This window comes from Diachasma alloeum, unplaced genomic scaffold (assembly GCF_001412515.2).
Source record: "Diachasma alloeum isolate Michigan unplaced genomic scaffold, Dall2.0 Dall_scaffold_00476, whole genome shotgun sequence".
NCBI lineage: Eukaryota > Metazoa > Arthropoda > Insecta > Hymenoptera > Braconidae > Diachasma > Diachasma alloeum.
The window spans coordinates 176,921-244,445 of NW_021680609.1; the positions used below are offsets into that span (position 1 = coordinate 176,921).

Below are 67,525 nucleotides of genomic sequence, written 5' to 3' on the forward strand. Positions count from 1 at the left end.
GGGGGGTGGGAAGGGAACAAATCGTAAAGACCCGAAGCGTATACGAGAGGAAAAATTTTGTTAATACATTTCGTTATTAGGCCGACAAAAACTTTTCTGGCGAATATGAATTTGCAAACCAAGCAGAAGGCGAGGGCTGCAGTCATATGAACTAGAAAAGTTTTCTTCAGCCGTATGACGAAGATTTTTTTTATCATAACGGCCGGCGGCGGGGATTCACGGACGCGTCCCTGAAATGCTGTCTTACGGCCGGAATGACAATAAAAATCGATGAATGAATTTGATAAACCAATCAAACAATCCTACACCCATCAAAGTTAGAATTCATGTCAAGAATAATCAATAAAGGATAACTTTTTTTATTATTATTAGGTGTGACGGATGTCATAGTGAAAAAATGAAATTTGTTTAAAATTTTAAATTGAAATAATTAGAATGTGAATTAAGTCAGAAAACGAAATTTAAAAGAATTTCGAAATGTAAGAAATTTCATAACACTTAAAATTCGCAATAGAAATTGAAAAGAAGTCGGAATAAGAAATTTGAAACTAGGAAAATTACTAAAAAGGAACTTGAGTGACCAATGTCAGAAAAAAAAAGTTGCAGTCGGTAAAGAAATTACGAACTTAGAACTCGCGCGCAGCGCCTCGCAGGAATTATCGCAGCGCCAGAAAACGGCATAACCTATCGCGCTTTACATTGCGCAACCGCGCCGTTCTGAGGTCACCGATTGGTGAGAATTGCAGCCAATCGCGGAAGAGTAGGCGGTGGCAGAATGGGAGAAGACTCGTAGAGCGGAGCGATAGGATATATAAAGGACTGCAGAGCATCACAAAATCAATCTCTCGCTCAGACTCAGCTCGCTAATGATGTTCCCTTGTAAGCAACCCGAAGCAGCCTAAACCGGAGAAGTATCCCCGGTAGAAGCCAAGTCCGAACCTACATTAGAGGGGTATTCCTAGTGGAAGTTCCGTTAGGAGGTTGAAGCTAGAGGGATATCCCTAGTGGAAACCATACCTTGAGAGAAGGGCGAATCTCCGTTTAAGTCAGAGAGGTATCCCTGGTGAAAGCGAATTCCCCATTAGGAGATAGAAGCCGGAGGGGTATCCCCTGTGGAAACCGTAGTCAGAGAGCAAAGAAGGGTAATTGACGTTAAAACCGGAGGGGTATCCCTGATGAAAACTGAAGTTGACCCATTAGGAGGTGGAAGCCGGAGGGGTATCCCTGGTGGAAACCATTAGTGAAGGACGTTAGTCCAGAAGGTGGGAAACTTAAATTTCCTTTAGTGGGCCGAAACCGGAGGGGTATCCGCGGTAGAAACCTAAAAATCCCACTTAAACCAAGAGGGTTAATTAAGTAAATAATATTTAGCAAAGCGTTTAGATTGAACGAACTGTAATAAAAGTCGTGAAAAAAATTAGCAGTTGGAAAAGCAATTAGACGTAGAATTTTGTAAGAAACTTTTGTGAATGAAAACGAGAATTTTGTATGGCGCCTAGTCAATTAGAATTGGAACCCGAAAAATTGTATACCCACTTTGAACGGAGAAACAAAAGTTGATAATAGAATCAAATATAACATAATAATCAGATTTCTCATGCATGTATCAGTATTTAGTAAGAATTTTGAACAAAATATTATTTTCATTCCAGTATAAAAAACGTAGTACAGTGTAAGTTTTATATTTGTGCCAGCAACCCTCAATTATCGAATCCTGGTAATTCGTGTGCTGAGAGGCATATCTCTGAGGGTATTCTGATTGGTTTCGGTCTTGGAAACTGGTTGAAGAAATTTGGAGAATTTAAAAAAAAGTTCATTACATAGGATAATTATTCTTTTGGGCTGTTCAAATTTATTCTTCGTCGTGACACTTAACGACTCAAATGGAGTTTATTCTTGCTTCTTTTGAATTTTCAGACTTGGGAAGTGAATTGGTGACAATGAATTCAACAGCATTTCCTAATTTTCAATAATGTTTATCATTGGCGCTTGGAAATAGCTATTTTCTTGAATATCCTAGCAATGAAGTACTTTATCGATAACCACATCTATCGGAATTTTATGTAAAAAAGTCTTTCTTAAAAATTTCAAGAATTCCAAAAAAATTCTGATTAAGAACATTTCAGGTTAGGTTTTTTAGCAATCTAGCTAATAAACTCTTCCAATTGTGTCACATTTTTTGTTCCATGCACGTAATAATCCAAAAAAAAGATCCTCGTCACCTTCATTCTTTTTTCTTTTGTCAGTTTCATGAGCAATACGCATCAAGCATCATCATTAAGTTTCACAATCTTACAATTTATTGCAATGATATGGAGAATTACTGTGTGGATGATTAGTAGAGATAGTAACTCAGGTTTCGGGTGAAAAATTCACCGTGGAAATAGGTTCAATGGCGTCATGGTTAAAGATGTACTGGTAACACTATTAAAATACACATCGTGTGAGAATTGCAAAATATCCGTTTCATTTTATTTTCTTGGTGATGAGGAGATACATGCGTACAAAGATATTGCTGCAACAGCTTGTTGGGAGAAAGAGGACAGTAGTGTGAGGTTGAGCGTCTGGGGTAATGCGTGTGTTGGCCTTGATGTAAAATGCCAAGAATCTGCTCAAGACCCTATCAGGAAACAGGAGTGCATTGCTTCGTAGGTGATGCTATGGTATTAGTCGCATTTATGTATCTATTGCATGAGAAGATTGTCGACATATTTTATTATCATTGAAACCGTTTATCCCGGGTCGTTTATCATCTCATCTTCTTTCATATTAGTTAGTACTATAAGAAATCTACTGGATTTAATCATTTAGACATTTATAGTTTTTCTCAGAGTAATAAATAACAGAAGAATCACCACTAAGTGATGGATCAAGTAATTATTATTAATCCATCGTAATTTCTTGTGAACTTTTGTCGATGGTTTCTAAGAATGGAAAGGTTCCATTTTCTTTTAAGAAGTTAAAGTTGTGAAATAATTATGAAACGAACCTTGGTTATAATCAACATGAAATTGATGAAATGCATTTTATTAGAAAAAATACTCAGTGATTTGCGGAAAGAGTACAGACGTCCATGTATATTATGTATATTAATGTCTGATATTCTTTTCATATTTTTTTGTATTTTTTACAGAATTCCTCATAAGATGCTTACAATTGAGCATCGACTCACATTCTATATTCAAAGTATTGATTGCAGCATAGAAAGAAGGGAAGGAAATAGAATAATATTCAGGTAATTGCTTTTTATTCCAATTAATCTTAGACATGCACACATCGTGTTCGATCCCATCAATTGCATACATAGATCAATTGTCCCAGTCTGTAATTTATCTTGAATATTGTCGCTTCCATTAGTCCGCGATGCTCGTTCATTGTTTAATTACAGTTTTTACTTTCCCCGACATAATGCGAATATGATTTGTTGCAGTTTTTCGGATCCGATCTGCTAAATCAAATCTTGGTCAGGTTCTCATCAGGCATCACCTGATCATGTCTACCTTATTAGAACTTGATCTAAACCCACCTGCAGTTTTTGGAATCCGATCTACTGGATCAAAACCTGGTCAGGTTCTCATCAGGAATCACCGGATCAGTCGAACCTTACAAGAACTAGATCAAGTTCTGATCGTGCTTCAGGTGGGCCTGAAGCAATTTCCACTCGGGTAAATTCGGTGTGCAATAAACAGAAGAAATCGATATTGTCCGTTGATTTTTTTTTCATTGCCATAATTATCACGACATTAAACTTGAATGCATGGTAAAATCTATGATAAAATTAGTGATCCGATTTAAGTACCAACAGTTGAGTTGTTTTCTTCCTTTTTTTGTTTCTTTGAGTTGTAATGTGTAAATCATGAGGAACATCTAAATTTAACCATATGAATTCAAAGCACTATTACCCTAGTCAAAATTTCATTCAGATCCACATCAGGATTTGAACAGGTCAGCCCTGACGTTGAATCAGATTGTGATGATGTGAATTGATCAGGTCCTGATCAGAGGTATAATGCCGAAGGCCTGGTAGATCTAAACCTGATCAAGCCCCATGGATCCAGACCTGAGAAATGCGTCCAGTTTCATCAATAATAATCATTGACAAAAAATGATGATTACATATTCAAATACCATATTGACAACCACTTGGAACTATATTGGTCAATTCCCCACGTATTTATCGCAAAAAAGGCAGATTTTGCTATGGTAAATTATTCCACCCACGACTGGTTTCAAACCCGGGATCCTATGATTATTAAATCTACGCCCTAACACTAGACTACCGTGTTAATCTTCCATTGGAAATCTCGTATGGACCATATAACATTTTTTTTATTTTATTGCAGCCAAATATTGAACAACAACAACATTAATAACATTTGTAATAACATTTGTTTGCATGTATCATCTTTAAATATCATTCATCTACTACTGCTGACAATAAATGATTTCTAAAAAATTCTCACCTTGAAAATTAGCTGACAGAGATTGTTTTCAGTTCACAACAGCGATTGTAAATATTATGAATTCCATTTTTTTTATTTAAATTTTTAAATTCATATACCATCCGTGATTTTCCATATGTTGGACTTTTTTGAGATTCGTACCAGTTGCGTCCACGTCGCAAATTCTAGGCAACACTGAACGCTGGTAGGACTAGATATATATGCCTTACTATTGTTCTTTTGATTTTAATTTGACACCGTAAGGTAATGAAAATTAAATTTTGCGTGACGGAGAGAGGAGGGGGAGTCCCATACATGTACGTGAACATCCATATTAATATATGAGTTGATTCAAACAGGTTCAAATTCATCAGCCGTTACCTAGCCACAATTTTGAAATAAATTAATTAGAGGCCGTGGTTGTAAACTGAAACCCAGAGATTCATCGGAGTATACGGAAGATATAGGCTACATAAATATTTCGATTTAATAACTGATAGAGTGGTACATCGGATGGGTAAACATCGTATATATCGTTCGGGATTAAGAAAATAGAAGACTCACAGAATAGAGAAGATTCGTTCATCCGGGTCGACGCTCGACACGTGGGAAATTGAAATGCAGAGCTTGAAGTGTCTCACGTAACCTCCCCCTCCGCCCCTCCATCGTCAACTCGTACTCATGTGATGTTTACGTTTATCCGATTGCGTCTCCTTGTCTGTTGTCGTTGAATGACCTCTAGATATCGGACAGAAGCAGTGGCCACTCTCACTTCACAGAACACCTTGCCCCTGCCAAGCGTTTACCGTCAAGCAAACTCTGAGATGTCGGCTGCGCAACAATTTGTCAGTTCCATACAAATTGAAGAAAAAGAACAACTCTGAGGCGTTCAACAATTTTTTTTATTCAAAATTATTCGAAAATTCCTTCAATATACTATATTGTTTGCTAGGGATTGCTTGAAATCATATGATGATATTCTGTAATTGGTTACCGATTAAAAAAATTTTACACTTTATACAATTGTTTCACTAACATTGTCGTAGATCACTGGAAAATGTGAAAAAAATTGACAATTCATTTTGAAATATACAGTAGATCCATCAACAAAGATAGCAATTTTTCCGTTGAAACTTTATTGGTTGCTCCATATTGTGAATTAATTAATGAGACCCTTCATCTCTCGACTCATTATCAAGAATATGAAGTCGAGGGGTATTAACAATTACTGTATGTTAATGTCAATAAATACATCGTAAAGATTATTGTTTTTCATTCCGTATGGATAAAGTGAAATTTTGCGCATGCTCCGCGTGCACAAAATCCGCCTTTCCAGACATTATTGTGATGAAAAATAGGGTTCGACACTCGTGGGAAAAGTGTTCTTTGATCCATGAGAGAGTAGTACTCGCCTGCACACTTCTTAGGGGTCAAAAACCACGTTTACGCACTCGTATCGAAATATCCTATTTTCTACTACCGTATTCCCTTAAATTCGTGGAAACTTTAAAATTTGAACTGAAATGAATAAGTAACCATAATAGTTGCTCGCAAAGTCTGTGAAGATTTTCATTGACGATATTCAGAATTTGTTCGCTGATTTTTATGGACCTTGCTGGCGGCACATTTCAAATGAAAGAAGAAGAAATAGCAGAAGCAAATTAATAATATCAACTTCTAATAATCTAAAATACCTTTCATTTTCCCATTTGGGTATCTTACAATGTACTCAATAATCCATCCAAATTATGTTCTTCAAAACCAGTGATCCTATCACCATCTTGCCCAGTATAAATCTCACATTACTTCATACCAAAATCAATGGATTTCTCTTCAACACTTTAATTAAACTCGAAACAAAATTGGAGTCAATTGAAGGAGGTAGACGTAGAGCAATCATCAAAGGAGTTGCTCAAAGACTATTGAGAATCCGGTTAACGTAACCATACTGCACTTTAGCATCAGTCACGTACTCAAAAGCCATCAGGTTATACCCATAACGTGTTAAGCCCGAGTACAATTTCAGTCTGGCGTGATTGCGCAACCAGTGTTTCCCGGATAAAATGTTTACGGAGTCTCGGAAGTTACAAGTACTTTCTCCAGATATTAATTAGTCTTCACTGCATAATTAAGTTTCCGTTCCATATTTAATCAATAGTAGTGCTCACGTACAAGAGCGGATGTATCCGTGAATGTGATGACATCGTGACATAAAACTACTGAAGGAAATTTCGTTTGGATTAAAACATTAGTCCGTTACTAATTAACAGGTCGGAGGCATTTATTATTGGGATTTTTTTATATTGTTATTTTACATCTCTTCGACCCGGTTAGGGCATACTGCGATGATGATCAAGACTTGACAATCGTTAGATCGCACCATTCTACCCGACCGGGATTTGGATTCGGAACCTTTCGCATGTGAGGCAATGAACTTATCCACTGCGCCAAGCCACCGGGTTATTGTTGGGATTATGGATGGAATTCTAATAAGAAGTTTGTGATTTATATTTAACTTTAACTCCTATTCAGTCACATAGAAGACGCATTTCGATCTTTACTCCAATTCGGACTATCAAGACGAAACTCAGAAAATTAAGGAACAGTATACATTAGACTACTTCAAATGAATATTCTCTTTATTCTGTTTTATCCAAAGAATTCGTAGTTGTACGCTATGCGGTCGCCACGAAATGTAAACACTCTTTTTGTCATTCCGGCCGTTTCATCTACGGCCGTCATGACAAAATAGTATATTTCGTCACTAGGCCGAAAGAAACTTTTCTGGCGAATATGAGTTTGCAGCCCGAGCCGAAGGCGAGGGCTGCAATCATATGAGCTAGAAAAGTTTTTTTTCGTGACGAAATATACTATTTTGTCATGACGGCCGTAGATGAAACGGCCGGAATGACAAAAAATACTGTTCGTCATACGGCCAAAAAAAACTTTTCTGGCAAATATCNTCGCCACGAAATGTAAACACTCTTTTTGTCATTCCGGCCGTTTCATCTACGGCCGTCATGACAAAATAGTATATTTCGTCACTAGGCCGAAAGAAACTTTTCTGGCGAATATGAGTTTGCAGCCCGAGCCGAAGGCGAGGGCTGCAATCATATGAGCTAGAAAAGTTTTTTTTCGTGACGAAATATACTATTCTACAAACCTCAGTCCAAACAATTTGGGGTGACACTGAAATGTGGAGTTGAGCAGAGATCGATTTCTCAATAGTATTTCGTTCAATGAAATCCAACATTTATTTTCAGTTTGTAGGAAATTCGCTGTACGTTTATAGGTTTTACTTTGCATGACATTACATGTCATCTTCGATTTCATTTTCCTCTGGTAGTGATCTTTGTAATTAAGAATAGGTTTTATTCTGATGATGAGGACTTTGAATGCAACCAAAACGTCAACATCAATTGACCTGAAAATTAATTGACATTTTTCTTCATTGTCGATCTGAAGGCGAAACAAAATTTCATCGTGCAATTTGGAGGTTATTAAGCTGTGGATTTCGAACTATTCGTTTCATTGATTCTGTTATTTCAATGAGAGTGAAAGATAGAACGCTGAAACTTGTATGTAAAGGTCGCCCTGTGCGTCAGCACAAGTGTTACCGAGTATTCTACAATTTTAGCGTGAGGCTATACACTGAAAATCCTAAACGCCAATTACGTTTTATAAGGCACAAAATACGCTACATTATACGTAATTTACACTTAACACTAATGTGATAATTGGTAACTTCTTTTCCGGCATGAAAAAGCCTTAAAAAGGGGGATTTTACGATTAAAATGCAATCGTAATTTTGGCCTAAACAAAACGTTTTTTCTCGATTCACTAAGCACACTTTACGCTTATGAAACCGTAAATAACAATTTTAATAAAAACTTACTTTACGGCTTTCTTAAGCGTAATTTACGGAAAGAAAAATTATTTCTTGCCCCCGAATTTTTTTTCAGATCAAATTATTTTTCTTCGACAAATCAATCAAGTCACCACTGGAAGAGGGAGGAGAAATTTAATTGAATTTGATAACTGATGTTACTTAGATTAGTTCATTTTTCCCTTCCATAATCAACTTTTCACGTTGAGACGTGAAGAAATTATGAATTGAACAAATATTTCTGCTAGCTAGTGGCTAAGATGTTGGACATATTTGATGTTCCAACTCTCACTGGTGACATCGGACGTACTCTCTTCTTAGCTTTCTTATTGAAATATCCGATAATTATTCTAGCATTAAAAATATAATAATAATGCAATCGAATATATAAACGTAGTTCTTGCATGCAGCTAAAGCTAAAGATGTCAGGTTGTCTTTATAACCCAATTCTCATATGCTCTTATGATCATCTCTGGTATTCCTTCCGAATGGAAGCTTTGTAATCGGTCAATTTTTCGATTCTCCAATTTTGCTTGGAAATGATGTACAATGGTCTGAAACGTCAAAATACAAAGTTTGAGGACCATGTGTGTATGTGTGTCCGGAAGTGTAGGTCGATTTTTTCGAAATTTTTTATAAATCACGACAAATAAAGGACTAAAGTTGCAGCTAAAAATCTGAAATTTTGTCACATAATTGGTATTACTTTGTAGCATTTCTGGGCGCAGTTTCAGCTCAATCGGCCTAGTAGTTTTCGAGATACAGCAATTTCTCAAAAAATTTTGTTCCTCAATATTTCAAATACTACACGACCGAATTGAATTTTTCTGACGCTAAAATCTTCTTCGTGATAATATCTATTGGATCAAGTCATAATATTGCCGTGTAACTATCGACAGTTTGGTAATAATTGGCATTTTTCATTTTTATGAAAAAATCATTGTGAACACGATAGCGCCCTGAGAAATTAAGATAGAAAGCTGAAATTTGGTACGATTGTAGTTTTTATGATATTACAGGAAGGGATTGTAGATGAGCTGAATCGGATAAGTAGTTTAGGAGATATTCAACTTTTTGTGAACAACTGTAATGCTCAATATCTCCAAAACTACTGGTCCGATTGACTTTTTTTTTCAAAATATTTGTCATGATACCTTCTATTAAGATTAATCAAACTATGCATACCCTCCCATAGAAAGTTTTCGAGATATCAGCGTTTTTCTAGTTTTTCAAATTAAAATCCAATGTGGGCTCTATAATGCGCGTTAAATATGGACTAAACATCTGAGATTTTGGCTACTAGTTTGCATGATTGGCCCACATTCGCGTATAAAATTTTGTGTCAATCGATTCAGTACATCCTGGCATAGAGTAATTCATCCAAAACGCTTTTTTTGTGAAAAATCACAAATCGTTATTCTATCAATGTTTTGCATCTCTGCATGACTTCAAAAGTCCTATAATACAAATTCCTATTTTTTTACTGCATATAATCTAATATTTGATGGATATTCGATAGCCATAGTTGTGGCGGAGACAGAGGTTGGCGTGGTCTAATTTTTCGAGGGGTGTGAATTTTATACTAATTTTCATTATTCAAAGTATGGTCGGTAGTCAATATCACATTTCATGTAAATATTACGTTGAGACTCTTGTCTACGTTGAATGGAGCTGGCGTTTCTGTCCATCAGATGAATCTAATTGTGCGCGTTCCAAGAATCAAAGGTTTTGAGGAACATGAATAGACCACGTAAATTGAACAGAGTGAGCTTAACGGATTCAGTATTCGCTAAAGACGATCTGTGTGAGTTTGAGTGGGAGTTACATGCACGTCAGCAAATTAGTTTTTATGGGCAAATAAAAATACAGTCTAAGGAAGTAATTGAGTCGGAATAGGATAAAAATCAGCATCAAGATATTTAAATTATTAGGAGTTCTTAATATAAATTTAATTATTGAAATCATCATGATGTAAGACAATTGATGTAAGAGAAAATATTACAAATTAAAATAGACGAAAAAGGTTTAAAAATAATGGTATTGACAAATTTTTGTTTGAAACATCATAAATAAACACGAGGATCACGAATCTACTAGTTGAATGATGACGTCTGTCTCTGACGATTTGGGACACAGAGGAAAAAAAAAAGTTACGAATACAGGCGTCGCTCTTTGGATTAATCATAAATAATAGAATGTGAAGAAACAATACGCCTGGCGGATTAAATATTGATACTTGAAAATATTGATCCTGATCAGTATCAACGATTTTTCAACTTTCAGCGAAAAACATGCGAAACAATGTAAAAGAATGATGTTTATGAAATGTGACGATCATATGAATAAATGATGGGATGGAACTTTTTTTTTCACGAACGCTGCATTTTCATTGGACTCGACTCTGACTAGATTGAAATTGAAATAGTCTCAGCATTTATTCAGGTATTTAGATTATTCATAATAAGGAAAATTTCAAAATCGACAATTTTACTATAATGAAAAGAAGAATTGGCCCGGAAATTATTGGTGAAACCCATAATGGGTCATATCCATTTACACTCATCCGTATTTGTCACACTGAAACTAAGGAGCGAGTGATCGCCACTGATTTTTTATGTGTGAAATTGGAATGGCTTCCATTCGGAAGCTTGTTACCAATGTAATTGGTAAAGAGAAAAAAACGCATGGAGTAACGGTCACATGACTTTTGCCAGATAGGCTTCTACCCCTGCTTGTCTTTAACTGTTAGACCTATGTATGGGCATTATGGACTCGCCTTAGGATCAGTGTAGAATAGTATAGTTTTCAGTATAGAAGGCTGCATGTATATAAATTATTTATCAATTTTTCATGGGATTTTCTATTTCTTACTATAACCCCAACCCTCCGGAAACCTACAACACTGGCAGGTCGGATTCCGGCGAAATTTACTAGACCGACGAGGGGGGGGGGATGAAACTTACCGTGCGACCGCTTCGGTACCCTTTAAGGCTTTAGGCTAGGATCCATCGAAGCCTACAAAATTCCTTCATAACGAACGTCGTACATAACTGTTACTCGAAAAAAATATTTATAAGGCTTTAACGGCCTTAAGGGGGTCTGTGCTTTTCCGAGCGGTGAAAATGGCAATTTCTTCACAATTTTTATTTCATATGAAAAAACAAGTAACAAATTTGATTTTTTTTTCATTATTTTTTATTATCTTTCTGCTAGTGAAGTAACAAAACTTTCCATGCCCCCCACACTGATTTAATGATTGATTACGGAGTTTTGAGGTTCCAACAAATCTGAAATAAGAAAATTGCATATTGTAGTACTCAACAAACATCTGGCTCTGTCCCCTAGTAGAATAAATAGGATAAATGAAAAAATTCATGAAATTTTTTTTGCCTTTCCGGATAAGGCCCACTTTTTCCGGGAAAATTCGGGCCTACTATTTGTTATGAAAAATGAAAAATTTTCAAGCTATTATTTTGAGGTTACTAGGAGCGAGAGATATGTAGATGTCAAATCGGTGGTAAAAATTTCAAATTGATTGGTGAATAACTTCTTGAAATATTTTGTAAACAGTCTTGGGAAATTCTTGGAAATTTAGTTCCGAGAAAATCGCCTTTGAACTTCCGGGTGAGGTGGGTCAGGTATTCCTGTGACAGGAAGGAAAAGACGTTGAGCGTTTGGTACTTCATTCATGATGATAAGATGATACAAAAAAAATCAAATACTTACACTCAATCAGCAATTCCTGTGCCATATAAAGCCCCTTCTTATTTTTCGAAAAAATCCTGTTCTGCACATTTTTCGTCTATCATTAGGCTGGAAGGTACGTCTTTTTCGCCACATTTACATTGCAGAACAATACGAAATTCCAAACCGCGAGTTGAACCTTTCGAAAAGTTTATGTTGCCCTTACAAATTTTACAAATCACTGCACTACTAAGGGTGACAAATGGAAAGTTGCCTAAAGTATACCCACATGTCTTCCCTTTCTACTGAGACCCGGAAGGTTAGGTCCATTAGATATATATTAGGGTGTTGTCAGTTTCTATTGAGACGCTACAAGAAGTACTACGTGTACTTCAAAATGAGTAACCTTACAAATGAACAAAACGTCTATGTTATCGATTGTTTTTATACTAGAGGTAAAAACTATACTGAAGCATATAGAGGCTTTCGTACCAACTTTGGAAGTAAAAAAGTAGCCAGTCAAAACACCCTCAGAAGGTGAGAATAAAAAAAAAATTTATCTGACTTCATCGTATAACATCACTTTTGACTAAAACTTTCAAGTATTTATTACTTTCTTTCCCAGAATAATTGATAATTTCATCAAGTATTATACTCTTGAGGACCGTCGTCATGATTTTCCTGGTCCATCACTCAGTTATAACAGAAGATACGATTGCCAAGATGAAAGAACATTTTAAGAATAATCCAACGGATTCGATACGAAAAGCAGCGGTAACTTTGAAACTGAACCGAGAGACACCGAGATTAATATTGAAGAATTTCCTCAAGTTAAACCCTTACAAAATTACGACCCATCATTTGCTCACAGTAGATTCCAAAAACAAAAGAATTGAGTTTTGTAAAATTATGAAAAAGAAATTTGAAAATGATGAGATCGATATCAAACACATGATCTTCACAGACGAAGCTCACTTTGATTTAAATGGATATGTAAATCAACAAAATTACCGTTTTTGGGGTCGCAAAAATCCACACTCATCTGAGACAAAGCCTTTACACCCTGTTACAGTGACTGTTTGGGCAGCTATTTCAATCAAAACCATACTTTTAGAATTCATAGAAGGGACCATTACAGGCAATAGTTATCGAGAAATGCTACAAACTAAATTTTTACCTTTGGCTAAAAGAAGAGGACTGGTTAAGAACTATTACACCGAAGAACCATTACAAGAGCTACACCACATAGAACTAAGGACGTATTTGAAGCTATTTATGAAATGTATTGTGATCGCGTCATCCGATTAGGATACCCCAAGTTTGCGCATGGAGGTATGGAATGGCCCCCTTATTCACCCGATTTGAACCCGTGATTTCTTATGGGGCTTCCTGAAAGATAATGTTTATCCGGAAAAACCCGAGACCAAAGATGATTTGAAAAAAGCCATCAGAGACGGAATTTCCGGTATTTCTCCATCTCAGATTGAACAAGTTTTTCATAGTTTCCGAAAACGACTTGATTATTGTGCAAATTCGATTGGAGATCACTTCAAAAGTATTTACCATTAATAGTTATCTTCTGGCTCAATTTGTCAATTTTGTTCAAATCTCAATAGGTATCTATTAGAAGTGTCTGATTCAACTCAAACTAATTCCAAATAAAAATGACATCTTTACTCAATTCATATATTTTTTTCTTTTTTTTCCTGGCACTCATTTCAAAGTTATAAACGATTAGTTAAGGCAACTTCCTAATTGTCACCCTTAATAGCAGAAAAAACTGTTATAACGTTGGTGAGACAATAATGGCTATTGTCGATAATATCGAATTTTTCTGCAGCTCTCTTACTTAGTTTAGCTGCTGATGCACTTGCGAATGATGTATTACCTACTTTGGTATACTTATTGCCACGGAATTTACGTTTTTTGCCCACGAAGGATAATTAGGACTTATCCGGGATCCTTTTCTGTCCATTTCTATTTCGAGAGTCGTGCTACAAAAATCAACTACTCCGTTCGAGGGTTTGCAATAGACTGAAGTCTATTCGGAAAATAAATTTCAAATAAATTTTAGAGACACAGGTATGAAGACTATCGAATATCAACAGTTTTCCAAAGGAGCTTCCCTCCCCTATTATCCAATCTCGCACATCCCCAATAGAGGGGGACCGCTGAAAGACTCTATTGTTATGCGGCAACCATAGTGCACTGTCTACCTGCGCGCGCTCGGGTTTGAGGCCCTGTAACTCCGTCAATATTCAGAATTTCTAAAAATTTCTTTCTCTACGTTATTTTAGAATAGTAATAAAAAGATGAAATGTGAAAAAAATCGATTTTTTGACCCAGAAAAAAGCGAAAACCCCCTTAAGAGTCAGGAGTTATAAGAAGGATGGAAAGCTCTTAAGGGACAAACGTTCTCAGGGTCATACTAGAAAAATGAATGGAGTGTCTTTGTCCCTTATGTGAACATCGTTTTTTGGGCCATATGATTTCTTCTATGCCATTTAACCCTAATTGATGACAATAAAAATTCAATGCAGGACCTAAGTATGCCCCGAAGTTGGATTTTAATTACTGTAATCAGGGTTGCAATCTCATGTAATCAATTACATTTTGTAATCATGGTGTCACTCAATTCCTATGTGAATAGCCCCTTGGAATTGTCACTTGATGAAAATTTTCTAGCGGAAGGTTTGTGCAAGAATAATAAAATTGAGGGATTGAAAATGAAGATTGATCATAATCGAATATCTACTGAGGACTACCAAGTCATGTTATATGCGTTGGGCAATTAGCCCCTTAGTATACAATGGAGCTGCGTGCGATCGACTAGTCGCTCGAATCAGTAGCGTTTATTACTGTATGAGTCCATTGGTCCATATGTACTATACAGTGTTTCTCGATTCAGCTTGTTACTGTGATCCATTCTCCCTGGCATCGTAATTAGGGATTAAAGGGGATGTTGCACAGGAACGATGGAGTTTGTCACATGTATGATCTGTAAGATGGATGCGTGAATGGTGCACCTAGCTATTGCGATCATGATTAAATGCCCTCGGGAGCGGGAATCTATCTCTCTACAGGGGCAGAAAATACTCGTGTCGTGTTAATCAGTTCGCTTTCAATGCAATGGATTTTTTCATTCTGCTCCATGAATTTGTTCAATTATTCATTGATGCATCATTCCACGATCCCTTGTTTCGAAGATTCATTATGCATTTATTGCTATTGTCGGTGGGATAATTCTGTCTGGGTTTTTGTGGATTTGAGAATAAGAAACAATGAATAATCGAGGTAAATAAATATAGTTGATCATGAATTGGAGGAGTACAGAATAGGAAATAATTTGTTCTCATTAATTCATATATTGAGAGGAGTTATATGGAGAAGAAGAAGATAAAGTTATTCACTGATAAAATCAATGGTACATTTCCGTTCTAATTGCTAAATGTGATTTCTTATGAGTATGAGGTTTTCGGACTGTACCGAAGGTGAGGTCGAGGAGAATACTCTCGAGTCAGTGAGAGCGTATACGCGTTCCTCGTACGCAACTCCGGGTCGCATATTTTTGCCAATTCGTAGAGTATGTACAACACGAGCGTATAAGGATCATAGCCTACACAAGGGAAGCCTTTTACATTTTATATAGCGTTCCTCATCTTTGTGACGTCATAGGAAAATGATTGGATGGGATTTTTAAAAATGTCGTCAGGGTTCAAGTGCTACAAACTTACATGATCAGGCAATATACTCTAAAAATTATGGGTCTTAAATTGATGTCAAAATGTCCGAATATTTAAGATTGGAAGTCGGCCAACAAAAGGTACCTAACCCAACCTAGCTTACAATGAAGAATTCTTTGGGACACTTCATAGCCACATCCTCGTCGTGAGTACTGACTCATGCTAAGAGGTGTTGAGGATTGAATTCTTCATCACCACTAAACTTGTGAATTCTTCTAAAAGTTTCACTTCGAAAATGTAACGCGATATGTAAATTATTGCGAGAAATAATAACGGTGGCATGCAACTACCAGATTAAATAAAACACATCAACTTTCACTGAGCTAAAACGTATTTAAATTATAAAAATAGATTACACTCAGAATATTTTGAAATGAATTTACATCCTACCACCGTGACCGTCAGTTAAGAACTAAGTTAAAACTCACTACCCCTCGTGCTCTCTCCCTGGGCCTTACGTTTACCCCCACGTCACTCCTACTCCGACTCATACCCAAAATGGCAACATTTTGGGGGAGGCAAACTCTGCAATGAAACCCACAATAAAACCTTCTCGGGTCCGGCGTCGCAGCATTACTCCTTAATCTCCAAATTCCTAAATATTTTGATACATTGGATATTTTCCCCGTTCCTACATTATAATTTATTTTTAATTATTTTCTGTTGTACGGATGGCGACGGAGATTCTAAGGGGACATCTTATATTCATCAAAATGATTAATTAGATGAATATAAAGACGGAAGTCACATAGGAATAGCATCACGAAGGCCTGCAATGCATACGTTCCAAAACATGAGCACGTGTACTGGTAAAGAGTCCTAAAAAAAACAAATTTTCTGCTAGTTGAGTCAGGTGTTCGATTTTGATTTGCGACCGATAGTTTTTAGGGTGTAGGGTCCGATCTTGTAAGTTTGTAGCACTTCAAATTTAGGACAATTTTAGGTACCCAAAATTGCCAAAATTGTCTCAGTGTGCGCTATTGATTTTGTGAAAATTCTCGTTGTCGAACATCATAGTTTTCGTGGAATCACTCACATACTATTTCAAGGAAGAAGGGAGTTTATTCTTGAGTTCTTGAGGTCAATTTGTACAATGTCCGCAATGGTATATTACTCACAAATGGCCACGGTATAGACACTGACTATCAGAATCAATCGTTTACTGAGTTGTTTCGCAATTCGTGAATGTTCAACGAGATCATTTGGATTGATAGGAATAAAAATATCTGACCACACTTATCTCAAAACAATGAATAATACAACAAGGGAGTTGTACTGATATTTCAAGCAGTTTTAAAGTATTTAAATAAATCAACATGGAACGAGCTATAACCAGTGTAAATTTTTTATTCGATGATCCCCTGTTAGAGTATGATTTCAGATGTCATATTATATCATTCTAGACGACACTCCCGCGGGTTAATCCAAATTTCAGAAATAATTGAGAAATCTGTGAACATTAGTTTCAGTCAGTTAATACAGTTCAAATCGTCACTGAAATTAATGTCAGATATGGTAAACATTTTTTTTGGTCGACATTATGGTAAACATAATTTAAAAATAACAAATTCAAAGGCGGCCGACTGGGAATCGAAACCACATCTGCTAAAGGTCGGTTTGCTACTCCTCCTCATTTAGAAAACTAAGGAAGGTAGTTAAAGATTAGTATTCTACGATTAATATGTGAATTATAGCTATGCAGTTACAAACTCAGTGAGGCTAATAGAATTCAACAGAATTGCTGTCAATAACTTATCGACAAAATTCACTGATATCTTCAATGTATGTACATTGGAAATTCATAATGAATACAAATCAACATAATTTCCAGGAACCATAAATGTATAAAAGGTAATGCTACCAATAAGAATAAAGAGAGCGATATCACGTGAAAGACGAAATTAGTTGTACTAGTTCAACTTCTCTCTTTCATCATTGACTACTTATAATTGGTAGGATTAGTGAAGTCATTCCACGATAAGAAACAAGACGATTAGAGTATTTGATTCCAATATGGTGATTCCATTAATTGAAACAGACTTGGGAACATTGCAAGGAGTTTTTGAAGAAAATATAAATGGAGGAACTTATGTGGCATTCAAAGGTATTCCTTATGCGTTACCCCCTGTGGGTGATTTACGATTTCGAGTAAGTAGTATATTGAAATATTTACTATGATTTTTTCAATTAAGTGTGGAATAGATTCTTTTTTTAAAAAATCCATGTGACGGTGTTCATCACCGATCTATTCGGTTATAAATACCTATATCTATACTGATCGGTATGTCTACTTATATTCATAAAAATATGAAAACGATTAAAAATAATGATTCAAATACTTATAAGGATTAGTTACGCAATGAGGGTACAATTAGGATTATCATAAAAAACTCAGGGGTGAAATCTGCTATTTCAAAAATAATTCAATTCTCGTTTTCAAACAAAGAGCTCAGAACGTAAATAAGGCTTGATGAGCCTTGTTTACATTTGTGAACAAGGCTCATCAAGCCCTGGACCAAGGTTCAAAAACGCTTAGTGAGGGCTGCGGCCCAAACTTGAATCCGCCCTTCTTCAACCCCAAAATAATAACCTGAATGAATGCGTAATTTCTTAGGCGAGCACAAGGCTGGGTGCCAATGCCTGATCCAAGGCTTGAATTAAGAAATTTTAAATGCTTACTGGTGCTTCTTCATAACAAATTATATTATCATTTATAAGCATTTGCTTGAGTAATTTCTGATTCTTTCATTAGTCTTTCTGTCGATTTGAATAACTATATAAAAAAGACTGGGGTAAGACCGTTAGTAATGCTTGATCACCCGATAAGCGTTAATTGCACCCAAAAAAAGTACTGATGGAAGGTGACGTCGACTTATTCAAGTCGACTGACTCGACTCCGCCAATCCGGATTCCGGGTTTGCTATGAGTCAAAAACTGGTTTATTTCAAGAAGAAACGTGTCAAGCCGAAATCAGTTTGAATCAAGCTGAAAAATTGGTTTGAATCCAATCGAAAACGAAGTGATTTACGCCGAATTTCCGCCTATTCCAGGCAGTAGATAGCGAGTTGATTCAAGTCGATTTTTCGGCATAATTTAAACTGATTTTTCAATTGATTGATGCAGGGGGTTTGCAGAAATATAAAGGAAAATTTCGAAGAATGCAGATCAAACCGCAAAAAACGGACATTTTTTTTAAAGATAAGTAGAAGGTATGTAACAACATGGACAAAAGCGTAAGCAAGGACTTTATAAGCCTGATATCGAGTGCGAATCAAAAACAGTAGTCAAAAATAGAAAAAGGCCTTTCAAACAGGTAGGATTTAATGGATTTAGAAATGTACGTAAATTTCCCAAATGAGATAGGTAGGACTCTCAGTTAGGAATCGGGGTTGTATGTAATGAGCTTGACTACTAGCATACAAAGTGCAGTTAAGTAACAGATGTACGAAAGACTCAAGATCGCCTCTGTTGCGTCTGTACAGATGCTATGGGAATCCGGGCTGTGTAGCTGCTTCTTTATTATAAAACGACGAAAGAAGCATTTTGACAGTCTCATTTGCATTCCATATCGCACAAGATGAACGGAACATCTTTCCGAATAGAAAGAGAGATAATTGTCATTCAAAGAACTCTGCATCTCTGGGAACTGATGAACCAACGACTTGTTGAATCTGGCCAGATCAGTTTCCCTTGAAATGGATGCGCGATGATTTAGAATCGCAAATCTTTTGCTTTTCCAAACGGTCCAATCATCTGAATGCCAAAGCTCGTTTGGGATCATCTCTGCAGCTAGGACATTCAACTGTTGAATCCAATTGAAAGGAGCAGGACAAGTGGGTGATCAATGAAACTCTGTATTTCAAGATGCAATAAACTACCTATCTATCTATCTTATTTCCATTTAGTGGCACGCCCACCGTGGATGAAGATTTTCTGATAAAATAAATGAAGATCTGGTACGAATATGGCTTTAACTCGCAAAACTGTCAATACTTCTGGCGGTCGCAATTCAGATGGGGAAGTAATCCAATAGAATGCCGCTTGTGCTCCAAAATCATAGAAAATTTTGGAACACTCAGGGCATTGCAGCTAAAAAATCAAGGAATTGTCAGATAAAAAAAAATAATAATTACTTATTTAACTTGAATTATCAAACAGAAAGTGAGTATCCAGTGCCAAGTTACACAAAAATTTCTATTGATTCCAAATTTCAGACTATATTTACCTGAATTTTCTTGATTTTAATAAATTTTCATGGAAAAATTGAACTGAAATGTACAGTTCCTACTCATTTTATTTAGCGAATTTGAAGCCAAAAAAATTTACTTGTATCAAACTGAAAAATCGACTTTATTCAGAGCGACATTTTTGGGTGTGTGATTGACTAATTAACAATTGAAAGACAATGAAATTAAACATTCGAAAAATTGCTCCTACTCGGGGGAATTCACCCGGGGTCCTTCCGATCCATAGTCCAACGCGTTTCCACTATGCCATCTGAAACTTCTTACGACGAGACATTTTTCTTGAATATAAAAATGTAACGTGGTATACTTTCTTTTATCCATACATAAAACTATGAACAATTGAAAAATAGATCCGATGTTATTAATGAGTTCATAATCTATTAGTCAATTAATTACAGATGAGGATAATTAGAATTATGCAACTTCGTGTTCAAAAGGCTGCCGCAAGCCTGATTTGGGCTTAGCTTGGATGATGTGGTTGATATTTATGACTATCTTTGTAGCGGGGATAACAATGTTTTTACCATCATTAATTGTGTTATAAATCGGACGGAGGTCCGATAATTTTCACAACAAATAAAATTTTGGACTATTCTCACAAGACTTACATGGTCTTTGCTTGAGAGTATAATCCCTATGGACCCTTAGCTGCAGCGCTACGCACTTCTCACTGAATCGTGTCGTTGCATATGTAAATAGCTTGAGGTACGAAGGAGATTATTGAGGGGCAAATGAAATAATTTATAAACCGAAGTGAATTCGCGTTAAAACTTTAATGGCCCCATGAATAAAACACTTTTGTTAAATTGAGAAATATATGATCTTGGAACCTTATACTTTAAATTAAAACAAATTAAACTAGTAATTTATTTAACTAATTGACACAAATCGCAATATTCTGGAATTCGATACTGGACGATTAGCGCATATAAAATTGATTGACTCGATTCGAACGATGAAATTGCGAGAGGCCGAAGATTTGTCCCGGAAAATCTAATGTGGAAATAATTAGGCTCACCCTTATCTTAGACTTTACAAAATTGGTATAGTCGGAAAAAACGTCCTTCGATGATCTTCGGATAGATGGGAGGCGGCGAATCCTAATTAGTTGGATGGTCACTCAATTTTGATTAATTTCACTATTTCGGAGATATTAAGTCAAATAAGTTGATAAAATTCACTAAATTCCACTAAGAATTGGTTCACGTATTATAAAAGGCTAGCTTCGATTTCAATTAACTTGATTTTAATCTAATAACTAATGGTAGAATTTGCAAATGAGTCCAACCAGTGACACACGCGTGTATGATATGCTCTAACTTGCGCGACTACAAAGTTGAGCGTAATTGTCGCGGATCAAAATTATTACTGCAGTTATTCCGGACGCGCACTCAAGTCGGTTTACCGCACGGTTAAAGCCCAAGACTAAGGGAAACGTACACGGCGTTGTTGGGTGCGGAGGAATAATTGTGCAGGAGCCAAATTTTATGTTATTCCCTTGATGGTAAAATCGTGACTGATTATTGTCTCGAGCGCTCTTCATTTCGATGCACCCATTGGGGATGGGCGCTTCATCGTCAAATTTTGCGCTCACGTGCGAAACGGGGATAGAAATGAAATTCTGCGTGATACTTCACGTATGGAAATGCTGACATTTTAATTTCATGCGCGCGAGACTATTCGTAAGGTAAATGTGAATTAAATATGATATGGCGAGCATAGATTAGTCACTGTGCCCTTGGAGTCTCCGCTGACGCTCGGAGTCGTCACGCGCGCCGAAAGTTGCTGACGCTCGAGGTCAGCGCGCGGACGTCTGAGAGACACGGCAACTCGATACGTCTAGCGAACATTAAATCAAATTTAATAGAAGAGATTTTAAATTTTAGAGATTTTGTATATAACAATTGATAGTCATTATTTCTACAATTATGGAAATGAATTGAGCGGAGACTTTATTCTTCATTTTATTCTTCACTCAAGGCTTGGACTAGGCCCGAATTTCAGCTCCTAGATGGCCTAATGAATCACTCTCATTTCAGTCTAATGTCGACAATGAAAATAGGGCTGGCTGGGGTCTGAACCACTGAGTGTTGCCAACCCTTTACCACCAAGACTTTACCACCTGAATCGGATATGTTCGAATAAAGGTGAATTGACTAAATGAATCGTGAATAAGTGAATGTGAGATACAAAAAATATACGTACAGCGAAAAAATATGAGTTTTTATAACACCACGAGAGGTTCAAAATGGCAGGATAATTCCTGACGGGTTCATTGCAACCAAATGAAGGAGTTGATGGAAGACTTTTTTCTCATGAAAAAATCACGAGTCCGAAAAGCACACGGAAAATATCCAAATAACTTCGAGGCTCAACAGCTATTCGGGAGATTATTTTTAATCTCAGAATTTCCTGTAAAAGAATCGTTCACAGAAAATTCTTTGTTGCTATAGACAAAAAAGCATACCAAGGAATTATTCGAAAATTATCGTTCTTAACCCGTGTATGTAAAATAACGTCAAATGCAACGCTTCTATTATTTGAGATTTTGAGAGAAAAAATAATGTCCATAAATTTCGATAAAAATTACCATACCTTGCACTAAACTAGGCTCAACTTCTCAGCACCGCTAAAAATCTGGTGTCAGTAGGGTAAACCCTAATTGCCAATTGAATGGAATTTACATACGGACTAAAATTTGTCAGAGCCACGCTATTGTTGATATTCGTTACTGGTTATATCGCTTTTCATAAAAAGTAAAGTACCCATCAGATTAACGATATCGAATTTTGTGGCACCAGTCAGAATCCCTCTGATTTTCACCTGCCTCACGAGAAATTATACTGAGATACCAGGAATAAAAATTTTCAGTCTCTGGGATCTCTCCACGACTGTGAGAGACTAAAATCAGTCTGTTTGGATCTCTCGTAAGTGGCTTTGCGTCTCGGAGAGTCTTTAGTGAGAGACTCGAGTCTATCTGAATCTTTGACAATGCGGTAGAGACTGAAGTCTCTCATTGAATGATCACGACTGAGAATCGGGACATCGCTGAAACGAAATATTGATTCATTAATCATTAATGAGATAGGCAGTAGAACAAGTATAATATAGTACAGGAGATAAATTGGCTTGGGGGGGGGTCAATTCGACACTGGGGCAAAATGGGATGATGTGGTGATCGGATGATGGGCGAATTATGTGGTGGAGTAAAATGGGATAAGTGGCAACTAAATGACAAGCTAATTAGCCAGTGTGGTAAATTGGGCGGCAGGTCAATTAGAGGCTGTTGTTGAGTGGAATAGTCCATTAAAATCGAATGCATAATATTGTTAGTTTAGTGAAGGAATAAACTCACAAGACCACAAATTAAGGAAAGGGGGTGGTTTTATTGTCCAGAGTTATGATCTTTCAGATTGAGCCCTAAATCTGGGCAGTCTCAGCCCAGTTGTCACAATAAATTGTCAAGTTCGTATTATTTATTCAAAATTATTTAATTTAGTTTGCCAATCACAAACTCTTCTGTTACCCACAGCATTCATAACCAGTTGACCACTGGTGATCCGTTACCCCGGATTTCTTTTGAGTCAGCTAACCACTGACAGTCCGCTAACCACGGAACTTCTATATCATTGTAATCATTGATGATGTATTTCGAATTTAATTTTCCATTGGCCAGAGCCGATTGACATGAACGACCTTGAACTTTCCTCTTGGGTATTTTTGAATTCGGTAAACTACATCATTTAATTTTGATCGAATTACATAAGTTTTTTCCCAATCTCGCTGAAGCTTTGGACATTTTCACTTGACTCTCTTGGGGGCAAAGAGCCAAACTTTTTGTCCAGTATTGAAATAAATCATGTGAGCTTTGAGGTCGAATCTGGATTTCATATTATCACTCTTTAGTGACCAATCCCCTCTTACCTTGTCATGAATATCCACCAACTGATCCTGTAATTCGTCAACATAATAAGCAGGATTTATGATATCACTCGCATTACTAACTGGGGGATTTCCCTGGAGCNTTTTGAATTCGGTAAACTACATCATTTAATTTTGATCGAATTACATAAGTTTTTTCCCAATCTCGCTGAAGCTTTGGACATTTTCACTTGACTCTCTTGGGGGCAAAGAGCCAAACTTTTTGTCCAGTATTGAAATAAATCATGTGAGCTTTGAGGTCGAATCTGGATTTCATATTATCACTCTTTAGTGACCAATCCCCTCTTACCTTGTCATGAATATCCACCAACTGATCCTGTAATTCGTCAACATAATAAGCAGGATTTATGATATCACTCGCATCACTAACTGGGGGATTTCCCTGGAGCAGATCCAGTGGAAGCCGTAATTCTCTACCAAACATCATCATTGCTGGAGAGAACTCAGTGGTTTGATGCTTAAAGGAACGATAAGCCATAAGAAACAGGGGAAGCCATTTATCCCACATTTTTTGGTTATCCTCAATAAATTTTGCTAAATAATTCAGGATTGATCTGTTAAGGCGTTCGACCATTCCATTTGACTGTGGATGAAGAGGGGTTGTTCGAGTCTTATGAATTCCTAAGAGATTCATAAGAAGACTAAAAACGTGAGCTTCGAAATCCCTCCCCTGATCAGAGTGAATCTCGAGAGGAACACCGAACCGAGAAATGACATGAGATACTAAAGCTTCTGCCACGGTTATTGCTTGATGATTGGGTAGTGAGATGGCTTCAGGCCAGCGTGAAAGATAATCCGTAACCACAAGAACAAATCGATTTCCAGTAGAAGATTTCGGTAGAGAGCCTAAAATGTCGATAGCAATCCTTTCAAATGGAAAACCCACATTGTAGATTTGGAGTTCTCCCTTGGCACGATGTTTTGGGCCATCACGACTGAAACACACACGGCATTTCTTGCACCACTTCTCTACATCGAACTTGCATGTGGCCCAATAAAATCGTTTGCGGATATTGTCCAACATTTTATTCACCTTGAAATGACCGCCAACTGGGGAAGAATGAGCGAGTTCCAGAATTTCGGTGATCTTAGACCGAGGGACAACAGTTTGATAAACAATTCTCGATTGATTGGTTGATTCCCAACGACGGTAGAGAATTCCATCTCGTAATTCAAGAGAATTCCAATACAATAAGTAGATTTTAATTTCTGAACCAAGATGAGAAACTTCAGACCATTCAGAACATTCACTTTTTTCTTTGAATTGAATGACCGATCGTAGAATTGAGTCCTCAAATTGGAGTTGTTCCCAGTCGTTACTCGCGTCAGCAATGCAAACTGTTCGACAAATACGTTTATAAAATTCTTCCTCTACGAAATTCCACTTGTCACATTTTAGAAATACAATTCCCTCAGGATTTTTGAATGAAAGGAGCCATTTCAATGCTGCGTGGTCTGTTCTAATGAGAAATTTCCTCCCGACTAGATAGTGATGGAAATTTTCGACTGACTTGAATACAGCTAACAGTTTGCGACGAGTGGTACAGTAGTTTCTTTCAGCTTTATTCAGACATTTACTAAAGTACGCGATGACTTTTCCTGACTGTTTTGGGTTTGGGACAAAGTGGCTCCAATGGCTAGCGAAGAGGCATCAGTGTCAAGAATAAAATCCCCATCTACAATTGGTACTGAAAGAATTGGAGGATTTGTCAAGAGAGATTTCAGGTGATCGAAACTCTTCTGAGCTTTCTCAGTCCATTCAAAAGTAATTTTATCTTCAGTGAGAGTATGAAGAGGTTTTGCGATATGAGCAAATTCTTTCATGTAATCTCTATAATAAGAGCATACTCCGAGGAAGCTTCTGACTTCGGTCTTTGTCAGAGGGATTGGCCATGACAGGATGGAAGAAATCTTTTCCGGAGAGCATTTGATTCCTTTTGCCGAGACTAAATGACCCAAGAACAAAAGCTCATGTTTGAAGAAAATACACTTCTTTGTGTTAACTTTGAGGTTAGCCGTAGACAAGCGCGAGAACACTAACTCAAGGTTTTGGAGATGTTCCTCGAAGTTTCTACCGAACACAATGATGTCATCAACGAAAACACGACATATTTGTCCTATCAAGCCTGATAGAACCTCATTCATGATTCGAATAAATGTTGCCGGGGCATTACATAGTCCGAAAGGGAGAATATTAAATTCCCATAACTCATCTCCAATTGCAAAAGCTGTTTTTTCCTTATCCTTAGGTTCCAATTCAATTTGCCAATAGCCTGATTTTAAGTCGATTGTTGAGAACCAAGTGGAGTTAGAACTAGAATCGAAAATGTCCTCTTTCCTTGGCATTGGCATTGAGTCTTTTTTAGTTTCTTTATTTAATCGTCGATAATCTACACAAAAACGAAGGGAGTCATCTTTTTTTCTTGCTAGGACGACTGGAAAGCACCAAGGACTCCGACTCCGTTGAATGACTGCCTCATCCTTCATTTTCGATAATAGCTCAAGAGCTTCATTTAGATAGTGAAAGGGGATGCGTCGAGGGTTTTGTTTGATTGGAAGACAATTTTCTACAATGATTTGATGTTTTGCTCCTTTGTATCGACCTAAATCACTAGAATTTTTAGAAAAACTATTTTGGAATTTTGATAAAAATAGTTTTAATTGGTCTTGTTCCTGTTGATTCAATAATTGACAAGAATACTCATAAAGTTTGATCAGATAATCCGGAATTTGGTTTGAAAATTTCTGACTAATTGATGGTAGTTCTCGAGAGATTGTTTGTTTAACAGAAACAATCTTATTGTCATTGTTGATGTTGAATTTATGATTGACGATTGAGTGGAAATCTCTTAATAATCCTGATTTATAGAGGAAGTCTAATCCCAAAATGCACTGATCAGTGATGTTAGCGAAAACGACATCTAAATTCAGAGAAATGTTACCGATAGGAATGATGACTTGTTTGGTAGCGATATGAGGAAATTCCTCACCTGAAACAGTTAAGATAGTCCNCCATCTACAATTAGTACTGAAAGAATTGGAGGATTTGTCAAAAGAGATTTCAGGTGATCGAAACTCTTCTGAGCTTTCTCAGTTCATTCAAAAGTAATTTTATCTTCAGTGAGAGTATGAAGAGGTTTTGCGATATGAGCAAATTCTTTTATGTAATCTCTATAATAAGAGCATACTCCGAGGAAGCTTCTGACTTCGGTCTTTGTCAGAGGGATTGGCCATGACAGGATGGAAGAAATCTTTTCCGGAGAGCATTTGATTCCTTTTGCCGAGACTAAATGACCCAAGAACAAAAGCTCATGTNTAGGTCTGATGACGTTCTTCAACTCATTCAAATCGTGATGGAAAACTTTTGGATTCACGAGAGTAATGTCTGCAGCTGTATCGATAATCATGAAGCAAGGAATTTTATTGACATTTCCATGAATTTTCAAACCGAAAATCAATTTTTCCTTGTTCAGCANTACTCCGAGGAAGCTTCTGACTTCGGTCTTTGTCAGAGGGATTGGCCATGACAGGATGGAAGAAATCTTTTCCGGAGAGCATTTGATTCCTTTTGCCGAGACTAAATGACCCAAGAACAAAAGCTCATGTTTGAAGAAAATACACTTCTTTGTGTTAACTTTGAGGTTAGCCGTAGACAAGCGCGAGAACACTAACTCAAGGTTTNTTTGCTGAGCATCCTGATGGTTATTATTTCCTGATGAGTAACATTTATTGGCATAATGACCAAATTTTCCACATTTAAAGCATGAAATTTTATCATGATTATTTGAAAGTTTCCTCTGTGTATTTTGATTTGTCATAGATTGATTCATTCTAGAATGATTGAGAGACGATGNTTTTAAGTCGATTGTTGAGAACCAAGTGGAGTTAGAACTAGAATCGAAAATGTCCTCTTTCCTTGGCATTGGCATTGAGTCTTTTTTAGTTTCTTTATTTAATCGTCGATAATCTACACAAAAACGAAGGGAGTCATCTTTTTTTCNAATCTTCATCTTTTTGTTGTTTACGAGCTTGGAGTTCATTAAAATACATCCTTGATAGATATTTCTCATCAAAACGATCATTCAAAATTGTCGTAATTTTTTCATAATCTTTTAATTCATCGCCTTTCAATTTTTCTAAAACCAACTGAGCTTTACCGCGAAGTCGAGTGAGTAATTGAGCTGTTTGCTCGACTCTCGACCAATTATTATGACCAGCGGCGATTTGAAAATGAGTGTGATACCGTGACCATGGTTGTGTTCCATCATAGGTGTCAGGTTTGATAAAATTATTTTTGACCGAAAGCTGTGACGAAGATGTTTGTGTCGGTGTTGAATAATTCTCCTGATTGAAGTTAGAAGTGAGGTTAGATGTGTGATTGAAAGTGTTGGTGGTGTTAGAGGGAGGAAAAATAGGGTTATCTGAGTGTTGATTGGAGAGTGTCGACGGTCCAGTTGGATGAGCTTATTGAGAATGGGTCCCTGCATTTGTTGTCTGGTCATGCACCTCAGCGATCACCTCAATAAAATCAGGATGTAAGTTGTTGAGGATGGGGGGTGGAGCTCTGGATCTGTTGTGTTGTTCTTCTCTGGCGATGCGTCGATGTTCTTGGAGATCATGTTGAATTGTCTCACGGATACTGCGGATGATCTCGATCCTATCCGCCTGTAGTTCTCGTCGGAACTCTTCTCGAAGATTCCCCCTTACTTCATTTGTAATCTCAGCCCTCAAACCATCTTGGGAATTGTCACGCCGGTGTTGACGTTGGTCGCTTGGTACTGTGTGTGGACGAAACCCGGTAGCGAGCAGACCAGAGCGGAGATTTGCTGGTTCGGGGGAGATTTCTCTCCTCCACCCCCTCCGTAGAGACATTTTTCCAGTTGGTCCCACTATTTTCCTCTCAGGTCAATGGTACTCCAATCGTTGGAAAATGTTCAGTTGTAGTTGTTGGGTTCTATATTTCTACCACTTCTGACACCAATGTTAGTTTAGTAAAGGAATAAACTCACAAGACCACAAATTAAGGACAGGGAGTGGTTTTATTGTCCAGAGTTATAATCTGTCAGATTGAGATCCAGAGAATAATTGAAGACCATTCTTCTTCAGATGACAGTCGTTTTGAGAATAACAGTTAACCTCTCATTTATGGAATACCAAACTTAAGAAGAGCGGGATACGTAACAATGTATTGAATAGCGGATTGATAAGAGAGCGATGTACAATGGGTGAACATGACAAATATGAGAATGAGGTAAAATCGGATGGTGAGGTAGAATGGTACAGCCTGGCAAATTGGACGATGGGCGAATTTGAGCCAGGAGTGAAATAGGACAACAGGGTAACTTGGCCGGTGGACTAACCGAATGTGAGGTAAATGGGATAGTGGGGTAAAATGGGAAATACTCATTCCGGAGAATTCTTGCACAACCGTAGGATCTCAGTTTTGTAGTACACGGGGCACTGCTAGTGAAAAGTTAGGAAAGAGTTACGCATTAGGTATTTTTAAAAGTCGAGTTGAATATTTTTGGTATATCCATTGAATTTGGATCAATTCATGATGGTCCTTCAAGAGAAAAAAAATTATGTCATTAGGCCCGATAAACCGCGATTCTAACCTCGCTTCGCTTGGTTAGATCGCGGTTTTCGGACCTAACGACATAAAATAGCGTATATCACACGGCGATAAAAGCACTATCTGGCAAATGTGATTATAATCCTCGCTTTCGGCTCGGATTATAAAACCACATTCGCCAGATAATACTTTTATCGCCTAATGACATAATATACTAATAATTACATTGAAAAAAAAAAAAAAAAAAAATTAATGTGTCATTTTCGTCCAGCGAACACAATGATGTGGACGTCGGTTGAACGTTATACGTTCTTCTAGAATATAGCAAGAAAAGTTGCGCAGAAAATATATGGCCGTTGGACTGACTTTGAAAATATCCTAATACAATCCATGATGACATATTACTGACGTTCATCAAGCATCTAGCGTCCGTCCAAAAATGCAACATGCGGACGCCCTTATGACGTCCATTTAACGCATCCATATTGTTGTCATATTCTTGTTAGATCAATTCGAATCCGTGATACAAAATTGAATTGAACATTTCGGTATTTATTCTTGATCATTTTTACAGTAACAATTAATGATTTTTCCAAATATAAAAATAGGATATCTCTTATTGTGGTCAACAGCTCATACAATATTAGCTGCATCTTTTTTTCAGGATCCGGTACCGAATGTTCCATGGACAGGAATAAGAGATGCTACAGAATTCGGTGAAGTATGTTGTCAATATGATTCGGGTACAGGCAGATGTATTGGCAGTGAAGATTGTCTTTACCTGAATGTGTATATGCCAAATTTGGATTTATCAAATTTGAAAGCCGTGATGATTTGGATACACGGAGGGGCATTCAAAAATGGATCTGGAAATGACGATGTTTATGGTGTCGATTATCTCATCAAATCAGATGTCGTTATTGTCACTTTAAATTATCGTCTGGGTTGCCTAGGTACGTGGAAAATAATGTTCTAGTTGTACATGTTTGAGCAGATGTATTAATTCTGTATATGAAATCGAAACTAAGAGCTTCCCTTAATTAAAAGCAAGTATCATTCATGAAAATAAAAATTATTACTAATAGTTCTCAAATTTTGAGGTCAACTAAAAAATGACAGTGTTATTGATAAGCGAAAGAATGGGCCAACAGGAATTCAAATGAGGATCATCTACAGAAATAGTCTCATATTTCAGAACCAAAAATATACAAAGTTGACACTTTTCCTGCGAACGCGGACATATGATTGTGTAAATATTTATATCTATCCGACTATTATAATTGGAATAATTTCAGGTTTTTTACATTTGGGAGACAAAGCTGCATCCGGGAATCAAGGATTAAAAGACCAAGTAATTGCCCTAAAGTGGGTAAAACGAAATATTTCACGATTTGGCGGTGATCCGAACAATATAACAATGTTCGGTCAAAGTGCTGGGAGTGTTTGTATACATTATTTGGCTTTGTCTCCGATGGCGCGTGGTAATTTTTGTTCATTCCTACATACTAGCTGAATCACATCTTGGTTTCGATTGTTGATTCAATGGATTACATCCACAGGACTATTCCAAAAAGCAATTCTTCAAAGTGGATTGATATCAACTATAGCTAGAGCAACAAGTCTCGTGCAAGTAGGTAATAGACTCGCGAGTATTTTAGGAGTTAGTATAGCAAATCCGAAGGCTCTCGTAGAGTATTTGCGAACAGTCAAAGTGGACAAATTGATCGAAGCTCAAGAGGAACTTGTAACTCCAGAAGTAAGTACAACAATATGATGGTTATCGGTGATTAGAGAGTTGGTAACGTTCAGTATTCCAGGAACATGCAGCCCTGGTATTATCTTTTATTCCGGGACCCGATGGAGTTTCTGATAATCCATTTTTTCCCGAGACTGAATCAGATGCTATGAAGCTAAAAATTTCTATTCCTTGCATCCTCGGCTACGTCAACGAGGAGTTTTCAGCCAAGCAAGGTATAAAGTTTCCTTTCTATTTAGTACCAGTTCCACGTTATACAACAAGTTTTCAGAGCTCACTAAGATTAATTTGTCATCGATTAATGATTTGTATATGTTTAAAGATTTATGCACAGCAGCCTCCGGCATTTCAAAATCATTGTTTCCAGTAATAATTCAGGATTATTACAATGATAGGAATCTTCCCATCCATAAAATCGTCAAGCACTATATGGGTGAGGATGTGGATGATGAGAGAATCATTCCAAAATTCGTTCACCTTGCTACTGATGCAGTTTTTCTTTCTTCTATGCACGCGATGTTTGAGACCCAGAGGAAAATTTCTGATGCGCAGATGTTCTATTATAAGTTTTCTTTTGAGAGCAGGAAAACATTGATGAAAATGAAGTTTACTTTTCCTGGTATGGCATAATTAATAGTCAGTCGAATCAAACATGAATGATTCTGTTTATACAGGTACGGGTCATGGTGACGATCTGAGCTTCCTCTTTTATCATAAACTAATGGGTAAATTGGGACGAAAACCTCTTTGTTTAGACGCCATTCACAATCGCATTATTCAAAGATTTGTCGACATGTGGACGAACTTTGCTAAAACAGGGTATTTCACAGTATACTCTCTTGATGGTAGCATGCAAGATAATTCTAGTGGTTTGAAAATATTTCATATGTTTAAGGAATCCAACGCCGAAAATAACGAAACTGATACCGGTTATCTGGGAGCCCATTGATAAGACGAAATTCCATGAATACAAATATTTGAAAATTACTGATGCGCTTACGATGGAGTCAGAGGAGAATCATTTCCAGAGCTTGATTCAGAATATTGAGAAGTCTAAGTAAGATTATTTCTCTCTCCAAGGTTTCCTTGAGAATAATACACCAAATAATAACAAAATCAAAATTTTCCGGCGAAAGAGTGGAGCTTTCGTAACGGCTAGTGAATGTTCGTGTGTGGAAATTTAATAGATAATTCTAGTGCTTTAGCTAGGAAATTCCTTCAGTTGTCCTTGAAAATTGTATTATAATTATAAAAAAAAAAATTCAACACCATTTCGAAAGTGTAATGAAATTTTGGCCTCCGCAGCCAAATGAACACTTTCGTCTGTTAAAAAATCATTGAAAAATAGTCGAATGATTGATTCATGCCTTGCACTCGTTTTGCGATGCGTCCATTATGGTAACGCTGCTAAGGGTTGCACAGAAAATTACGTTTCTACAGAAATTCACTGTTTCCTTTGAGTTAACTTATTTAAAAAATTGAACAATTTTGTTACGTACTCCACTTCAAATTGAAGAATAAACGAGGTTGGTTCCTCAATAGAATGGAACTACGTAAGTGCAAACTACTAAATATTGGCATAAAAACCCTAGTCAAGATCTACAGATCTGAACAATTGTAGTCCCGATCAATAGATCTTAGGTAAGACTGAAGATCCTGTTCGGCCACTAGTATTGAGAAAAGTTTAGAGAAAATTATTGTGTTGAATAAATATCGCGGGATTCGATTATATTACGAATGGGAATCAAGAGAAAATTCAGTGCGGTAATGAGAATATCCAGTATATCCGCTGAGGGTTTAACTAATGAAAAGTTACTTGATATTGCCACTGTGGAAATTGATCCAATATTCCTATTAGAAAGCTAATGAAGATGATTGAAGATCGTAGAAGCCACAAAGTCGGTAAGATTAATAGAATCAAACTAGATTTCAGTCAATAGCTTGTAATGTTGAACAAAATCACAATTTAATTTAGATAAATTGCTATCTTTGATCGGGATATTTTTTATTGAATTTATTACATTGCTCTTCAAAGACACAAGTATGTTAGGCAGGTTCTGGACCACGCATCTGTTGGACAAGGCGCTAGCATCGCGAAAAATAATAAGATCGATGACGTCATTGATGATGTATCGTTGACCTATGACATCATCATGATGTCATCCTGATGACTCATTGGTGATTCATTGAGTGAATCATTGGTGATCTACGAGGCCATCATGATAATAATGTAATCTTTAAAGACTCACTGATAACCGTTCAACTCGATTTAAGTATTAATTAATTATTTTACTTATACTGTAACTATAGTTAAGGGTAGATAAAGTAATAAAACGTTGATTTATTCATTTTTTCAACACAAAAATGTCTTTATTCATTGATTCATTTATTCATAATCTACATTATTATCATTCATTAATATTTAGATCGCTCTTGACCCATTGCCTGGTAACGTCCTATATCTACAGAACCACTATATTCTTGACTTCCTTTGATAGTCAACGGATTTTCTTGAACTTCATTGCTATTGTTTACTTTTGTATATAAAATTCGGTCATGGTCAGAAAATGATCAGAAACCAGTCATTTACATCTAACCCGACCTATAAGGAAAATGACGGTCACTCCACATTTCTATTCGTCATTGTGTGATATTAACAATGACCATATTTGTTCTTCGATTCATTTACTAATAATGGCAACACAAAAAGTGCATTCTAATATCTCAGCAGAGTTCGGGAGTAACCATTACTTTCGTAATATTTTCAGCTCTAATTACAATTACACTGTCAATTTTCTAATTGAGATTCTTAATTTTTTTGTTACTACATTGATCTGTAATTGAACTTGGAAATTGAGTGATAACCGAGTAATCGTCAATTGCAATGGAAAGAATTACCATTGATCATACGGTCCACCAAAATTGGACCACGGCTTCTGCCAGAAATTAAATTTGTACTGTAGATTTGATAGATTTTTGCACCCTGAATTCAACAGTGTTTGTAAAATTGCGCTAGCACGTCTGGTTTCGGAGAAAAAAAACTGTTAAAGTTGTGAAAAGTAGCGAAATGGACATATTACAAAAAAAAAACTTGACTCATTTTGTACTCAATAGGATAGAAAAATATACAGGAAGTTGAAAAAAGATTTGTTTATCTGAGGGAATGATTCTCCGGGGAATTCGTGATCCAATTGAGCTGGAAATAAATCATGAAATTACGAGATTTTCAGTATTTTCATGCAACGAGGGGAACTGGTCGAATGTTGGTTACATGTTTTTCTAACCTCGCCGAATTCAATCCTGTAGACACGTGGTTAATCTGGGTTTTCTTCAAAGCTTTCATAACATAGTCCTACAAAATTCGGCCACTTTTTGCACAGGATGAAACCAGATATAACTCTCGCAGGAAAAAGAATTCTGATTTCTCTCATCACGGATCGCCCAAACCTTTGGCAGAACGGTTTATGGAGGTACTGCAATGAAAATAAATCAATCTGGCGGGCGATTGGAGAGCATGTCAATCCTTCACTCCGGGGTAATATTTTCCCTCTGACCATAAAATTGATAACAATCGTTGCACGCAAATCATTCACTATCATGCATGTTGAAAAACTCACAAGGCTATCTGACATGGTTCATGTTCAAGTCGTTGAGGGTTGATCAACTTGAGGGGAGGCGCATGAATCTGTATGCTCAAATCTTTGGACACCAGTTCGTGTTTTTGGATGAAATCGGTGGAGATGATGATGACGAGACCTGCTCAATAATCTCCTCTGCACTATCCCTTTCACCAAGTCCACTAGTGGAAAATCCCCCAAGTCCGCCTATCGAGAACCCTCCAAGTCCAATTGAAATTTTTATCGTTGAACTAGAAGAAGATGATCATCTCTAACCTGCTTTGGAACCCTCGTAATTTTCTTTTGACTGATGGAATATTTATTACCAAAATTCAATTTCAGGAACTCCATAGAGATGAAAACGGACAAATTTATGAGTCGATAACAAGAGCATTCAATTCATTTAAATCAATGACAACAATAGTTCCCTTCATATACAAAATATTTACACCGAATAAACAGTATTGCACATTTCCCTTTATCTTCTTCGGTTTCGTCTCGTTCAAACGATTTATTAACAAGATTTCCGATGTTTTACGGTATGAGCATTGTAGATAGAAATACGAGAAAATTGTCGCTTGTTGACAGTGCCATCATCGCTGATTAAGCTCCAGCAGTATTCTTCCACCATACGGATCATCGACTTTACATGGTATCGCTTCTCAATCTTCGCGATATTCTGATGGACGCGTTCTCCGTGTTTGTTACTGACGTCAACGAGCTTATCTGGAAAGAAATCCAGATCAGAGTGTAGAAAATGAAATTTTAACGACATGTTACATTCTGTTTCATGGTAATTAGTCAGCATCTGACAGACGATTTTCCTGTACTCTGGTGAACGGTGACTCCTGAGAAATTCGGAAAGGACTCGTTTTAGTGAGTTTCACCTTCTCAGTTTGGTAGGTTTTAGATGTTTTGAAAAATCTTCATCATTCTTGAGCAATTTACACATCTGTGGGCCAACAAATACACCTTCTTTTATCTTTGCATCACTGAGTTTCGGAAATGGCGTCTTCAAGTAGCTAAATGCCGATCCTCCCTTTTCCAATTCTTTGACGAAGTGCTTGACTAGTCCAAGCTTGATATGCAGGGGTGGCAGACAGATGTTCTCAGGTTTAGCAATTGGGTCCCTGATAACGTTTTGCTTACCAAGAATTATCCTTTCGCGTGAAAGCCAATCAGAAATTTTGTAGTGGTTTTTGCGGTCTCGACTATCCCACCCACATAGGAAGCAGGGGTACTTTGTGTTTCCTGGTACTTTGTGTTTCCTAGTTGCATTCCAGAAATGAGTGCGACCATTTTGAGATCAGCACAGATCACCCAGTTATGGGAGGCATAATTAATTCTCTCGAGCGGGAATTTCACATTTTCGGAATTTTCTTTCAATGACGTAGAATAGGCGATAGGCACCGAAGGAAATATATTTCTCATATGAAGAAGCACGGCATTCAGACTGGTACATAAATCAATGAAGAGACGCCATTCCTCCATATGATGCTTGAATTCCAGACTCCGCATCAAACCGTGTATATCAGAGCAGTAACAAAGCTCTTCATCATCCCTGAAAGAGTGATGAAAAGTCTCGATCACGGAAATGACTGTTGCATACACCAGGCTGCAAGAAGTTACACTCTTTCATCCTTGAACCCCTTAGCTCCGCTATGCCTTCCGTAAGACCAAAACCTCTCACCCAATCATTAAATTGCTTCTGCAAAAGAGGACGTGGAGTTACGGGAGCTGTTACTTCTTTTGCTGCATACTCGGGGTCTTTTTCATTGCACTGCTCTATCTCATCAGCTTCAGGTTCGTCTCTTACTTTCACTGAATTGTCACTCTTAAATATTGGGATGGTCAGTGAGAATGATGGTAGGTCCATTAAGGAAACGTCTGGATACTTCAGCTATTTTTTATTGCCGGTGGAATATCTGTATGTGTTGGTGAGGCAGAAAAAACAGTCCGTAATGTGATCCTTTTGCCCTCTCCATATTACAGGGATGTTAACTTAAACTTCATCTGGTCTCGCTGAACTGATAGCTGCAGATTTGCACGACAAGAGCTGCAGCACGTAGTTGGGACTAGGGATGGTCGATGTTCGTCGATTAATCTAACACATCGATTTTTCATGCCCATACATCGACGTTTTTCATTCGATGTTTTCAAAGATCAATTAATCGATTTTCGATTTCTTCGTCCAAACATCGATGTTTTTTATCAAACTAAAATTTTTTTTATTTTTTTGTCGAACAATAATGTTGATTGAGTGAGAATAAAAAAATTATACTTTATTCGCGACCAGAAGCAATCATTTCTCCAGTATGCATGTTATAAACGGGAAGTGGACACGTTCAATCGGCTATTGTTTTGTTAAGTTATTTTTAAGTTAGTCTATATTGCTTTTTTAAGATAGTCCAGCCATGGAAAATATTGAATGTTTTTTTTCCAATTAATGAACAACCCTGTTTCGAGATTCAAAATTCCACTCTCCAACAGTACTTATCACTGAAACGCAAGTTCCTCAGATTGTATTTTTCACTACATAGTTTTAATAAAAACGCGATAGGAAAAATTATTAAAATAATTTTTTTTTCTGCTTGACGACAAAACAACGGCGATTTTGTAAATAATCGATGTTTTTTGCAGAAAAATCGATTCACAACACCGATGTATTTAAAAAACACCGATTCTCCCATAATTGATGTTTTCAAAAACATCGCCCATCCCTTGTTCACATTTGATACAGGGCGATTAAAAAATGGTTTATAAGCAGTTTCCAAAGTGGGGATGATGTTTCTCCTCTCTGACTTTGGGGTGAATTCAGCACAAACGTAACAAAAAGAATCTGGTGAGTTTTTACACTTTCGCAAGATACTTATAGAAATGATCGAAGACAATTTTAACATTCATCTCTGAAGTTGGACATGATATTCCCATGAACATTATACTGTTAATTAAAATAACAGAATAAATAGGTGAATAGAATCAGTAAAACCGAAATTCAGTGAGGAACTCAATCCATTAGCAACATAGTTCTTTGCTAGATGTAAAAAATGAAAGATAAAAAGGAAATAAAATAAATGAAATAGATTTGAAAAAGATTAGTAGTGCATTGGTAAAATGGATCAAGTCGGCGTCGCTCCTAGCTGAATTCTCAAGATATATGTCGATATCTAATAGAGATAGCGAAATTTCTGTAACGGCCTTGTTTGAAACGCAACTAAAATTCCAGAACATTCAGCTCGAGCACCATCGGGAACCTTCGGTTGAGCGATCAGACGATCGTAAAAACCCCCAAATTTAGTCTTACATCGCACCTCACCAAGTACAGTAGCATTTTAAACCTCACCTAGCTCACTAGTAGCCAAGTACATCACCAGGCATTGTAAGATCAACGTGCCGTTCAGTACATCACCACATTAATCAGTTAAAATTCAATTATTATCAGTGATTCAACTTGATTAATATTACAGACAAATAACAGTGAATTTAAGACTATATATAGGGACAATTTATATCAAAGTGTGTACATAATTCATTAACGACGTGGTTCGATCCCACGAATAAACGGCAGTTTTTTATAATCAGTGTCACAATTAATTTTCCAGCATCTCCCTCCATATTTGTCTACCACATCTACCCTAAGTATAGTAATTCTCCAAACAGACCTTTCTTGTAGCTCTCGTTTCACTCTATAGAGAAGGCCCTCATGAAAATCTCGCTATCTCCCTTGGATTCAAAGATATTAAACCGAAACTGACCCCAGGATGACATTGACTTAGACCGTTTCACTAATTCACTGATGAGATAGAGCACACGTAAACATACTTGTTTCTTGTGTGCAATTCAGCTTGAATACTCTAATGATTCTAGGTAAATCGAACGACAAAAAAAGATTTTTCGGTTAGGTAGCTTGAAGAAATGAGAAATCATTTTATTCACGCTAGGAAATTTCTTTTCAGGGGAGCTAGTTGTTGTAGAAAAGAACTCAATATCTCAGTGCTCATAGAGATGTAAAATTTTTAGAAACTTGAGGGTGAGTTGAAGTTTTCACTATGCACTGTGTGAATTGAGATTAAATACATTCACCCTCCATCTGTTGACTGTACAGGACTAAAAAACGACTCAACAGTACCCTAAAATGTATCTCCGTCACAGCACCTTAATATGTAAGAAAATAAAACATGAGGAGACAACCGAATACGTTTTTAATCGGGGAACATACCTGCAATTATGTGAATTGAGTTGCTGCCAATGGTCTCCGACAGCAGCCAATTCCATAATACTCTGATAATTCGCTCGCCCAAAGCTCAGTCATCTCCAAGACGAAGGAATTCAATGGAAAATCTTTTTCAGGACTCATTATGGAAGCTTTGAAGAAACCCCAGGTTAACCACGTGTCTACAGGTTTGAATTCGGCGTGGTTAGAAAAACATGTAACCAACTTTCGACCCGTTCCCATGAAAATACTGAAAAATTCGTAATTTCATCATTTATTTCAAGCTCAATTGGATCACGAATTCCCCGGAGAAGTATTCCCTGGAATAAACAAGTCTTTCTTCGTGTATTTTTCTCTATCCTATTGAGTACAAAATTAGTTGACTCTTATTTTTTAAATAGTATGCCCATTTCGCATACTTTTCACAAATTTGACATTTTTTTCTCCGAAACCTGACGTGGTAGCGAAATTTTATAAACACCATTGAATTTAGGGTAACAAAATCTATCTACAGTATAAATTTCATTTCTGGCAGAAGACGTGGCCCGATTTTATTGGACCGTGTTATGTAACCAATAATTAGAACCACAAAGACTTTCATTACTTTATCAAATATCAATATGAATGGCATACCATTCACTCCTTCGATTAATCATTAATGACGCTAAGTGATTAATAGATCACTAGGAAATGATAAATCCAAAATGAGAATTAGTCTTTTTTTTATGTGTAAACATCTTATACGAGGCCTGGGCCTAGATTTCCCAACGTGAAGCACGAGTTGCGATCGTAACCACGATCCGCTATTCATTTTCCTTCATGGGAGCATCAACTGTGGCTTGTTCAAGCCACCGCAAGATGTCGCTACGTGTGTCTTCACGCACAACCATTACGGCTCATGTTCCGTATACCTCTGTGCTCTTCCTTATATTTTCTGTTTCTCAGGGCCGGCACACAATAGAAAAGAATTGGGAATAAGGAATAAATATGGGGAACAAGGAATAAGCAATAATATTTTAAGACATTGAAGTCGATACTTGACGCACAAAAAAAATGGCCACTCTTCCTCATTCCGCCGGGGTGTTCTCTATATTTGTTCCTCGTTCCATAATCATTTTGATTGTGCGTCGGCCCTGATTCCCTAGATGTGCTTCGGCCGTAATGGTGACAACAATATCACAAGAGAAAAGTCTACAATAACGTGCATTTTTAATAAAAACGGTAAATTCTAAGTATTTATTTTAACCAGAATACAAATTGCCGAGTGGAAACTAATATAAAAAAAAAATTCCTTAAACAAATTACGTCCCATCAAGTTGAAGATTTCCAACTAAAGTTCAGTTGAAAGAGGTTAAGTTGTTCATTACAATAGTTTGTGGACTCGAATTACCGGGAAAATTATTATGATCATTCATAAAATCAATGAAATTCTCGAATAATCTTCATAAATATGATAAACAATAGAAATATCGGCATGTTGAATTGATCAGAATTGGGGGGGAAATGACACGAAAATTGAAGGCAAAAAAAGATCATTGCATATAGTTTCCAATTAATTTTTAGAAATGAAGAGGAATAGGGCCGAATACATGCGGGAGTACCGGAGTCGGAAAGCCGCTGAGAAGTTGGAAGGATGGAACAAGAGAAGACGTGAGCACAATCTAGTTGTAGACTCGATACCATCAGCATCCACTTCCACCGTTCTGTCAAGCATTTCGGATCACGCTGCAGTACCAAAAAGGACAGAACTACCACGTAGAAGAGTTCAAAGGAATCCAGACTCACAGGAAACCCATCGGATTGCTCCCCCTTACGTGGGATATGCGAGGAACACCAATGCTCACTTGGAGTTCGAGAGAAAGTTCACGAACAATAGTTTTGGTGCTACATGTAGTGTCTGTGATCGGTTGTGGTACGCCAGTGATCTGAAGAAACCACCAGCTTGCTCCAGAGAGATTCTCAGAGTTGAATTCCCCGCCATGGATATTGAAGCAGCTCTCGTGTGTAATACCTGTCATCTTTCCCTCAGTAAGAACAAAATACCTCCTTTATCGAAATCAAATGGCTTCTCATACTCATTGTGACCAGCCCATTTTCCAAAACTTGACTTGATTACGGAGCGCTTGATCTCACCAAGGGTCCCATTCATGACAATCAGAAGGCTCAGACATGGGAATGGTCAATATGGAATATTAGAACAGGTGATCAACGTTCCAGTCTCAGTAAACAATATGGTGAAAACTCTTCCACGTGAACTCGACGACGATTACGCCATCAATGTACATATAGCACATAAACAAATCCATAAATCAAATTATCTAATGGGATTTGTAGGAAAACGTATCGTAAAATCTTGGCTGGAATATTTGATCGAAGGAGAGCTTTATAAATATTACGACATCAAAGTCAACGAATCATTCTTTTCCGGGGAAGAGAGACCAATAGCACCGAATACTTCTGGAGAGTTCAGTGAAGCCATCCCCATTGAGGAAAGCTTAGTTGCTCAGCAGCAGGCATTAATGTGGAATAAAGAAACGTATCTTCGTATTGTTCCTGAGGAAAACAACATTCCGAAATCCAACCTTTTCAATGAACACTGTGAAGAACTGGCGTTTCCATCCATCTACCTTGGCCGATTTAGGACATTCAAAGAGGGCATTAGAGTTACCCCATTCATGATGGCAACAAGTGAATTACGGAGAACAGATCGCCGAGGAGCCACTCCAACACATTTATTATACATGGCGATGAAAATCATGCATATACGTACACGTGATTCTCTACAAGTCGCTTTTAAATTTACCAGTACAGACAGTACAGTGATGAGAGCCCAGATAGAGTCAGCCGACTATATCAGTGGATCGAAAACAATCTGGCATTTTTACGACATATTCCGAACTCAGCGTATTACTGGGCATCGAGGAAGCGCGATCTTTTCTCCATCATTCGACAGTTGGGTAAGGCAACATTCTTCCTGACAATGAGTGCTAACGAAATTGGATGGCCGAAATTGATGAAATTGTTATATAAACTGAAGAATGATGGTGCTGATATTGATGACGATGCCCTCCGTCAACTTCATTACAACGAGAAAGCAACACTCATCAACGAAGGCACAGTCACTTGTGCAATTCATTTTAATAAATTGGTAGACGTCGTAATGGGGATCTTACAATCGAAACGCTTTAGCCCATTCAGTATGAATTATGTCACTCATTTCAAACGCATTGAGTTCCAACACCGTGGTAACCCCCACGCTCACATTTTACTGTGGTTAAACGATGCTCCTGGTCATGCTGTCGGTGCAGACATGTCTGAGGCTGTGAATTTGATCGACCGCATTGTTTCTGTCTCAGCAAAAAATGCATCTGGGCATGTTAAGTTGCAACAGCACAAGCATACGTTTACCTGTTATAAAAAAATGGGCAATGCAGGACAGAAATATCGTTTTGAAACACCTTTCATGCCTAGCCGAGCTACCATCATTCTCATTCCTATGGCTGCTAGTAATTCTCGACGCACTTCTCTCGCCAAATTATACAATTGTATGAGGAAAGCACTCGAAGCGAATGACTATAGAGACATCGATCATTTCCTCCAAGAGCATCAAATTAATTCCGATGAATTTTATCTCGACGTATTGAGAGCTGGAATTACGAGACCAAGAGTTTTCCTAAAGTGGCAAACTACTGAGAAATGGATAAACCCCTTCAATCCTTTCATCTTTAACATTTTAGGGTCCAATACTGATATCCAGTACATAACTGAGGAATACTCGTGTGCAGCATATGTTGTGGAATATGTGAATAAAACAAATCGAGGAATCAGCCAGCTTCAACACAAAATCAGGGAGACGATGGACGAACATCCTGAGTTCGACATCGTGGAGATCACGCGAAAACTCAGTATTGATATGCTCAATTCAGTCGAAATGACCAGTCAAGAGGCAGCATGGTATTTGATTACGATTACGATTACCGATGTCATCAAGCTCCCTGGTCGTTCTTTACCTGCCAACTGTTTGGCCGATAGAGAGACAACGCGTGAGGAAAACTCTGGAACAAATGGAAAAGGATGACATTGATGATGAGTCGACTGATATTTGGGAAACAAATTGGTTTGAGAAGTATGAGAAGCGGCCCATGGAGCTGGAAGAGCTGACTTTGGCTCAAGCCACTGCACATTACACAGTGGGCACTAGGAACGAGTGGAAGCGCAGAAAAGTTGGTCCTCGAATAATTCGATACCGCAACTACGATATGGCAGAAATTGATGAGTATCAACGTGAAATGGTAACTCTCCATGTACCCTTCCGTAACGAACAATTAGACATTTTGGCAGAGCGAAAGTTCATGGAGTTATACGAAGAGAATGGGATAATAATTATGCAGTGTAGGAAAGAATTTGAATCGGATCTGGACATCGCAAAAACGATCGAAATTTGCCGACAGATGTGCATCGAGAACGAAGAAGAAGACCTTGCAGATAACATGGGCAACTTGCGGGCAGCTCGTGCAGCTCAAGCTGATCCTTATGCAGATTGTAATGCGGCTGGGAATGTGGAAATGAATGCAGATATGAGGGTGGCCTTACTTAACAAACTAGACGCCACTGTCAAAAAAAGGAAAAATGTGATGTCAAAAGAAGAATTCAATGCGTTGATGCGTTCGGCTAATATTCGGCAGAACGGACTGCTGATGAATGTTATCAGTACTCTTCTCGAAGGGAGCGCTAGTGAGCCGATTCAGTTTTTCTTTCCTGGACCAGCAGGTTGTGGTAAAACGTTCGTCATCATACTCTTGATGGAAGTTTACCACCTTTTTCTGGAAACGGGTGGCTACTGTAATGCCTACTTGACATGCGCGTCAACTGGAAAAGCTGCTGTAGACCCTAGTGGAAAAACATAAGGCAGAGGCGTAACATGCCTGATCAGAATTTCGGATTGGACTTGATCAGTTTCTGATCGAGACCTGAACAGAATTTCCACTCGGGTATGAGTCAATTTGAGAGTGAAATTCATAAGTGTCCTGGTAGTTCAGATGGTGAGAGAACCCGACGCGACATTGGGAGGTCCCGGGTTCGATTCCCGGCTAGAAAGTTACTAATTTTCTCTCAAAAAAATTGAATTTAATTAATGCCTAATGATGGAAGGCGGAGAAACATAAAGCAGAGGCGTAACATGCCTGATCAGAATTTCGGATCGGACTTGATCAGTTTCTGATCGAGACCTGAACAGAATTTCCACTCGGGTATGAGTCAATTTGAGAGTGAAATTCATAAGTGTCCTGGTAGTTCAGATGGTGAGAGAACCCGACGCGACATTGGGAGGTCCCGGGTTCGATTCCCGGCTAGAAAGTTACTAATTTTCTCTCAAAAAAATTGAATTTAATTAATGCCTAATGATGGAAGGCGGAGAAACATAAAGCAGAGGCGTAACATGCCTGATCAGAATTTCGGATCGGACTTGATCAGTTTCTGATCGAGACCTGAACAGAATTTCCACTCGGGGAAATTGATGGCTTGACTGTCTACACTGAGTTGAAGATCCCCACCTTCAGAATCTTGATACCCCTCTCGAATGACGTTGTCCAACAGTATCGAACGCTTTTTAAATACGCTCGTTGCATTATCATCGACGAAATAAGCATGATGTCAGCAGAGCTAGTACTCAAGGTTGATGCAAGATTGAAACAAGTAACAGGAGAGCTCAATGTCCATTTTAGTGGGAAAGACATGTTCTTGATAGGCGATTTGCGGCAGCTCCCACCAGTTATGGCAAATCCGATCTTTCAACAGATCAAGGCGAGTATTACTGGCCCTACCCTCTGGCGTAGTCTCAAATTCTACGAATTGAATCAAGTCATGCGGTAGTCCAATGTGCAATTCTCTCATGCGCTCACGAAAGTTGGTAATGGTGAAAAACTCGAGATTGTGGAGCAGAATCTCATCGAGAGTCGGTTCTGCACCAGAGCACAGGCAAAAGAACGTTGTCCCAACGGCGTCAGGCTTTTTCTCAAAAATCAATATGTCAATGAACACAACCGTAGTGTGCTCAATGGGGCAGCCGACAAGATTGTATACATCGCGAATGACATTTTTACGAGATATAATAATGCAGAACAACTGGCGTTCGTGAGACAGAGCCTATACAAAAAAGAGGTGCATGATACAGGCGGCTTATCTTATGAGCTCACGTTATAGACACCTCAAACTAGTGGAGCGATTCGAGGCTGTGAACGAAGGTGACAACACAAATGTTGGTGATGTGAAAAGACTCTGGCTGAAGTTCGGGACACCGAGGATTGGACAAAAAGTCAAAAGAGCTGCAGCGAAGTACATGCAAAAGAAAGACATACCAAGGGATTAGGTACCCATTTCTCGACGAAATTCGACTATTTATCTGAATAATAATCGAACGATCACTGCAAAGAGGAATCACTTCCCAGTAACACCAACCTGTGCTATGACAGTTCACAAGTCACAGGGTGGAACGTTTGATTCTATCGTGTACACGTATGAGAGAGGACATGCTCAACAACTCGTCTATATTGCTCTGTCACGAGTCACAACTATTGAAGGCCTCTTCATAGTATCTCCAAAAGACGATCATGTCTTTTGTTATGGACGCAAAAACGCACTTTCTACGGTTGCCATTCGCGATGGGTTCGATCGTCTTACCAGGAATCCCCTGCGCACATGTCAAGACCTTATCCTGGACTACATCAAAGATAGAATATCATTCTTCTGTTTCAATTGCCAGAGTTTACGAGCCCATTCTAATGACTTCAACGACGAGGTAACGCAAAGGAGTACGATATTAATGCTGTCTGAGACATGGGTCAACGACAATGAGATGATAGATATTCCCAATTTCGATTGTTGTGTCAAATACAAACGACCGGAGAGACGAACAGCTGGGGTAGCCATTTATAAAAATGGGAGTAGTTCCCATGTAGTTACTCCGAACCTGGAAATCACGTGTCGTCAGACGGCGGGAATGGGAGTTGCGATTCGAGATATTGGCGATATATGTGCAGCTGAATGCGTTCTACCCAATGGACAGACAATTGTTACCGTTGTTATCTACATCTCTCCTAATTAGTTAGTAAAGAAAATGATCGATTTCATTCACTTCGTACTGTTACCATTCACTGAAAGTGGTTCAGCCCTTCTTAACCAGGATTATCATCTCCAGCCCATGATTCTGAGTGGCGATTTTAACACAAACTTCAACAGTCCGGCGGTCGAACCCCTGATAAAATTCCTCAAGGAAACTCTACATCTCGGAATGAGTTCTAGCCGAGAAGTCTCACCGACCCAGAGTGATACAGTGATCGATGCCGTGTTTCAGAGATATCTGCATGATGTACAATCACAAACATATGTTTCTTATTTCAGTTACCACAAGCCAATTGTTTCAACAGTATTGTCGATTGAACCAGAATAAAGATTATTTTGAGCGAATGCGTTGAACTTGGGATGGTTAATTAATAAAACGATTTAACTATAGTACATATATATTGTTACATGTATACGATAAACGTGATTGAATCAGAATACTAATAAGATCAGGTTAAGTACAAGGAGCAGGATAATATTGCACCCTGTAGTTATAAGTGTCGGTATAAAAGGAAAATGGTCTTCTCAACACTCCCACTAACGTTTTCTTTTGATGTACTTCAATGATGCTCTATCACCGTTAGCACATCCCTCAGCTTCTCGAATTTTATCCTCGGGAAAGCCTATTTATGGAATAAATTGTCTACTAATTCCAAACATTCCAAAATATGGCTCATCCACAACTTCTATGACTTACCCTGGGAAATTGGCAATACACCGTACTCTGAGATTCCACAAGTTGTCGAGAAAATTGTAAAAGACGCAACTAACCTCTACGTGAAAGGATTACAGAAAAAATAATGGCTTGAAGGAATTCTTGGAGGTTCTCAATCGGTGATAGATTTCGAAGATTTGGATTGTCCAAAATTATCAGATCTCGAGCTTCCAAAATGTTCAAATCCTCATAATGCCTCGGATCTGATTCCATCAGTTTGTGCTTTAGAGAACGTGAAAAATTTGAGAACCTGGTACATGAAAAATCATCGTATCAGTCTGCAACGATCTCTGGATATATTCTGTACCCTGAAAAGTCTTAAAGAAATGCGCAGTCAGGACATTTCTATTCTTCCCAAAAAATTTTTGCTTGTGTTCGCTTCGCATAGCATTGACGATGTTTGGAATAGATTACCTGAGAGCTTACAGAAGGATGAAGATATTGCAAATTATCGTAGATGTCACCTCCATCATTCTTCCAATCCACCAATGAGAAAGAAGTGTTCCTTATGTAAGTTCTTCAAGAACATGAAACTTTATGCAAAAAAACCAAACGAAATTATCCTCATTCACTAATCAACTATCAAGAAGATCACATGAAAAAATGAATAAACGTTCGCAAAACTCGAAGGCTAGTGGGAGCAGTTGGCGCACAGCTAAAGCGCACAGCTACATTTCGTAAAGAATTCGAGAAGTCGAAGACCTTGCCAACCAGTAAACCGTATAATAAACAAGCCACTCCAGGGAAATACGGTGCTGTGGGTGATAATCGATATGAAAATTGAAAATGTACAACAAAAAATGTCAGAACGCAGTGTGAAAAGCATAAAAAACCTAATATTTAGAATGGATTATTGAAAATAAGAAAAATAGAAATATAAATATATATATATACTCCATGCATTATGTTTCTTTCCACCTCCCTCCATTCTCAAACAATAAATAAATAAAATTAGTCATAGTATAACATTTGAGAATTTCACGGGCAGAATTATAACAGGGAGAGAGAGAGCTCCACATTTCCGACTGCTGGAATCACCTCCAGCAGTAGTGACTTGACCTTGACTTGACCTTTATTTGACTTTTTTAATGAAACTTTTCAATAACAACAACAAATGATACAATCATTCCCCAGAGATTCGAACTCAACCGAGATAAAATCCCCCCAACGAATATTTTCAGCCATAATTGAAGAGTTTTCGATGATTATTTTTTAAATGATGATTGAAAAACTAAAATTTGAAAAAAAGCATATTTGAACTTCTGAAGCCAAAAATGGATATTTCAAATTTGACGAATACAATGCTTCCATTCGGAAGCAAAAGGATTATAAGTACATTTATTTGAGGATAATAAGGAAAAAATATATATGTATACTCTATATTATATTGCTTATATTTCTGTATATATGTATACTCTACATTATATTTCTTAGTAATAATAAAGCATTTAAAAAAAACCCGCTAGCACAATTATAACAGGCAGAGCTCTACATTATCGACACCTGGAATCACCTCCAGCAGTAGACGCCTCTCTCCACACACAGTTCAAATTTGCCACCTGCCTGGCTTATCCCCCCCCCCCCCCCCCCCNCGTGGCGTCGCGCTGGTCCCCACCAGCGCGACTGCCTCTCCCCCTCCGCAGCCCCTCTCCTGCCGCGACCCCCATCGCTCACATTTGATTTTGAAGCGGCTTTGCCATACTACTGTTGCTATCATTAAAACCTTCCCAAGTTGCTCAAAAATACAATAACTAATCAACACAAAAATTTGGTATTCGTTAGCTCCAATACATGCAATCATTTGTAATCATGGTAATCGTTGTAATTACTCATCACTGCAATCAAGCGCCTAACCATGTACTTGGGTTGCCGTGTTGCTCATAACGTTCACATCGCCTGCATCTCTGCCGATTTCAATGCCTCCTGCTACTTCCCTTGCAAGCTCTTCGAGTCTCCTAATTTCTTTTGTATAGATCCATATAATTTTCCCATAATTTTCGATTGGAGCGGAAAACTTTGCCCTCTGTTTTCTTTTCATCTTAAGTCAAACCGCCACTGGGACCACTTCCAATACTTGTAACCAGCTACAGAGATTTTGCAAATAGTATATTTCGATACGAATGATTAATAGTATTTTTTGACCCACGTGAGGTATGTAGCGCTCGTCGGAGGTGAGTGCTACACTGCCAGGGTTTAAAGGACATTTTTGCCATGAATGTCGAATCCTAGTTTTAATCACAATGTATGGAAAGTTACATTATGCGCACGTGAAGTGTTCCTTTGGCCTGTTCTATTCCTTTTCCCTAGTATCACCGGTTTTTGCTAGTGATGCCACGAGACGAGAAATCACCAGATAATACTTTATCGTGTCGGTCTCAGTGAACATGGAAATTTTTAGTCTCGACTCAGTGTCGAAATACGCAGTATCGACTCCTCTCATGATGATTTGTAGTCAGTTTATCTCATCTCGGTTTCACATTTTTCACGTTTTTTATACATAGGAGACCGGGACGAGACAGACCGAGACAAAACCCGAGATTTTACATAAAAAACACGAAAAAATTGAGACTGAGGTGAGATAAATTGTCTTTGAACCATAATGAGAGGAAACGATACTGTCTTTCAGGCTTGAAACGACACCAAAGATTTCCATGTTCATCGAGGATAAGACTATCTCTCCAAAGGTGTCTCGAGAAGGCTGTCGCGACATCACTAGGGTACCCGGATACTTGTTCCCCGGAAAATCGTTCCCCGGAAAATTGTTCCCTAGGAACATTTTTCTTCATTGTCTCCTTCATTGTGCCAATTTCTGTGTTGTTTTTATTTTGTCTAGATGGTAAAGGTTTATTTTTGATAGCATTGTCAAATCAAAGGCCTTTTCGTTTGGATGGTAAGTGTTTATCTTTGACAGTATTGTGATTTATTAATTGGGGGGGTGGGGGGTTATAGAGTTTGTATTGCTTATATCGGTGTTCCCCGAAAAATTGTTCTTCATCATTTCTTTTTTTTGGAAGGGGGCCCCCTTCCAGTACAGAGTGTATTATTTGTATCGATTGTGGTATATCAAGTGATGTGTTCGTCTGGCTTATTGATACCAGTGTGTTATTGCCATCTGCATTGACATTGAATTAATATTGATTTACTTTTTTCACGCGGACTTGTTTTGACCTCGGGATTTCATATTGTGTGATTCGTTATGATATGTATTTGGGGTATTCCATGTGAACTCACCCAGGTCAAAACCCTCACCATCGCCAATCATATTGCCGATTTTTCTTGTGGTTGTATATGGAAAAATATGACTTCTCAAATTTTTTCAGATTTTTTGAGGCATCCTGTGGACAGCCATGTTTTTTTGAAAGTTTTATCTTCAAATGCCTGTAACTTCCGGAAAAATGAACCGATTTGAGTTTTTTTTTTACAAAATGTGCGTCTTCGAACACACTTTCCATATAAAAATATGCCAATTTTTTTCAATTCGTCCTTCCATCAATTTCCTCAGAAATAACTCAAAAAACGAGTCCTTTCCAAAGTTGGACCCTTTTTATATTTTTCAAAAAATTTCAGTGAATATATTGGACCAAAACAAAATTTTTCACCAAAGGCCAAAGTGGGCTTCCCATTTCGTGGCCGTCATTTCCAATTTGAATAGATGAATCTGGGATCAAAAATTCTAAAAATTTCACAATTCTTTTCGAATTTGAACGCAGAAGCATTATTTGAATTTACCGCTTGAAGAATCACTGCGTTATATTCGAATCTGGAACAATTTGATTATTTTTTGAAAATTCGTTAACAATAAATCTTTCCGAGTGGTGTGTCCTAATAGAGATCCCACTTTGGCCTTTGGTGAAAAATTTTATTTTGGTCCAATAAATTCACTGAAATTTTTTGAAAAATATAAAAAGGGTCCAAATTTGAAAACGACTCGTTTTTTGATTTTTTTTTAGGTTTTTCTATGGAAATCGATGGAAGAACGAATTGAAAAAAATTGTTATATTTTTATATGGAAAGTGTGTTCGGAAACCCACATTTTGTAAACAAAAAACCCAAATCGGTTGATTTTTACGAAAGTTACAGGCATTTGAAGATAAAACTTGCAAAAAAACATAGCTGCCCACAGGATGCCTCAAAAAATCTGAAAAAAATTGAGAAGTCATATTTTTCCATATACAACCACAGAAAAAATCGGCAATATGATTGGCGATGGTGAGGGTTTTGACCTGGGTGAGTTCACATGGAATACCCCATTTAATCATCTTTCTTTTTTTGTCAATATGCTTCGACCTTACAATTTAGTTTTTATTTGTTTTTTCATTGTCGTGAATAAAGTTCTTTTTTTATATTTTTTAAATATTTTTTTTGTTTTCACTATTATAGAAGGGTGATTTTTTTATTTTGGGGCTTGTTTTTGGAGTTTTTTGTGGGGAATTCATGTTTTTGGGGAACATTTTTACGGGAAACAATTTTCCGGGGAACGATTTTCCGGGGAACATTTCTCCTAGAATCATCACTAGTTTTTATATGTAATCCTTTTTCTATTGGCTGCAGAATTATCAATGGCACGTGTTGTTGAGACATTCGTGTTTGTCCCGAAATTAAAGAGGGGATAGTCCTATTTAGTTTTATAGGTTCCATGCTATTCTTATCGAGTTAATGTTGACCGCATATTCAGATTGATGCCTCTTCGCTCCGCCTAGTTTCCTGTTATTTAAGACAGTATTTTTACGTTCTTTCTCGAGGGGCTATTCACAGGCAAATTGGGTGACACCGCGATTATAAACTGTAATTGATTACCCAGGATTACGGGACTACTTACACTGATTACCATTTACTATGTGATAACCGTGATTACCAAGAGCACAGAATGTGATTACATGATTACAAATTATTTCGTCGATTACATTCTGTGATTACCAAACATCTGCAATCATTGAAATAAAAAAAATGGTCTCTTATTAAATATGAATTGATGGAATAATTAATTATTAGAATCTGGGAAGAAATGAGGAAGGAGGGGCGGGGATTAGAACAGAGGAATGCAGTCTCCGTCACTCCATCTAAAAAATTGGGCATTTATAAGTGCTATCAGGAAAATAAATTTACTGAGTATCTACCATTGAAGGAGAATGAAACTAACCAGCAGATAATTCAGAGATAATTCAGTAATTGGTTCTCCAGAATAAGAAGAAATTTTAACTCAGTTGAATCAATTTTCTACGGACAAATGCTCTGTGCAAAACGCATTGGCTATGCAAGGTTCGGAACCATAAACATTTGGGATTACAAGAAAAATCGATCCAGGGATCTCTAAGACTCACCGTTGGTAGAAATGATGCGTTCGAAAATTCAAAAACAAAATTCACGGTCACAGCAACTACGAAACATTACACTGATTACAAATGATTACAGTGATTGCAAATGATTACCACTTGATTACCAAAACTTGAGTACGAATATGGTAATCATGTGATTACAATGATTACATTGATTTCACTGGGATTACAGTTGATTACATCAGCGAGCGACACCACAATTACGCCTGTGAATAGCCCCTCGTTCTTTCTAGGTATCCAGATAAGCGTTTTTGCTTCCGAATGGAATTGGCATTGTATTCGTCGCTTTCTGACATTCTCTAATTTTGCACGGAAATGATGTAGAATGATATGAAACGTGAAGAAATGATGTTTTTAGACAATGTCTGTATGTCCGGGTCTAACAGTTCGTTTGTTGGGTGATCACTTTTCATAAAATACCAGCAGGGGGCAGTGAGCATGTGGCAGTGAACATCTCACTCATTAATTTTTTTTTATACTTTCTTTGCCATCAGTAAATTGATGGTGGGCTTCCGAATGGTTTTTAGCGTAATAAAATTTGATTTCAACTTGATATTTCAATTTTTGCGTTTGCTAGAGACCGAACAACGATTTCGAGGCAAAAAAAAAATAAAATCGATATATCTCCAAAACTTTACATGAACAGGTATATATATTTTGATTGATCAAGATAGAGGACATCAAGACGAAGATTTTGAAACAAAGAAAAATTGCAATAAGTAAACTCGTTATTGAGATTTTGGAGAAATTACGTTTACATACAAAGTTGAATATCACTGAAACTAATTATCCGATTCAGCCCAGATTCAACAAGAACCGTTGTTATTATGAGAGGCGTATTCGTACCAAATTTCCAGTTGATATTCCGATTTTTGCGTCTGCTCGAGACCGAAAAACGATTTCGAGGTAAAAATAGAAAAATCGATATATCTCGAAAACTTTGTATAAACGGGTATATATATTTTGATTGATTAAGATAGAGGACATCAAAACGAACATTAAAAAAAATTTTGAAATCGATTGGAAATTTTTCGAGATATTTGGGAAAAAGCGTAAAAGAACAAATCACTATTTCTCAAAAACTAATGGACGGATTCAGTTGAACTTTGGCGTAGAGTTAGTCCCAAGTTATACTGATAAACTGACAAAATTTAAAATTATTTGAGATGATTTTGCCTGTTTATTCGTAAATTTTAAGAAAAAGTGACCACCGACTGGACATGATCGCACACAGATATGGTCCTCAAACTTCGTATTTTTCCGTTTCAGACCATTCTGCATGGTTTCGAAGCAATAACATTAATACGGTGAAATTTATTGACAAACACGAAATTTTGGCCTATAATAGGTACTATTGTGCATAACTTCGGTGCACAGGTTCAGCCCGATCGGTACAGTAGTTCCTGAGATATTCCACTTTTTGTATAAAACTATTTTGTCAATATCTCAAAAACTACTCGATCGTTTACCAATTTTTTTTATCAAAATGCTCGTCTCAATGTCTTCTATCTAGATCAATCGGAATATGTATACCCGCTCATACAAAGTTTTCGAGATATTGACCATTTTCTATTTTTTCCTTAAATTCCTTGTTCGCATGATAGCTTGACCAAAAATTGAGATAGGAGTTTGAAATTCAGTGGGATTGTAGCTCTTCCAATACCAAAGATTAATATTTCGGCGGGGCGATATCGGCTCAGAAGGTTCTGAGATATTCTCCTTCCTGTACAAAACTATTTTGGTCAAAATCTCAAAAACTACTCGACCAATTTCAATTTTTTTTTTCAAAATGCTCGTCTCAATGTTTTCTATCTAGATAACATCCAGTTCTGCGATAAGAAAATATGAAATTCGTGATGTATTACATTTTTTATCTGTATAAATTTTCTGTATGGATGTATTAGAGTAAAACATGCTGAGATGATATAAGCATCCATTCGGAAGCATACTACCAATTGAAAATTTATATAAATAAAAAATTAAAAACACAAATAATACATAAAGTAACAGTCACACGCCTTCTACAGCATAGGAGCGGTCAACTGCTTGTTTCCATTTGCCTTCTTACATAATATCTGTGATAATGAGAATTTCGTTATGCTCAATTTCACTTGAATTTCATAACTTTTACTTATTGATAGATTGAGTTTTTCATGATGATTCTAATTGGACACCCATTTCATTAATGAATTCCTTATCGATATTTAGATTCTTACTTCCAAGCATTTACGAGTATCATTTCTTCATTTCATTATCAACGCAAATAATTATTCAGTTCTAGAAGGTCTGATGAAGATGTATGATGTTTCCATGTGATCCTCAATATTTGGTCATATCTGATTCTTGTGATTCTCCTATTTGACTTTGGTGATTCTTACATTGGATTCTGTATAAAGGTATGTGTTTACAAAAACATTAAAATAATGAGTGAATTATGAACAGAATTGATTGTGAAATATGTATTTTATTGCATTTTGTGATATTTTTCTGTACGTGGATAAGAATCAATCGTTCCGATTCTAAATCAGGTATCAATCTTTCAAGTGTCGATTGGTTGACATTAAAATAAGGATTGGAAATTAATCACATAAAACAATATTGAATACAACGAATAAAAGTGTAGAGTTTAACTATCCTTTAATATAAAAGGAAGCATTCGAGAATCTCGAATGAGAACTCGAATGTGTATTGAAATCATCTCGATTCTCTCAAAGTCGAACTGGAATATCGAACACGTGTGTGCGGTCGATCATGAATGGAATGTCGAAAAATTATTTGATTTTAATGGCACTGGCTGTTTAGGACTAGGGCCCAGTCTTACGTCCGGAATGTCGGAAAATACAGAAACCACATGGTGGCTTTGTGATTATTCTACCTATTGTAGAATATTACTCTGGTCCACACATATAGCACACAAACAAATTGTGAGCATGTGTATTCGCAAAGAGGATAAACTAAAATAGAGGCTCACTTCTCCAGGGGCAGGCGACCTCAAGTTGAAATAGTGATCACCCCATGGAAGGAATGGCGCCACTGTCGATCGTCGGCAAAAAGGAGTTGGGGAGGCAGGGCCTCCGCAGCCCCACTCCGGCTATTTATTTTATATTTTTCCTGGAGAATAATTTATACATTACGGGAAACTATTAATATAAATTATAGAAAATCATCGCAAAACTCATAAAGGAAAATCTGGTGGGTTCCAACGGATGAGTCAAGCCACAGGGATCAAATGGCCTAAACCAATATATGCCGATTTCCAAAATATCCTTATATATTCCTTATATATAAAGGAGAACGAACGAGAATCTCGATTGGAACTCGAATCGAAATCGAATGAGAATCGATTTTCCAGAAGTCGAACTCGAATGAGAACAAGCATTGATAATATCACCGACAGATGGCATTGCTAGGGAAATGGGCGCGAATTTGAAAACCTATTTCTAATTGGAAATTCATGTATATGTCGTGTATTATAAATATGCGAAGAGTGTCCCTGCAGCTTGACTGAGATAGTACTGCAAAGCCAAAACTATTGAAACTATAATCTACGCGCTTGGGAGGGAGGAAGGTGGAGAAGGGTTTGTATACATTTTAGGGCGAGAAAATTTTTCTACTGAATTCTATTTTGTTTTGACCCGCTGAATTCGAATGTGGAGGTTTCCGATCCGAATTACTGTTTATTGAGTTTTTTTTGTTATTAGGAAACTATTAATAAACAATTGAAAAGTCAACTTTCCCGACTAGGAATTTTTGTCTATAGAACACCCGTGATCTCAAAGGTGATAAGTCCTCAAACATTTTTCCGTCTTTGCAATCGTTTTATCAGTAGTAATACCCCGAGAGCTTCAAAATGATCATATATTTTCCGATAATTTCGTTGCACACAAACGAGAGCGTCAAGTTTTGTAGTGTTAAAAATTCCGAGCGCGAAGCGCGAGGGATTTTCCTACAAAACTTAAACCGATCGTTTGTTTGCCGGGAAAGTTGAAGGAAATACCCGATGCATTTTGCAGCTCGAGGGGTATTTGGAGGAGTATTTCCTCCATCGGAATTTCAGTCACAGGAGGGCAGCATTTGATGTCAATGTGGTACAACCTATACTTTCGCATTTCAATTATTTTGTTTATTCTCCCCTAGCAACGTGCCGTGGTTTTACCAAATTTTACCGATATAAAACCGTGTAAGTTGTACCACATGACATCAAATACGGCCCTCCTATTGGCCGAGATTCCGATGGGGGAAATACTCAATAAAAATTCATAAACAAATGATTTTTCAAAGGATTTTCGATATTCTTTACTGAAGATGTTGACTGAAAATTTGTTTCGCATTTCATGTAGTTGCATAGACTCTTCATATGATACGTGAGTTATTCACAACGGAATTTACTTCACATACACCTGATTAATTTTTTAAAAATTTGTTTAAACAAAAAATACCGATTTTTATAGGGGAATTTTTTTTTTGAATATTTCAAACATTTTGAGAAAAATAAGTACTTATGATTTTTGCGCTCAACTCGAACGTTTGTTGAACGAAAAATGATAAATATATTCGTTTGTCACTGTTTATTACTTTTTATTTAATAAGCGGTTGAGTTCAGAGAAAAAATCATAAGGATTAACCTTCCTTGAAATATCTTGAACATTTAGAAAAAAAATTACCATTGAAAATCGACATTTTTTGTCTTTTGTTTAAATAAATTATTAAAAAATAACAGTCAATCCGGTGTACACGAAGTAGATTTCTTTATGAATCATTCACCTATATATGAAGAACTTATGGAACTATGTGAAAAGCGAAAAAAAAATCAGTTTATATTTTCAGTAAACAATAGAGAAAATACCTTAAAAAATCATTTGTTTATGAATTTTGATTGACGCACTCGTTGCAAATACGGAAAAATGTTTAAGAATTTACTTTTTTTGAAATCACGCGTATTCTATAGGAATTTTCTTTTTCTGGCGGGAAAAGTCGAGTTTTTAATTGTTTGTCAATAATTTGTTAGTAAAAAAACTCACAGGAATTCACCTTGGGGACCTCGATATTTAGAATCAACGGGTCAAAAAACAGAGAATCTAGGAAAAAAATGTTCTTTACCTAAAATATATGCAAAAACCCCCACAACTTACGGACTCCTAGGAATATGAACATTTTAGAGGAATTGTATTCCTGATGTGACGTATCATGAGAAGATTTTTAGAAATCAATAAATGTGTTTCAGCTTTTCTTCAAAATCTTCTTCTAAGAGGGTAAATAGGGGATGAATTATAGAAACTTGAAGAAAGTATGCAGGTTTACTAGAAAATCATAAAATTGTCGGTCTCCTTCCGAAATTCAAGATTATTTGGAAGTTTTTCAACGAATTCAATACAATTATAACGTTTTCCACAGAAATGTAAGAAAATCCGCGGGTTTTTCAAAAATTGGAGAAAATTTTCGGCGACTATCAAATATTCCAAAATTTTGGAATAAACAATAGGAAAATAAATAATATGCGACGGTGGAATTTTCCAAATAAACCTAATGTCAATATGTAGCGTGACCCCGAAAACTGCACTCTGATTGGTTGGAATGAGGACAGAGAAAATAATTTAGAACATTTGAGACATTTCTCGGATTTTTTTCAACAATTTTACATTTTCCAGTTGAAAAAATATTCACAAGAAATGCTGAATGTTATGGGAAGTTTGAAAAATTTCAAATGGTTCATAAAAGTTTCAAGTTCAAGGAATGCTCGAATAAAATTATGAAAAAGATCAAGAATGAGGAGAAGATACTCTGAATTAGCAAAAGAGCATCAGAATTGTTTATATCATTTTCCTAGATAAATAATTGAATGCTATAGTAGCGGTGTAAAGCGAAATGAAAGAGGAGGCGGCGGCTAAAAATTTTGGATTATGAGAAATTTTATGATTATTGTTTTGCACTCTGAATAGTATATCGTTCATAATTATGACAAAAATCTTATTCAGTGAGTACAGAAATTCAAAATTAGTGAATCGCTTAGTGAAATATTTAAAGTGAACAGGTAATGAACCGAAACGCATCGTTCTCATTAATCTTAACATTCAGTACAATAAGAACGATGATGAATAATTAATTTTGAAACAAATGAAAAAAAAAGGAGAAATGGGATATTGAAAGGGCATCAACGTCGTGGCTGCACTCTGATTGGTTGAAGTGAGAAAGGAGAAAATAATTTTGAAAAACGAGAAATTCGTCCAATTTTTTCAACAATTTTACAAAATTTTTGAGTTACATAAAAAAAATTTATAAGATTTCAGAATCTTATGTGAAGTTTGAGAAAATTTCAGGGGATTTACCAAAGTTTATAAATGATGGAATCTTTGAATGGAATTATGCAAAAGATCATGAGTAAGGAGAAGATACTCCGAATTAATGAAAAGGCATCACATTTGGTAACATAATTTTCCCAGAAAAATAATTGAATGCTTTTATAGGGGAGTAAAGGAGAATGAAAGTGGAAAATTCTAGGCTATAAGAAATTTAATGATAATTCACACTCTGAATACAATTCCAATTTTAATTACAATTTAAATAAAAAATCCATCACACCTTATGCAGTGAGCACAGAAATTCAGAAGAAGGGAATCACTTATTGAAATATTGAAATTGAGCAGGTGATGAATCGAGATGCATTGTTTTCATTACTCTTAATATTTAGTACGATAAGAACGCTGATGGATGATTAATTTTTTTTTCTTTGTTGGAAGTAGGAAATAAGTTGGAATGCAAGCAAATATTTACGCTCCACGTTTTTATTCATTGTATTTAATATTGCTCCATATGATTAATTTCTAATTTTCATTTGAGTTTTAATCAATGAACATTTGTACGGTTGACACTTTGATTTAGAATCGGAACAATTTTTTCCCTTCACATACAGAAAACTATTACAAAATTCTTCACTCTCATTTGTTGTACTTATTAATGAGGTTGTTTTAATAATGGTGTCACTCGATTCGACTGTAAATAGCCTTGTGTCTTGCCATGTAATTATCAAGGTCTAATTTTTCTGATGGAAGTGAGGCCTGTTGCAGGACTTTATTTTTCCTACTAAAGTGAAAAGTGTGAAATGGTCGTCTTAATTGTTTTCTAAGACACATAGTACCAGGCGCCAACATCTCATAAATCTCGAGATGAAGGAACAACTGCAATGCAAATTATTTTTTACTACGACTTTACGCGTTTTTTATGGCTGTATTGTGGGAATAGTTTTACATCTGACCTTTCCACAAAGCGTGATAATCATTACACATTAAAAATATTTATGAGGTTCTAATACTGAAATATATCTTCACTAGATGACGCACATTAATTTGATATAACTTCGGTATTATCGTAATTTATACCAAATGAATTGTATCATACGCTCGATTCGTTCTGAATTTAATCCGGATTTAATTGAAGGGTATTTCATGATGTAAAACTCCAGTATTTTAGAGCTTTACAGTAACGAGCTTCGAAAATTTCAATTGGAAATAATTGGGTCAACATTTAATTGGTGGGAAAAAAAACATTTTGGTTGGAGATTCAGTAAATTATTATCGTTCTTTCTTTTTGGAAAAAAAGGTTTCATCTATAAAAGAATCTTAGAATTTTCCGTCGCTAATTAAAAAGGTAATTCTAAGTAAATTCAATTCTTCGAGAGGTAATGAATAACAATTACTCATAGAATTCAACATATTCCCACAAGTAGAAATGATCCATCCCTAATCCGGCTTCGCCATCGAGTTTCATTGCTTGCAAAAAGAGATTTATTTTATTCCGACCCATGTATTTCTATAAAACCAATTTTCAATACAATTGGAATTCATTTCATTCCAATGAAATAGTACCATCCAATAACCTGTTCACTATGAAATTGGAAAAAAATTATAAAACACTTTCACGATTTATGAAGAACCTGATGTACAGGGTATCGGAAGGAAAATGTTTGTTTGTTTGTTCGTTGGGGCTTAACGTTGCATCGGCAGCTAGGTCATTAGCGACAGGTTTGCAACACTTGATTGTCGTTCGAACTCATGACTATTTCCTCTGTAGCCTATATAGGTTACGATGGTATCGACAGTATTTCGAAGGTGAGAATCAACTGTAGTCAGTTAGGTTTTCGTAACACGTGGAACTGTGGGTCCTGTATTTTTACATGATTCGAACATGCTTAACACATTGGGTTTCTCTCATTGTTACAACGTATACTTGACAGTGTCTGTATATTATTTGACTAAATCAAATAAGCCAGAAATAATTCGAAAATTGAAGGGTTGAATTGGTTGGGGCAGTTTTCCAACCGAGGATGGAAACGGTGGAACGTGATGATCCAAGAGGTTTACGTAAATTGAATAGTCACGAATCCATTTCTGAAGGTGATGAAGGGAGGGAGGAAACGAGTTTTATGTGAACGTATTAGGAGGTTCGAGAGGGAGAGTATAAGACACGCGTAGTGTTGGTTATCTTCTCTGAATTTGTGGAGAAGACCGAACCTGAAGGTTTCCCGCGTGTACGTGTGTCAGATATATCCCATAGCCTGCTGATGTGAGTGAGCATAGCGATGGAAGGGCGTTAGGGGCGACCGAGAGGGGGGGGGGGCTCGTACAACCACACGATAATAATCGATTGAATTGTATACATACACAGCAAAGCGGAAGGTTTCACAGGAATTCAATTCATTCTTATTATTCAATACGTTTATAGACAGCGAATTTTCGTATCTACGTGAATTTTTCGTTTGAGTTGAATTTTTATCAAAGTTGAGTCTCTCCTTTTCTATCCTCGTACGGCTATAATGACTCTCTCGAGTCGTTGAAAAACGTACGATTGAACTTTAATCGAAACTGGAGCACCTCCGGAAATCCGGACGAATTAAACTTTCTGAATTTGAGTAAAAGGACCATTGAATATCGTCGTCTGGTTTCATTCGGATAAACACGTAAGTTCAACGAAAAGTTTATCCCCAACCACAGAATGAAAAAAAAGTTGATGAATACTCACGTCTACTGCATGTAAAAGTTTATTTAGAATTTAAAAAAGTCTGTAAAAATATTTCATCGAATTAACCTCTTTGGAAATGAAATATACCATTTAATAAAGATGAGATGAAGTGCCCTGTGCCCCCCAAAGAAAAATCTCGTACTATCCATCATCCAGTGTGATTACCATGTGCATCAACACTGGATATTTGCTAATCGTGAAAATGAGTACAAGGTAGTCAATTTATTGCTACTCATCTCGTTACTTGTTCAATTACATGGAAACACTTAAAAACCATTCTGGTTGTTGGTAAGAAGGATAATCCAGAATGGAAAATAGAAGAGAGGTGGAAGTCGGTCTAATTATCTGAGCTTATTTTGCCGTATTGCCGCAATTTAGATTGAAAATATTGCTTTGATCTTCATTGGATTGTTTGTTGAGACAACAGGCAAGCTGAGCGTATGTGTCCACTCGGGGAGTATTTAATTTCGTAATGATCTGTTCTATGCACCCGTGGATGCGCAAATTTCGTCATTGCACGCGTAACGTCTCTTTGGTAGAGTGAAACGCAATCGGAGAATGGGATATTTCCACCTGGTGTATCATCATCCGTTGACATTCAGTGCTCATGAAATTGCGGTGAATTTTCATCGTTTGATATAAACCGAAGTGGATTATATAGTTTTATCAAGAATAAATCGTGTAATCTTCTTTGAGACAATTTTACACAACTTTGAACGACTTAGTCTTGTGTCCTCTCATGGTTCAAGTCAAATGCTCGGTGATTTTCTTTGATGTACACTCAAGAGAACTCCTCAAACTCTCTCGGGTATTGTGTATAACGGCTATCTAAAGAACGTATTTCGATGGATAAAAATCGAGATAGAATGGAGGCGGAAGTACTATAAGTTGGTACTCGTTTCAAAAAGATCGATTTCCCTTGAGTCACCGGGTTCGATATTTCGCACGAACGATCACCAAAACCCCTCTCCATCTCTCTTTTACGCTTCGTTCTTTTCCCGTCTCGTTTCACTCGCGCATCTTCTGGGGATGGAACGAGGGACCTCTTTCACCGTCTCAAAAACCCTTTGTTAAATCTCTTCGGCATTAATCCCACGGGTTACACGCTTCTGCGGTCATTTCTACTGGATCGTTGAATTCAGTTCAAGGTTTTTGAATAATTTATAGGAGTATCGCGAAATTTGCTGGTGATAATTTTGGAGGTGGATTGCACGGTTGAGAGATATTTGAAGATGTGAAATTATATTCCATATTCATTTATATGAGTATTCTTTTACATAATAAAAGTATTTGCGGAGTAATCTGAATTCCATAGTCTATTTCAAAGAAATATGGTAATCAGTAAGACATTGAAAACAATTGGAATTTAAAAATATCAATGGAAATTATCGCACAGAACTTCATTATGCACATGGTTGTCCAAATAAATGAAATTTAAGTTGTCGTTGTTGTTCAAAAATCTCTCGAAAATTAGTGTACCTTCTCACCAAAGTATGAGACCTATTTAAGGTGGCACAAAAAATGGAAAATACTCTATACAATTCGGATTCTGACTTATTTTTATGTAAATATGATGCGATGATTGGGCCAGGCTGTTAGTTCTCAGATAAATAATAACCAATCTACGTGGCATATATTATTTTTTCGATTCACATATGCGATTGTGATTGACGTAAATTCGGATAAGATTTCCTCAATCAAGTGCTATATTTGAAAACTGAGGAGGATATGGCGTGAAAAAATAATCATTCATTAATCAAAAGAATTGTGTTTCTTTTAATTAGCTAATGACATATATTTCACAACACGTCAGATGGTTACACTTTCGCTTATTATTCTCTCATTTTATTTTCCTGTAAATTCCCACTTTGAATTAATCAAGTAATAAAAAATAATTTCATAAGACTTAAAAAAGTCATAAATTCAGTTTGTAGCGCTCCTTGCCTACATACGCCCCTGAGACATGTGATCCCCCCACGAAGCGAAGATACTACTCCTGCGCTATCAGTCTAGTTCGGGCCTTCCGCCTGAATGCCACTTGTTATATTACTCAACCTGTATATACTTGCACATAGAATAAATAGACTTGATGATTATTTATTCACGTAAGTGATTGGTGTCCTAACGGTTCCACGGTCAGACGTGACATCCCATAACCCTAATCCTTATAAGTTGCAAATACGGCGCTGTTTGGTTCGGGTAATTTGGCGTTTATTTTATGGAATAAAATAAAACACAAATTCTCCTGCCTTATACAAAATAATATCTTTGTTTAGTTATGGATTCGTACCTTTGAAGTGTTTGACACATCTGTCTACATAGCTATGAGGGATTGAGGGTAATCTTGGAAGAATTTTAAGAGAAGTTGTTATTTAACCCAGCATGCATTGATTTTTATTTAAAATTATCTACTGATCAAAATACATTTAGGTGGCTGATATTATTAATGAAAATAGTTCTATCTAATTATCATCGATTCGAGGGAGGGAGAGAGATTACTACTTTCAGCCAGATTAGTATGATTTTGATGTACTCACCTGTCTCAACTACTCTTTTCCAGAATACACTCACTGAACTTTGACCTAATATTCCAAATTATATTATACAACTGATAAGCATTTAATTTCACAGAAAGTTTAAGAATCAGTTTATTTGACTTATCACTAAGTGTTTGAATTTTCTTTAAGCTCACTCTATGAAAACTTCTCACTGGAAGTCAGAACAAGTAATTACGCACCTTGTCAAATGATTTCGCGGAAAAGTGTGATTTCGGTTTCACTACGGGAATTAAACACTACGAAGATCTGCGTACTTGTGATTTAAAGAATATCCCGATACTCGGATTATTGAAGTAAACGCCGGACACAGGATTTGACCTAATTCCGGATCAGGTACTCGATAATCGCGAGGAGTTCACCGCTTTGTCTGCTCTTTTTCCAAGCTAGGACAACACTGATTTTTGCTTGGGGTTTATTCAAGTTCAGCGTGGTTAACGCCTGGTGATTGCCGAAGTCGCGCTCGATTCCGAGGTAGCGTGATGCTGACTTCGCATCATTTCGAAATGCGATGTACGGCTCATCGCATTCCGTGGATGAAACTGTATTTGGAACTGGCCAATCGTGAGATTTTCTTTCTTTCGATTTCCCGGAGTAATTCTTGGATTTGTTCAAAATTCATAATTATTCCCAAACACAACATCCTGCCGTGCGGAATGCATGTATAGTATGGATGCATTTCACACGCATCTTCGGTGTACATCCACAGATTGTACTATTTTTTTTAAATCGTTACTGACCTGGCGTAACGTTGTAATTGGACCCTCAGTGGGTCAGTGCACTGCGGCGAATCGCCTCGGCTATGTTATGAATGAGGATACATGTATATTAATTTCTTTTTTTAATATCTCTCTCTCTACCTTTTCTAATTAATCTTACTTATCTCATTTACTAGTTTTTCCCGGTTAGATATCCAAAATAATCGGTTTACTCTGGTGGTTGGTAGCTGGAAGTCCCGCATTTTCATGTGACCTTCCTGGTGATCTTCCGGTTCTTGTTAAGACTGTTGGTGGATCAGTTGGCAGTTTCGGCGTTGCTGTGAGTCTGTTTAACCTCTGGTCTCGATGTACTGGTATTTGTTTTTGCAGAAATGAGTTGAGCTATTCCAATTTTATTTGATCTTCAATTGCTGAAAATGCGTCGTTTCTCCAGCTCTCCTGGTTCGAGCGCTACAGCATTGGAACACCTATTTGATGGTATCAATGGCTACTGTCCTACTGCACAGGGAGTAACACGTGCCCAGCAGTGAGATTATCCCGACTCCTCCGATGGAAGCAAATGTGAACAGATGATGGTTGTACGCTTCTTGCTTTTGCTCCCCTATTTCCTATAGCTCCCTTTGTGTTTCATGGAGACTCATCTCGATGTTCTAGTTTCTCATCGATTTAGGCATCGGCAATAGGTAAAAACCCTCAGTGGCGTTTGATGGGCTTCCTCCCGTGAAAATTGAAATTTCTTGAAGGTTGAGGTTTACTGGTAGTAGATGAATCTCTGACTGTGCGACTCCTAAGACTCGAATGTGCTTGATCCTATCTGCTGGTGTTTGTAAATAGCAGCCTGGCTTCAAGGATATTATTCGGGTGTTCTTAATTTCCAGCGAGGAGACGAATTTACCTTGGCAATATAACAGTTTGAGTTTTGGTTAATTATCTATGATAATTACCTCCGAAATTAGCGTCTTACGAAGGAATGTTAGAAGAGAGCTCTTGTGCAGGTAACATACGGGCGACTAATGTAATGGCGACTATTGCGTGTGTCCGCTCGGGCCTGTTGCATAGTGGTGGGAAGTCTGGTGGACACTAGCCCCGTACGATGCTGACTCGAGGGTTGGAGATGCCAACTATGGATTCCCTCGGTAATTGTGCGCGAAATAATTAAATATTTAAATTTGAATTTACAAATCACATTGATTTGAATTATTTTAACGGAACAAAATCGTAATTACTTAAACTCAAAACGAAACTGAGATGGCTGAGCGAATCTTCGCTCCATCTACGATCGGAATAAGGTAGCTCATCCACAGAGGACACTCTTCCGAGAGGAATTAGGACTTTCCCAACGAAAACGCAAATTTAAATAGATTAAAAACCCAATGGCGAAGAGATTCGACGACTGGGTGATTTTCTCCACGACCTCCCTACTGAAAGGCCTAACACTCCCGCTCAGGGAAGCGCAAGCATTTTAAGTCGACCTATGTACTGACTCTATCGACAGACCAAAAAGGGTTACAGGAAACACTGGGTAGTACGTTACCTTGGTTAAATATTCCGCGGTGCTATCTCTCTCTCTCTACCTGTCTCCCTCCCACCCTCCCACTGTCTCCCTCTCTCCCTCTCTCTCTCCCTCTCTCGCTCTCTCGCTCTCTCGCTCTCTCGCTCTCTCGCTCTCTCGCTCTCTCGCTCTCTCGCTCTCTCGCTCTCTCGCTCTCTCGCTCTCTCGCTCTCTCGCTCTCTCGCTCTCTCGCTCTCTCGCTCTCTCGCTCTCTCGCTCTCTCGCTCTCTCGCTCTCTCGCTCTCTCGCTCTCTCGCTCTCTCGCTCTCTCGCTCTCTCGCTCTCTCGCTCTCTCGCTCTCTCGCTCTCTCGCTCTCTCGCTCTCTCGCTCTCTCGCTCTCTCGCTCTCTCGCTCTCTCGCTCTCTCGCTCTCTCGCTCTCTCGCTCTCTCGCTCTCTCGCTCTCTCGCTCTCTCGCTCTCTCGCTCTCTCGCTCTCTCGCTCTCTCGCTCTCTCGCTCTCTCGCTCTCTCGCTCTCTCGCTCTCTCGCTCTCTCGCTCTCTCGCTCTCTCGCTCTCTCGCTCTCTCGCTCTCTCGCTCTCTCGCTCTCTCGCTCTCTCGCTCTCTCGCTCTCTCGCTCTCTCGCTCTCTCGCTCTCTCGCTCTCTCGCTCTCTCGCTCTCTCGCTCTCTCGCTCTCTCGCTCTCTCGCTCTCTCGCTCTCTCGCTCTCTCGCTCTCTCGCTCTCTCGCTCTCTCGCTCTCTCGCTCTCTCGCTCTCTCGCTCTCTCGCTCTCTCGCTCTCTCGCTCTCTCGCTCTCTCGCTCTCTCGCTCTCTCGCTCTCTCGCTCTCTCGCTCTCTCGCTCTCTCGCTCTCTCGCTCTCTCGCTCTCTCGCTCTCTCGCTCTCTCGCTCTCTCGCTCTCTCGCTCTCTCGCTCTCTCGCTCTCTCGCTCTCTCGCTCTCTCGCTCTCTCGCTCTCTCGCTCTCTCGCTCTCTCGCTCTCTCGCTCTCTCGCTCTCTCGCTCTCTCGCTCTCTCGCTCTCTCGCTCTCTCGCTCTCTCGCTCTCTCGCTCTCTCGCTCTCTCGCTCTCTCGCTCTCTCGCTCTCTCGCTCTCTCGCTCTCTCGCTCTCTCGCTCTCTCGCTCTCTCGCTCTCTCGCTCTCTCGCTCTCTCGCTCTCTCGCTCTCTCGCTCTCTCGCTCTCTCGCTCTCTCGCTCTCTCGCTCTCTCGCTCTCTCGCTCTCTCGCTCTCTCGCTCTCTCGCTCTCTCGCTCTCTCGCTCTCTCGCTCTCTCGCTCTCTCGCTCTCTCGCTCTCTCGCTCTCTCGCTCTCTCGCTCTCTCGCTCTTTCGCTCTCTCGCTCTCCCTCTCTCTCTCTCTCTGTCTCTCTCTCTCTGTTCGCTGGAATGACGAAGAGGGGAGAATGAATGGAGAACGTAATTCCCCTCCACACGATCAACCGATCGTCTTTCCATT

At 37.6% G+C, this 67,525-nt stretch overlaps 1 protein-coding gene across 2 annotated transcripts; it reads left to right on the plus strand.

Moving 5' to 3' along the window:
* The first annotated feature begins 17,643 nt into the window (after positions 1–17,643).
* On the plus strand, positions 17,644–33,631 carry LOC107042478 (para-nitrobenzyl esterase). 2 transcript variants are annotated; one of them, XM_015263537.1, is made up of 8 exons: positions 17,644–17,903; positions 30,181–30,469; positions 30,812–30,997; positions 31,076–31,272; positions 31,334–31,487; positions 31,595–31,891; positions 31,947–32,091; positions 32,168–33,631. In XM_015263537.1, exons 1-8 carry the CDS (start codon positions 17,769–17,771, stop codon positions 32,331–32,333), a joined length of 1,569 nt encoding a protein of 522 aa, XP_015119023.1. In that variant the 5' UTR covers positions 17,644–17,768; the 3' UTR covers positions 32,334–33,631. The 2 variants fall into 2 exon arrangements, with proteins under 2 accessions (XP_015119023.1, XP_015119024.1); XM_015263538.1 differs by having other exon boundaries at positions 31,595–31,705.
* Positions 33,632–67,525: the final 33,894 nt, after the last annotated feature.

Bases quoted from the DNA above. Each gene is read 5' to 3' on its own strand.
- LOC107042478 (XM_015263537.1), top strand. From the start codon at position 17,769: ATGGTGATTCCATTAATTGAAACAGACTTGGGAACATTGCAAGGAGTT. The intron at 17,904-30,180 runs GTAAGTAGTATA...TCTTTTTTTCAG, and splicing joins TGGGTGATTTACGATTTCGA to GATCCGGTACCGAATGTTCC. The intron at 31,892-31,946 runs GTATGGCATAAT...CTGTTTATACAG, and splicing joins AATGAAGTTTACTTTTCCTG to GTACGGGTCATGGTGACGAT.